At 46.0% G+C, this 71,289-nt stretch overlaps 1 protein-coding gene and 1 pseudogene across 3 annotated transcripts; both read right to left on the bottom strand.

The window, feature by feature from the left end:
- Positions 1-9,569: 9,569 nt before the first annotated feature.
- Positions 9,570-12,254, bottom strand: LOC132680364 (zinc finger protein 296 pseudogene; annotated as a pseudogene).
- A 13,221-nt stretch (positions 12,255-25,475) lies between these two features.
- Positions 25,476-65,300, bottom strand: SFXN1 (sideroflexin 1). Of its 3 annotated transcripts, XM_060635063.3 has the most exons (13): positions 65,133-65,300; positions 61,097-61,359; positions 58,720-58,832; positions 51,947-52,121; positions 45,359-45,529; positions 44,518-44,616; positions 43,140-43,215; positions 42,539-42,624; positions 41,454-41,581; positions 39,528-39,577; positions 32,472-32,521; positions 32,018-32,065; positions 25,476-27,639 (listed from the first exon to the last, which is right to left on the bottom strand). In XM_060635063.3, exons 3-13 carry the CDS (start codon positions 58,751-58,753, stop codon positions 27,543-27,545), a joined length of 1,014 nt encoding a protein of 337 aa, XP_060491046.1. In that variant the 5' UTR covers positions 58,754-58,832; positions 61,097-61,359; positions 65,133-65,300; the 3' UTR covers positions 25,476-27,542. The 3 variants fall into 3 exon arrangements, with proteins under 3 accessions (XP_060491046.1, XP_078303123.1, XP_060491048.1); XM_078446997.2 differs by lacking the exon at positions 58,720-58,832; XM_060635065.3 differs by lacking the exons at positions 58,720-58,832; positions 61,097-61,359 and having other exon boundaries at positions 65,133-65,299.
- Between the last annotated feature and the right edge of the window lie 5,989 nt (positions 65,301-71,289).

Below are 71,289 nucleotides of genomic sequence, written 5' to 3'. Positions count from 1 at the left end.
GCGGGGCTTGAACTCACGAACTACAAGATCATGACTCAAGCTGAAGTTGGACACTTAACCGACTGAGCCACCCAAGCGCCCAGCAATAGTCTGTCAGTTATGACAAGATGTCCCAGATTTATTTTGGACATTTCTTCCCCAGATCTTCAAATCCCTGTTTCTCTGAAGAGCACTGATTCCTTCTAGAGGGGTAGGGGAATGGTGTGCAGACAGCACAGTGTGAGTGCTAAGAGTGCTTCTAGTTATACTGGGCGGAAATAGGAAATAAATACTTTTAGAAAGAGAAAAAAAATAAGTTCATACAGCTGTTTCCAATTCAAATGAAAAATTACCGTTTGTACCGAACAGTTCTGATATACGTACCTTCATTTTTGAAATTATGCTAATTATCTTGGTTTCTGATGGAATTAATATAATTATTTATTTGCTTTATTCTCCATATTCTACATATCCTACATTCTATATATACGTATATAAGATATAAATATGTGTGTTTATATATATAAATTTACATCACATATAGGCTTAACAGAACACTTTTACTAAACATAACTAAACCTAACACTTTTACATTTTTTTACTAAATATTTGACTACCAATTGCAGTTTAAAATATCTTCTTATGTTTTTTCCTTACTTTTAATTTTTTGTAATGTTTTATTTTATTTTTGAGAGAGAGAGAGAGAGAGAACAGGCAAGTGAGTGAACAGGGGAGAGGCAGAGAGAGAGGGAGAGAATCTGAAGCAGGCTCTAGCCTCTGAGCTGTCAGCACAGAACCCGACGTGGGGCTCGAACCCACAGATGGCGAGATCACGACCTAAGCTGAAGTTGGACACTTAACCAACTGAGGCACCCAGGCGCCCCTAGTTACTTTTAAAAAGTAACTTGAAATAATTCTTCTGTGAATGGTTCTGCCACTCTCTTCCTATGCAGCGAGGTTTTGTTTTTTTCTTTTTGCTTTGCTTTTTAAAAATTATCTAAAACAGCTACATCGTTACAAAATAAAACTATAAAACGTGGTATATTCTGAGAGACCTACCATCAGTCCCTGTCTATTTCTTTTGGTAGGATATCCCCCCTTATCCGCAGGGAACAGGTTTCAAGACCCTGGTGGATGTCTAAAATCACAGAACTGAACACCATATACTGTTTTTTCTATACATACGTACCTCTGATAAAGTTTAATTTATAAATTAGGCACAGTGAGAGATCAACAACAGTAACTACTAGTAGAATGAAGACTTATAACAACATCCTGTAGTAAAAGTTATGTGAATGTGGGCTCTCTCTCTCTCAACATACCTTATTACCCTGTGCTCACCCTTCCTGTGAGAATATGTTATAAAATGCTTATGTGATAAAGTGAGGCGAATGACCCAGGTGTTGTGACGGAGCGTTCATTTACTATTGATCATCTGACCATAAATCAGAAGAAAGATCGTCAGCACCTCTGGATCGTGGTCGACCACAAGTAACCTAAAACCACAGAAGGCAAAACTGCAGGAAGTTGTTGGGGGGGGGGATGCTATTGTATGTACGAAGTTTTGTATTTTCATTCTAATGGTTACCTTTAGATTAAAAGCTTTGTGTGATATCCATAGCCCTTTTTTTTTTTAATTTTTTTAATGTTTATTTATTTTTGAGACAGAGAGAGACAGAGCATGAATGGGAGAGGGTCAGAGAGAGAGGGAGACACAGAATCGGAAGCAGGCTCCAGGCTCTGAGCCATCAGCCCAGAGCCCGACGCGGGGCTCGAACTCACAGACCGTGAGATCGTGACCTGAGCTGAAGTCGGATGCTTAACCAACTGAGCCACCCAGGCACCCCCCGTAGCCCTTTCTTTATCAGTGTGTGTGTATTGGTTTCCTACCAGGACAAATACTGAAATTAATGAGGACCTTTTTTCATCCTTCAGCATCTATTTTAAAGGAACAGCGGATATATTTTAAAGTAACATCGGTTTACTTCCAATGAATACCAATGAGGCCATCAATGAGATTATTCTACTTTTCATACACTCCCTTCTCTCCCCATGTTTTGAAAATTGTATCATATCTAGTTGTCAGAACATGTGACAATTAGATACTAGCCTGTCACTCCTGGCCCCAACACTTAGTGTTTCTTTTATTGTTAAACACGCCCAGTGCTCCCCACCAGCCCTTGTGCTCAATCTTCTTCCTTTGTTTTCTGATTGTCTGAAGTTTATTCTTTAGTAGATTTCTCGGGAAAGGTTTATGGGAACAATATTCTCTGCGTTCTTCGAAGTTCATGGCATTTTGTGCTATGCCTTTTTTTATTCGATCTACTTGACTGGATATGAAACCCTTGACTCTCATTTTCTTTCTTTGAACTTCTTAAATATGTCACTCTTTAGAATTCTGATGTTTCTGATGGCAAACTCGATATTAAACTGATTTTCCTTCCCGCTCTAAGAATTTGTGGATTTTGTCCAGATATCAAGTGTAATGCTTCTTCTACAGTCCAAAAATTTTACTGAAATATATCTTGGTGTTGGCCATTTGGGATTGTTTTTCTTGGGTTGGATAATTCAAGCGATTGCTTTTTCCAGAAAAGTTTCTCAGATTATACTTTTTGCTATTTACTTTCTTGTGGTCGCAAGTTCCCCCTTTGGGAACTATCACACGCATGTTGGGCATTTCACTCTTTTGTAACTATCACTCTCTGCCAGATCTTTTCTTAGGGACCTCTTCATTTCTGTTCTACATCTTTTTTTTTTTTAAGTTTATTTATTTATTTTTGAGAGAGAGAGAGAGAGACAAAGAGAGAGGGAGAGAGAGAATCACAAACAGGTTCCATGCTGTCAGTGCAGAGCCTGATGTGGGGCTCGAACTCACCAACCATGAGATCATGACCTGAGCCAAAATCAAGAGTCAGATGCTTAACCCACTGAGCCACCCACGTGCCCCTCTGCTCCATTTCTTTTCCCCCTTCCCCCCGCACCCCCCCCCCCGCCCCCGTCATTCTCTCACTGTGATTTTCTATGGCATCTATCTATTTTATCTCTAATTCATTCCTGACCTTTTCTAATTCTGTTTTAGGTTTTTCTTTCTTGATTGCCATCCATAATCTTTTTATCTTTTTCTTCTCCTAGGTCAGTTTGGAATATTAGGTTATAGTTTTCCTCTGCTTGGAGCTATATGTTTCTAATGGGTTTTTATTTTTATAGATGTATTACTCTGATAAGTATCCTGTTTTTGGAACACTCTTTCATCACAATCTTCTTTCTGTTTATTTATATTTAAGTGAGATGGGTCTCCCCATACTTTTTGGAGGAAGTTCCTGTTGCTAAGAGATAATTTTCAGAAACAGATAAAATCGCACGTCTCATCCAGATGCAAATATGGACACATGTTAAAAATTGCATTCTGTTAATCCACAGGGGAACCGGGCAGATGTTGTGACTAGTTCAAAGACAGGGCCAGAAATGTACCAATGTATGTGGAGCAAAAGTGTGTCCAAATGAATTGTTAATGAAGGCAAACTTTGTGTGTGCACAGAAGGGGTGACACGGGACAGAACCTACCTGTGTGTCAGTTACACACTATTTACGGGGCTGTAAAAGAGCCCCCACGAATCAGAATCTAATAAGGCTTAGGGTGAGCTGTAGACGATGCAGTTTTCCAGGGAAGAACCAGACGTCGTCGTCCCTGTGCAGAAGGTGGGGGTGGGTGGGCCAGCTCCCCCGCGACTCCCGCCCAGCACAGAGGACTTGCCCACGCTGTGCTAAGAGACCTGACCCACCTGTAGCCGGGCTTGCACCCACACTAGGCCACGTCTGCAAAGGGGACCCCAGGCCCCGCGCTGAGTCTCCACTCAAGAAAACACAGGGTGGCCGAACTACAAAATGTACATTGTCCCAACCCACGCTGCCAAACCGGTGAGTAATTCTCTACTTACCTTCCTCCTGTAATTTCCCATTTCCTCCTGGCCCCTTTTAACTCCCCCTCCCGTCTCCCTTTAAGAACCTCAGTCGCCTTTGTTCCGAGTCGGAGTTGGGCTCAGTTTATACCCGAGCCTACGTGCCCCGCGGCCCTGGTCTGAATAAAATCTGTCCTGGCAACTCCGACCCGTGTCCAGGGCTGTTCCAGGGCTCTGGTCTGTTGTTCCCACAACAGTTTCTCAGTGCAGCCAGCTGGCTGTACTCACAGAGCTGTCTCTTCAGGTCCCCTCCCCCAGAAGCGTCTACACCTTTTTCCACCTTTGCCCACAGACTTCCTGTGCAGGAGGTCCTTCTGCGTACTGTTCTCAGCGTTTTTCCCCTTCTGAGGGCATTTCCCCTGCATTTTGGAGAGCCCCGAGGGCCCGGGCCGTCCCAGCCCCCAGACCCCCTCCAGCCCCTTGTACTTAACCTGCAAGTCGCAGCCTGTATGGGCCCCTGCCGGTCCTGCATTCACGTTTAGTCCCCAGTCCTCCGGACCACCTTCGCCAGGTGACTAACTTTCAGCAGTCTGTGCAGGCCGAGCTCTTAGGACTTCTGGAAGCCCTCGCCTTCCCCTCCACCTGCTCTCACACAGCTGCAACCCCGACGTCTCTGCCCCCATCAGCGGCTTTGCTCCAGCCTCCCGCATTCTGGGATACTTGGTCACCAGGCTGTGTTAAATATGTCATCTGTGGATTCTTTTCTTTTGCTCCCCTACTTTTTCTGTGCATGGTTTTAAGAGGAGTTGGGGATGCTAAGAAATGACACTGTCACTGTCTCCACGGGCTTTGGCTGCACCTTTTAGACAGGACATGTACTGCCCACAGAGCCAGGCAGGGTCCCCACCAGGCGGCTTCTCTTCCTTACTCATGACATATCACCTCTGGCCCCAGAAGTCTATTTCCACACAGCCTGTATTTGTTCTGGCTCTATTTCTAATACTCAGCCTCTGTCTCAGTGTGTTGCCTCAGAACCTTTCCGCTTAAATTTTTCTTTGTTTTTTTAATATTTTAGATTTTTTTCTTTATAATACCTAAGAAATCTTTCCTCTCTCTGTGTCTTGTCTTGTCTTTCTTTCTTTCTTTCCTTCTTTCTTTCTTTCTTTCTTTCTTTTCTTTCCTTCTTTCTTTCTTTTCTTTCCTTCTTCTTTCTTTCTTTTCTTTCTTCCTTCTTTCTTTCTTCTTTCTTTCTTTCTTTCTTTCTTTCTTTCTTTCTTTTCCTTCCTTCTTCTTTCTTTTTCTTTCTTTCTTTCTTTCTTTCTTTCTTTCTTTCTTTCTTTCTTTTCTTTCCTTCTTTCTTTTTCTTTCTTTCTTTTCTTTCTTCCTTCTTTCTTCTTTCTTTCTTTCTTTTTCTTTCTTTTTTCTTTCTTTCTCATATCTCATTTTGTCTTTTTCTATACTATTTGCTTTGCTTTGTATTAAAAAAGGTGAGATTCAATCTCTCCCTCAGGCACTTTCCAGGTACCTTCTTGAATACGCTAAACCTCAGTTTCCTCATCCGTGAAGTGGAAATGATATAAACACATCAAAGACTTTGAGAAGACTAAGCCTATGGTAGGTCCTCATCAGTGCCCAGCAGCCTCTCTGACTGGACTGAGCACTGACAGTCAAGGACATTTCCAAGTGTCCTGTCGCATTTATCAAACAACTTTATGGGTTTTTTTTTTAATTTTTTAATGTTTTTTAATTTATTTTTGAGACAGAGAGAGACAGAGCATGAGTGGGGGAGGGGCAGAGAGAGAAGGAGACACAGAATCTGAAGCAGGACCCAGCCTCCGCAAGGTCAGCACAGAGCCCGATGCGGGGCTCGAACTCACAAACCATGAGATCATGACCTGAGCTGATGTCAGCCGCTTAACCGACTGAGCCACCCAGGTGCCCCTTGTTTTGTTTTTAAAAACAGATGTGTATTCAGAGTGTTTTAAAATTCCTCTTTGAAGAAAGATCCCCTGTTGGGAAGAAAAAGAAGAAGAAAGGAAAAGGAATCCAGGAATCCAGATGGTTTTTCTTCTGCCTCCCCGGCCCGTCAGTCACTGCTTTTTCCCTGGGTCAGGGCTCCTCAGAGGAAAAGAAAAAGAAAAAGGCTTTCTGCCCACGATTCACATTAACCCCTCTTATGACCGTATTTTTTCCTTCTGAATTGATATCTCCCTGTGCCACATTTTTTAGTCTTTTAAAAAACTGCCAGAAATGATTAGACAGGAGAACAAAAGGATTGGGGACTCTGAAAGGTAAAGACTCCACACGTTTGAATTCAATCACCTCTTTTATTATGCAAATATGGCCCCCTTTGATTCTGCCTTCCGTGTGTGGTTCAGTGGAGACTCCCAGGATAAATGGGGCACAGATGCAGAAATGAAGGTTCCACATTTCGCAAGCCCCCTTTCCTTAGAAATCGCCTCCCCACAGCCCCCAACTGTTTCCTTAAAATGTGGTCCATATTCCTGGGGAGTGGGGTGGGGGTTATAAATTTTGAACTATTGTCCCTGGCTAAGAACAAAACCCAAACTCCCATTTGCTGGTGGCCTAGAGCTGCTGCCTCCGCCGTCCAGGTGCAGATCTGGGTGGTGTTTCCTGCCTGGGACAGGACATCATGGCTTTTACACTTCTGCTGAGCGCTTCCTGTTTGCCAGGCAGGGCGCCAAGTACTTTCCGTCTGCCCGTTGTCTCCGTTCACCCCCCACCGCTGCCTGAGGTGAGAGCTCGCTCCGATGATCTCATGTCGCGGATGAAGAACCCAGGACTTACTCAGGTGGAGTCACTCTGGGATGGAAGCCCAGAAGCAGGTTCAAAGATCTGGCACTGCGACACAAGGTGCACAGGGACCGGGTGCCCAAGCCTGGGGTTCTGTGTCATTCTGGACACTGAGTTTGTAGAAACACAGCCAAACGAGAAAACTGGCACCATGTGCTCAGAAGGAGCGAATGAATGAGTGAATAAGTGAGCGAATGAATGGAGACCGATCTAAGAACACTGCAGGACGGAACTGCAGAAAGGACAGGGACCGTGGAGCCCGGCCTTTGGGTTTCAGTCCCAGCCATGCCGGTGGTTTGCAGGGTGGTTTTGTGCAATTATCTACCTGTCTGGGTCTCATTTTGCTCATCCGTCAAATGGTGCCAGAAGCAGCTTTATCTCAAGGCTGTGGGGAGGATAAAAAATGTTAAATCCACAGGGAAGCTCCTTGTTAACAGCATCCTATAGAGGGAGACCTATAATTTATTGTCAAAACCAGATGTTACGTGTTGATTTGTTATGATTCCAGATCCACTTGTTCATGGCTTAAGTGGAGTTGTTTTGTTCGGGGGGTGAATTTGTTTACCCTGGGGAAGCGGCGTCATCAAAACGGTTGTGCCACTGAGCGTTTATCCGTAGGAACATACGGGGTTGACATTAGGACTAACGGACAGTGAAACCTTAAGTACCGGGAATCTGTGAGGACGTACTGAGAGCCATCAAGTCCGGGCAAAGCTACTCTTTGCTGATCTAAATAGCTCTTCGAAGACCTTGGGACATCAGTTCCTGCCATGGCAAGGCCACTCTTTGCCAGTGGTGGTGAAAACCATACAGTGGCCCCCGTGAAGGAGATCATCTTGCTTGCCAACACTGGGGTCTTTGTTCCACTAAAGCCTTGTGCCCCAGCAACAGCCGGCTTTCAATTCACGCTGGCAGCTGGACGTCAGCTGTTGGTTGGCTAAGACAGCTCTTCCAAGAACTACGTCTTAGAAAGCTATACCTTGACCACACCTGGGCTTTCTTTCTTTCATCTCCCCTTTGCCTGGGAAAATGGTGTAATTAACCTATCAGGGGAATATGGTATTTCTCCATTGGTTTATTAAGAGACATTATCCCTCATGCTATTGATTGTGAAATAGTATCATACATTATAATTCCCACAGTGAACCCATGTTAAGTAAATTATTGGCAAAGACGCTCTCAGTCTCTGAGCATGATTTGGACAAAATACCAGGGAGACTGGGACCGGGAGGGGGTGTTATGCAAAATGACACCTCGTCAACCCAAATGAGGGGTCACCCTCCTTCCCAGTGTGCAAACTGTGACTTCGGCTTCCTCAAGAACAGAAGAGCAATGCTTCAGGAGAAGGAGCCTGGAAGTGTTTCATCAGGTCACTAACTTAGCCTTCTTGGCACCTGACTTTGAGTACCCGGCTCTGTCTCATCCGCTCACCGGTCTCAGGGGGCACTTCATAAAATCATACTGTTTTAGGTGTGTGTGTGTGTGTGTGTGTGTGTGTGTGTGTGTGTGTGTTTTGCATGCTGTTTCAGTGCAATTGAGCAGAGATCGAGATGATGGACGCCAGGAGTCTTATTGTGTGTTGGAGTCCCATTTCTGCCTCTTACAGGCTGTGTGATCTTGGGTACGATACGTAACCTCTCTATGCCTCAGTTTTGTTCCCTGCAAAATGGGGATGTTAATCCCCACGCTTATGAGTTGTGTGAGGATTGGGTGCTGAGCACAGCCCCCTAGCACCCAGAAGCCCTTGATAACTGGCAGTTCCCCTCCTTCCCTTTGCGTGAACCAGGGGGCCGGTGTGAGTGCTGGAAATTGACAGTGAAATTGGATTGCGTGGCTGTGTGAGAATATGTGACCAGGACAGAAGCAACGGGCACTCTGCTCCACATGCCCATGGCCCCCCCAGGGGGAGCCCACTCAGAACAATACCTTGCACTGGCCTTTCTGCCTTCACTTTCCCCAGTCTCCACTGTACCTCCTGGCCTCACCTATAAATAAACCACCACCCTAAGACTTGTTCTTTAAAGAACCCAAAGCGAGAAGGTAGCTGGTACCTGTTATAGTCTGCATGCTTATGGGCCCTCCAAATTCATACGTTGAAATCCTAACTCCCAAGGTGATGGTACTAGGAGGCGGGGCCTTTGGGAAGTGATTCTGTCCTAAGAGTGCAGCCCTCATGATCGGGATAATGTCCCTCATGAAGGAGACTTCAGAGAGAGTCCCTTGCCCCTTCCACTGTGTGTGGATACGATGTGAGGATGGCTACGAAGGACAAAGCACGCTCTCTCTAGACACCAAAGCTACCCGCACCTTGATCTTGGGGTCCAGAACAATGAGAAATAAATTTCTATTGTTTATAAGCCACCCAGTCGACAATATTGTTATAACGGCTCCAACAGACTGAGACAATAGCTAACATACACTAAGTGCTGGCTGTGTGCCCAGCGCTGTGCTGAGCACTTTGCAGGCACCCTTTTGTGCAATCCTTGTAAAAATGTTACGAGATAAGTATTATTATTACGCCCCTTTTACAGATGAGAAAACTGAGGCGCAAAGAGGTGAGTGATTTCCCCAGGTTCTTACGGTGACTTAGTAATTTTCCAAGACAACGTACCTGGGCCAGAAGCCAGGTTTGCACTGGTTGATTTAGAGGGGCGGAAAAAATGTTTCCCTCTTCCCTTCTAGGTTCTTTGGCTGATCTAATAATTAAATTGACATAAGACAGATTAACGGGAGAAAAGCAAATTTAATGTGTACATACAGGAGCCCCATAAAAATGTGAGACCCAGAGGCAATCAGGCAACGGAGGCTTATATACCTTGTGCGTGTGTGTGTGTGTGTGTGTGTGTGTGTGTGACAGGGTGGGAGGATTTGCTGGCAGCAGAGGAAGGACAAGGAGGTCGACAGAAGTGGTACAAGGTACCAAGGGCAGCAGAGAGGGCATTCCTGCGGCTCAGGCCTCCCCACCCATCTGGGGGTGCTTCTGCCACAGCTGTTTGTCCAAGGTGGCACCCAGGCCAAAAGACATGCCGCGGTGGCGACACTCAGAGCAGGAGCTGCCCAGCCCCAGACTGTGCATGCGGTGGTGGTATAGAGCTCACTGCTCCGGGCGCAGGCGTAGGATCAGAGCTCGCGTGTGCGAGCACCAGCACACTGTCAGGTTGCTGCTGTTGGTAAAATGCTTCCCATACAACTCACAGACGCCCCCAGGCCTGCAGCTCTTGCCCCCTGGCTCTGGCATCTTCTTGGGGGGGACATCTGGCTCTTTGCAGGTTCATTTCTCTGTTCCACGGTGGTAGTTCCCCAGTTGGTCCCCCTGGGGCCTACCTGAGCCCCACCATCAGGAGGAGCCCCAGGTTCCTGGACCCCCGCTGTGATCGAGGCTCCAGTGCCTCCCCCCACCCCCACCTGCTGCATGGGAGTGTGCTGGCTTCAGAGGGGCAGTGGCAGAGGCCTGTTCCAAGGTGGCCCTGCAGGGCTCTGAGTCTGCAGCTGCCCGTGGGTCTTGGGCAGTTGAGCTTGGTGCTTCTTGGTACAAATATGGGGACATCGATCACAGGTGTAGGGCCACTCGTAGGGCCTGTATGCAATCACATGTGCACTTGAAGGAGCTGAGCGTCTTTGCATAGACGGGGCAGGTGGGGTTCTGCTCACTCGGGGGCCTGTGACCTCAGCTTCTGACTTCACCTTTGCCGAGACAGTGGCGGCCACCTCTGCCAGGCCCGGCAGCCGGGCCTCAGGGGCCTCAGGTCCTGTCTGGTGGAAGAACAATCCTTGGTCCCACAGGGCACGTGCAACAGCTTCCAGGCCCCTGTGAACTGTCTCTGGCAGCTGAGGCAGCTCAAGGCTTTGGGGTTTTTGCATTCTAAGTCCTGGCAGGGGTCGGACGTCTACGAAGCTGACAGTCCGGCTTCTTGTGTTCCGTGAAAGCAGTGATGGTCTCCAAAGGAAAGGCCAACAGGCGGCGGCTGAGGTCAACAGATCTAGGTGTTTGTCAGTCCAGGGCTGGTGGTGGCGAGGGCGGTGGATCAGTGGCATCGACAGCACCCGCTCATTCTGCGCGCTGAGGTCACCTATGCACCCAATGGAGTGGCAGGGTTCGCTCCGGGACCGTCCTGGTGCAGGCACTTCCTTTGGGCAGAAGCCTCCAGCCCTGGCGCCTGTAGGGGAGGCGCATCTGGCCTGGGCTTCACTGGATGACAAGGCCCGGCCTTTGCATCTCAACGTCTGTGCTGGAGGCTGGCGGCTGGGGCCCGGTCTTCTTGGCAGGGCGTGCAACTGGCCTTGTGGCGGGAGGGACATAGGGAGAGGGCCAGGCGGGCTGGCCGCTGGAGGTGTCCTGGGCCAGGTGCCCTCAGACCGAGGGGTTCAGGTGAGTTAGCAGCTTGGGGCTTCCAAGGGGAGAAGAACAACTCACAGGGAGATAAGCGCAGATGTATGGTAATCAAACGTTTGCCCTGCCATACAGATAAGTCTTTCAGATAAAAAGGTTTCTTTGGCAATAACTCTCCTTCTGACACAGGACCTTTATCTAAATTCTTTCAGGCACTAGGGAGAGGTAAAAGTTTCCCTGAGTCGGGTGGGTCCTGATTGCCTTCGGCTCAAAATAATCCCTGTGTCAAAGTGGCACATTTCAGGGTGGCCTGCTCTGCTCCCTTTCGATTCTGTTCCGCTATGTCTGTTTCATTCGTTTGATGTGAGCAATCCCTGCAGGGAGTTTGAAGGATTCCTCCTTGCGGGCGGTAGCGGGCGGATATCTAGGAGGATATCTAGGCGACACAGATGTATGGGTCAGGCATTACGGATGGAATGAGGATTCCGACCAGTAGAAGAGTTTAGCGGAGACTTAGCGGGAGGCTGTCAATGTGTTCTGATGGTACTACTCGAGGGGTACAGGAGTTGGTTCCCCACCAGAGGCGTTCTCAGTCCTCTTGACTCATGGTGAGGGGCTGGTCCTCCCTGGGGCAGGGAACTCTGTGCTTCTGTGGTGAGGCAGGCGCCGTGCGGGGAACCCCCCCCCCCCCATGTCATTCACTGGGTGCATTTCTGGTGCGAGGGGTCAACAGACCTCGGCCTTCCTCGAACCTGCAGCCTCCAACCAGCTCAGGTCTTTTGGCTTGTGAGGCCCTGCCGAAGCTGGGGAAGCTGAGCCTTGCTCATGCTCCACACGCACGGGGTGCCTTCCTTCTGACTCAAGTCAGACTCAAGTCTCCGTGGGGGCCATTCTGACACAGGCACGCTGAGGAGAAGCCTTTAATTTTAGCTCCTGCTGATGAATGTCTGACCCGAGTCCCAGGAAACTTCATTCCAAAATTAGATTCCAAGAACTGAAGTGTGGTGTTTTCAGTTTGGAGGAAATGAAAGTCTAGAAAACCTGAGGCTGGGAGGCCATAGAAATGAAACTGCCCAGTCGCGGCCCAGGGACCTGCCCTCCAGAGGCGCAGACTCAAACACCCGGCCTGGCTTCGTACTGGCTGAAGGCCTCCGGGCCAGCTGTATAATCTCTCTGCTCCTCAGTTTCCTCACCCAGAGAATGGGGATCATATCAGCCCCTGCTTCATACATTGCCGTGGGTACTAAACGGCAACGCGCACAGATCACTTAGCACGGTGCCTGGGGCATAATAAATGCTCAATAATCATAGCAGAGCAGAGGGCTCAGGGGGCATAAGGCCCATGAAAGATGAGGGCAAGGGGACGACTCAGGGAGACCCTCAGACGGTGGTACAGCTCTGACATTTGGCCAGGGCAGCATGCAGTTGTAGAGCAAAGATTGTTCTTAGAAGACTCGCACTGGACAGAAATGGCCGGGCCCAAGTGCCCCTGCCACGCCCAGCCACTGGCGGGTACTTCCCAGAAAGAGCGTGGCCTCAGCTAGAGCTGGTCCTGAGCGCTGTCTCCCAGCAAGAGGCTGGCGGCCAGACGCACGTCTTGGAACTAAAAGGCAACTTTCCTGAAGGAAAATGGGAGCATCTCTCTTGCTGCCACTGGCAATCTCCTCATAAACACAACCGGCTCCTCACTGAGCTCTGGTGTGCAGGCTCCTGAGAAAGACTGTCATTCTTCGGGCCTCTCTCCAGCTTTTGGAAACCACTCCCCCTTCCATGGGGACTGACTTCTCCTCAGGACCCACCTTCCTTCCCCACCGCAGTGGCTTTCCTCAAGTCCTATCCTGTTTAGCACCAAGGCTCGGAGAGCCTGGGGACTAGGGGACAGCCAGGGGTGGTCTTGGGGCTCCAGCTCCCCTAGTGCAGGCCCAAGTGTGGGTGTCATCCACATCTGCTGCCTTTTTTTTTTAATTTTTTTTTTTAATGTTTATTTATTTTTGAGACAGAGAGAGACAGAGCATGAACAGGGGAGGGTCAGAGGGAGAGGGAGACACAGAATCCGAAGCAGGCTCCAGGCTCCGAGATGTCAGCACAGAGCCCGACGCAGGGCTCGAACTCACGGACCGTGAGATCATGACCTGAGCCGAAGTCAGACGCTTAACCGACTGAGCCAGCCAGGCTCCCCCACATCTGCTCCCTTTGACATCTCCCCACCTATGGGTGGACACACCCATCTATGATCTCGCGGGTCCAGCAGCTAAGTGGGGATCCAGCTTTGTCTCCTCTGCCACTGCTCCCATCGAGGGGCAGGGGCCAAGCCTCCTCCCCAGCTGACGCTACTCTTGGCCAGGTGACCTGCTTTGATCAATGGGATACCAGTAAACACTGGGTAAACAGAGGCTTCGTAAGTGCTTGGGGGACTGGGACCTTTTCCTCTTGGAGCGCCGTCCTGAGGCCCATGCAAGGAAGCCGGTCTAGCCTATTGGAAGATGAGAGGCCGTAAGGGGGGCACCAAGGTGTTCCAGCCATCAGCCAGCCTAAACTACCAGGCAGGGGTCATCTTAGACCTTCCGGCAACCAACGCAGCTACATGAGGGAGGCCAGGTGAACCAGCCGAAGATCACCCAGCCAACCCACAGAATCAGGCAAAGTAACAAACCCTCACTGTTTTAAGACACCGCTTGGAATGTTTATTTTTTTTATTTTTATTTTTTTTTTTAATTTTTTTTTTCAACGTTTTTTATTTATTTTTGGGACAGAGAGAGACAGAGCATGAACGGGGGAGGGGCAGAGAGAGAGGGAGACACAGAATCGGAAACAGGCTCCAGGCTCTGAGCCATCAGCCCAGAGCCTGACGCGGGGCTCGAACTCATGGACCGCGAGATCGTGACCTGGCTGAAGTCGGACGCTTAACCGACTGCGCCACCCAGGCGCCCCCGCTTGGAATGTTTATTACGTAGCAATAGATAGCTGATACACAGGTACCCATATAAACACCGCCCGAGGAGAGAAGCGAATTCTCTGAAACCTTACAAGTCCCCAGGAAGGAGACACGTGGTCCCTAGCCGCCTAATTTGTAGAGGTTGCCCCTCACACCTAGGGTCACGCGAGGGATCAGAGGGGGCAGAATTTGCTCCCAGACTGTGCCTTCCGCATTTGGGAATGGGACACGGGCCCATCCCTGAGTCACATAGATAATGTCTGCTCTCTTAGACAGCAAAGACTCAGAGGAGCCCTGAAATTGTCACACATCAGGGCTTGCTGGAGGATCATGCCCCTCTCTAGTTTCTGTGGCAGGGGAGCCGAGGGGGGAGACTTCTTTTGAATGCATGAGGGGCTTATGCTTTCAAAGTCAGCCAAGGTGTGTGTGAGGGTGTGCTTGACTTGTTAATTAATCAGTGCATTCAGCAGCCACTTATTGAGGTTCAACTATATGCCATCCACTCTGAAAATTTTCTCAGAAGGAAAAGACACCTACTTTGACCCCAATATAAACCAAAAAGCACAGACTAAAACGTTTCAGCTGAGACGTGTTTGAAAATTAAAGTTATTTTATTTTTTCTACTTATGAAAGTAATGTTTACTCGTTGCAAAACATTTAGAAAAAAAGCATATAACAGAAATAAATATCACTTGTGAGTCTCTGTCACAGGTAACATTTTGGTATTCTTGGTTTCACCTGGATTTTAAGAGGGGCCATTTTGGTTGGGCTCTGAAGGATGAGTAGGAGTTTTCTGGGCCTATCAAAGATGGAAAGGCCATTCCAGAGATAATGGCATGTCCATGTGGAAGTACATGGACGTGGTTTGTGAAAGCTGATGGGAAAGGGACAGGAAGGCCAGAGGGAAAATGCCGACTTGGACAGGCTGGCAGGGCCTCAACAGTCAGATCCAGGAACCAGAACTTTGTCAAAGGGCTTCAGGAGAGGGTGAGCCTGTTCAGACAGTGTGAAGGATGAACTGGAAGGGGGAACCCCGGCAGCAGGTGCCCATGAAGGCTCTGGTCCAAGTGGAAGAGACGATGGTCTGAAACAGGGTTGTAGTGACGGGGACTGCAGAAGATTCGCAACCTCAAGGAGTAAGAAACAAACCCAAAGACAGGTACCTTTTGATTGTTTCTTTGCACAAAGACCATTACTTCCTCTGTTGGGGAAGATGTGAAGAAAGGGGTCCTGTTGCTACAGTGGAAATTGGCATCACCTTTTTGGAGGACGGTCTGTTTACTGGCCATGTGATTTGGGGCAAGGGAGCCAACCTCTGTAGGCCTCAAGGTCACTGCCTGAGAAATGAGGACAATAAGAGGATCTGTCTTATGGACTTGATAAAAGCCTTCAATGAAATAGTGAGTAAAATGTGCTTATAATGCCTGGCACTTCAAAGTCAATGCTAAATGTAGTCAGTTTCTATCCTTATCGTCACCGCCATCACCATCAAAATTTGAAAAGGTCACAGCCTACGACCCAGCTAATCTCACTTCTAGGAACTTCTCTTAAAGAGACAACAGTGTTTGGGGAATAGAAAACTACATACAGGAATATTCACCACAGCATTTTTTTAAAATAGAAAAACCACGGAAATAATGGCACTGTCGATTGATTGGGGAAGGGTAAGTAAATTCTAGGAATTATTATTTCGAACTTCTGTAAAACTCCTAACAAGAATGAGGAAGATCTACCTTTGTCACCTGGAAAGATGTCTATAGTGGGGGCACCTGGCTGGCTCAGTCAGAAGACCAGGTGATTCTTTTTGGTCTTTGGGTTGTGAGTTTGAGCCCAATATTGGGTGTAGAGATTACTTAAAGAAAGAAAAAAAATTTTAAAAGTAAGAAAAATACCCACGGTATATTTTTAAGGGGAAAGAATGAGGTTGCATGTAATTTAATATGTATACTAAGATTTCTTTGATTTTTATTTTTAAGTTTTGAGAGAAGAGAGAGCACGACCAGAGGAGGGGCAGAGGGAGAGAGAGAGGATCCCAAGCAGTCTCCACACGCAGCACAAAGCCCGACCCAGGGCTCAATCCCATGACCCTGGGATCATGACCTGAGCCAACCAGGCGCCCTCTAAAATTTCATTTTTATAGACAAAGCCAAACCACACCCATTACAGCTGAGCGTGCATGTTTGCATCCGCACATTACGCGGTCTGGATAAACACAGACCATGTTATTCTGCAGCTTTCCCTCGGAGATGCAGTGTTGGGAGTTGGGACTGGGAAACGAGAAGAGGGAAGCTCTCACTTGATCCATTTCCGTGTTCTCTTAGTCTGTTCTTCTAAGCATGTATTATTTTTGCCGTGCAACTTAAAGAGCTCTTTAGGCCGGAGAGGTTGAGGCTCGACGGAAGGCAGGGGGAGGGGGAGGAGAGCAACGTGGAGCCAGGGCGGTTGCTGGGATGGGAATGAACAGAGAAGCAGGTGCGTGCCCAGAACTGAGCACCTGCAGGGCTCCAGAAGCTTCATTTTTTTTTTTTTTTTTTTTTCAAAAGGCGAGCTCCATTCCTACTAGAGTCTCTTCAGAGACGTGCTGTCCACAACCCACACGTTGCCGTCTTGGGGCCATCTACTGTTTGCATGCAACGCTCTTCCGGGGTCCTTTGCGCAGGCTGCTCCGAACCGAGTCTTAGTGGTGGGGTTTGGGGTCAGAGGCTGGCTCCGTCCCCTCCTTCGGGTGGCAGGCAGGCTGAGGGGAGGGCAGGCCCGGGCAGGACATGAGGGGCACCTGCTGTACTGGCTCAGTTCTGCCTCTGCCACGTATTAGCTGGCAGCTGTTGGGCCGGGGCCTGAAATGTCACACTTGCATCTGTAAAGTGGTTATTTCACAGCGTGTCCTGAGATTCAGTGAGGTGGTGAAAAGGCAAAATAATTGCGCGGTGAACGTTAGCCATCTCTGTACATGGGGGCTCACTGGTATTTGGGTGGATTTAAAGGATAACACACGTCCGTCCGCAGCGTTAGCTCAGCGGAGGACATTCATACACTGCGGTGCCTTAAAAGCCCCACTGAGCACCCCCAAAGTCATTAAATTATTTGCAAGTAATGGGGTGCCTGGGTGACTCAGTTAAGCATCTGACCTCGGCTCAGGTCATGATCTCACGATTTGTGAGTTAGAGTCCCGCATCGGGCTCTGCACTGACAGTGTGGAGCCTGCTTGGGATTCTCTCTCTCTCTCTCTCTCTCTGCCTCTCCTCAACTATCTCTCTCTCAAAATAAGTAAACTTAAAAAAAATATTTGAAAGTACCCTCGATCTCCAGAACAGTGGTTCTCAACCCTGGCATGACCTGGGGAGCCTAAAATGCCAGTCCCCAGGCCACCCCAGATACTGATGCAATTGGTTTGGATAACACCTGAGGCATGGGAACTGGGGAATGTTCCTCAGGTGGTTTTGGAAACCGGGCGTGAGAAACTCTACTCAGATGGGGCGCCCTCTTAATACCCAGCTGACTTTTACGGATGCATCTCCCCATGGCTGCCTCTCTCTGTGCCCAAACCCTCTCTTTCCTACTCTCAACTCGCCGACTTAGAGCTGTGGTCCACGCTTCTCTGTCCTCTGCCTCTCCTTCCTCCCTCCACTTTATTTATTTATTAAAAAAAATTTTTTTTTAATGTTTATTTATTTTTGAGACAGAGAGAGACAGAGCCTGAACGGGGGAGGGTCAGAGAGAGAGGGAGACACAGAATCTGAAGCAGGCTCCAGGCTCTGAGCGGTCAGCACAGAGCCCGATGCGGGGCTCGAACTCACGGACCGTGAGATCATGACCTGAGCCGAAGTCGGACGCTAAACCGACTGAGCCACCCAGGCGCCCCCCTCCCTCCACTTTATATTGTCAGCCTCTGCCTGCAGCTTGGGATTCCTTCGTGTTTTTCCTCCACTGTCCAGATTTTGCCCTTGCAAAATGGGCACTCATTCTTCTGGCCAGAGGGAAACATCTGCTGTGTTCCTGTGCTTCCTGCATCTGTCCCCACCTGCACCCACCCCAGACAGCGCCAGCTGATGGGACTCTGCCCGGGAATGGGATCCCGGCACCACCCCACCCCTTGCATTCTGAACCAACATTATTATTCGATCTGTGCCAGGAGGTTGCATCCTTTAGCATTTCAATACAGTAGCCGGTTTAGCCTCTATTTTTAGCTTTTTATTATGTTTTTTTTTTTTTTTAAAGAAAAACTGTTCTCTGTGTTACCATCTTTCCTGGAGATTGCACATGATTAAAATACATTTCATTATAAACAGGAATAAGAGGGCAGAACGTGTTCTTGATTGCAATCACACACGATGAAATGATTTCCTGGCCACTGGAAGCTAGCTGGGATGACCCCCCTGGACTACTAATGTTTGCCAAGCTGACACCGTGGCCATACTGGAAATGGCGTTTGTCTGGTTTTTCCATTCGAATGCTATTGCAGAAAAAATAAAAAGACCAGGGAAGAAAAGTCATGATTTGGGGTTCTCCGTTTACCTCTTTTTTTTAAAAAAATTTTTTAACAGTTATTTATTTTTGAGAAAGAGAGAGACAGGAGTATAAGCAGGAGAGGGGGAGAGAGAGAGAGGGAGAGAGAGAGACACACACACACAGAATTGGAAGCAGGATCCAGGCTCTGAGCTGTCAGCACAGAGCCCAACATGGGGCTCTAACCCATGAACTGTGAGATCATGACCTGAGCCGAAGTCAGAGGCTTATCCAACTTAGCCACCCAGGCGCGCCAAGCGTTTACCTCTTTTAAGCTTTGCAAGACCAAAGAGTGGGTTTTACTGTCTCCATTTTACAGATGAGAAAACTAAGGCTCCGAGAGGGGAACTGGCTTTTCCCATATCATGAAAATAGCAAGTGCCAGAGCTAGGATTTGACTACTGTTTCTCCCCTGCACAAAACCCTTCAGAATGAGCCCAGGCTTTCAGGATGAACATGATGCTCCTTCTCTGGGCACTGAAGGGATCTCACCACTCTACCCACCCCCCATCCCCCACCCAGGAGCTGGCATCTTCCTGAGAGCACTGGCCCTTGCACAGGGTATTTAGTCACCCTTTCTCCGCTCTCCAGGTCCTCCCATTGACTGTTCCCTCCAACCAGAAGCCCCCATTTTCTTCATCTCCCCTTTCTCTTCCCCATCAGTAATTCCTCCTCATCCTTCTGATGTCAGATGATGTACCATTCCCTAAAGTCCCCGCCCCCCATTCCCAGCTCCCCTCCCGGAGCTTTCAGGGTTCATGCTCCTGGTGTCACTGGCCTGTGTCACAGCGCCAATGGCCCTGAGGGTACGCCCTGGGTCGGTCTACCATTGTTCTGTGTTCTGCCCCACCCCCACCCGCATCAGGTGCTTCAACGGATAGATCCTTCCCTGCCTGTCCTACACCAAACCTGGCCATCTTTCCAGCTTGCCGCAGCTGGAGAGATCGTCTTTCTCAAAGCGTCCTCTCCTCTCTTCCCGAGTTGGCCTCGGAAATTCAGAGGTGCAAGTTCTCCTGCCACCACAGTCCCTTGCCTTGGGACACCTGCGGTCAGCTGCGGGGAGCGTGGGGGGGGGGGGGGGGGGGGGGGGGCCTCAGCCGCGCGATCTCGCAGGCAATGCTGCGCCCTAGCGGCGCCTCTTAGCGCTGCAGCTCCCTCCCACCGGAGCTCGGAAACCAGGGGAGCCCGATTGGGACTGGCAATGATCCTATGAGGCAGATAAAGCCAAGGCATTATTCAGCAGCCTGAACTTGGCGTTCTTCTGCTTATAAAAGGAATACAGATGCATTCCAGAAAGTATGTGACACGGAAAACTATAAAGAAAACAAAGATTGCCTGTAAACCCAGAGACACCAACTGTTCACCATTTTGGTGTATATGCTTCTAATACGTCTTTTATACTTATCCGTGCATTTATTATTAGAAAATTGGGGTTATCCTACACAGAGGTTTTAAAAAATAGTATTTAATGTGTCCTGAATTCCGGAGCAGAAGTCTGAAAACTCAGAAGAGCATAAAGGAGAAAATTTGAAAATCACTTATAATCCCATCATCCAGAGATTGACTTTCTTCTCGACTTATTTATATTAGCGACAATGGACTGTTATTAATCCATTTATCTATCTATCTTGCAAGAATTCCAATCAGAAAATTTTTTTAAAAAGTTCCCAAGGGAGGGGCACCTGGGTGGCTCAGGCGGTTCAACGTCGGACTTCGGCTCTGGTCATGATCTGAGTTCGAGCCTCACATCACATCGGGCTGGCTGCTGTCAGCGAGGAACGGGTTTCAGATCTTCTGTCCCCTTCTCTCTGCCCCTCCTGTACTTGTGCTCTCTCAAAAATAAATGAAACCTTAAAAAAAAAAAAAATGAAAAGTTCCCAAGGGAAAACGTATTCTTATATTTTAGATTACCCCACGGTAGAGTAACTTTCTTTTTTTTCCTGCCTAGTAATTTCTCTGGAAATACCCCTCAACCTCCCCCTTCCTCCAACCTCCGCCTGACCTTGCATCCATATGGCTCCTGTGGGAGTAGGCGGGCCTTCCAAGAACCTGAGTGTGCTCATCTGTGGGATTAATTCTTAGAAGAGGAATTGCTTAAAACAGGGCATGTGCTTTTGTAAGTTTTCATAGATACCGCGAACTGTCTTGCAGGGAAATCATAGCAGGTTGCACACCCACTGGCGGTCATGGGAGTGCCTGTTTCTCAGCAGGATCCCCCACAGAGTGTTGTCAAACTTTCAGCCCCTGTGATCTGCACTTGAAGCTTAGCTACAAAGTGCTGAGGGCGTGCGCCCCGCGCCGGGCACCCGGCTAGTGTTGTCTCTTTATTAACACTCCCCGAATTCTCACAAGTAGCCCGTGAGGGAAGCGGTGTTATTTTCTTGCTACAGAGGACACTGAGGTTCAGATTGCTTAGCCTGCCTCAAATCACGGAACGGAGCTGAATTCGACCTCAGCCTTTCATCCTAACAACCCCGCGGTGGTTCATTAACGTTGGATGCATCAGAATCACGCGGGGGAGGCTTGTTCAAAGCTGGCTGTGCCCCACCTTCAGAGTTTCTGATTCAGTACTTATGGAAAGGGCCTGAGAACACGCATTTCTAGTTCCCAGTGTTGCCGCTGCTGGTCCAGGGAATGCATTTTAAGAACCGTCGCTCCCGATTATTTTAATCTGGGACTTTATCTGGAAATGACCTCGCAGACCTACATGTTCCACAAACCTTGTGTGTGTGTGTGTGTGTGTGTGTGTGTGTATGTCTATGGGAATGTGAATAATCTTTCATAGTTCTTTGAATGAACCAACTTAGGTTTGTGGCCAGTCATCCCACTTCTCCAAGTCTGTTTTCCCACCTTTGAATGGAGATGAAAGCTTTGGGGGAATTATAAGGAGTGATACACACACACACACACACACACACACACACACAAAAGGGCGCAACCACTTGGAATATCATAAAATGCTATTCCAAAGTCCGTTATAATTATTCCTATTAATGGAGAAGCTGTGAAATACAGTGGGAACTACTTGAGTTTGACAGGCCTGGATTGAGATGGTGGTTGGGCCACTGTGACACTAGACAAGTTACTGCACTTTGCTGAGCCTCAAATTCTGTTTTCTTAAAAAGGTTATTTTGAGAGAGAGAGCACGCGCTCATGTATGCACGAGCGGGAAAGGGGCAGAGAGAGAGGGAGAGAGAATCCCAAACAGGCTCTATTCTGTCAGCACAGAGCATGGGGCTCGATCCCACGACCCCGAGTTCATGACCTGAGCCCAAATCAAGAGTCGGACGCTTACCCGGCTGAGCCACTCAGGTACTCCTTCTCTTTTTTTTTTTTTTTTTTTTTTCAAAGCCAAGCGGCAAGGGTCGTTTATTGCAGGTTCAAACCTGGTCCTCTGCGCACTCGTCGCCGGTGACGCAAGAGGCCACGAATAGGGTTGGTATAGCGTTTTTATAGACAGAGACAAATAGCACAGGGGAGGTTTTTACTTGTGGCGAGAGGAAGAAAGGGGGAAGGGGGTAGGTGAGGAATGTGCTAAGCAAGCAGGTTTACAGAAGCGAGAAATGCCGGTTAGTTTGTATACAATCACTCATTCCATTACATATCAGACTACATTTAGGAAGTTTTACAGCCCATTTTACAGTGGGTTACAATCAGGAAAGGTCTCACAATGCTCATAGTAAACAGCAAGCAAAACAAACTTCTCAGCAATTGTATTTCTTATCAAAGATCCATAATAAGTAGAAAAGAGAACCTAGCTTTAAACTAAGGCGGGGCTGTCATTTGGATTCAAAGCTGTTCCTTTCATTCCCCCCTTTTCCTTGTGCCTAAAGAGCCAATCTTGGATCTTCAGTTTTTTATTTGTAATGTCTCGAGTGGTTGGTACTGAGTTCGTAAGACCATTAATTGTACAGCATTGAACCTGTCTTGGATAAAATTAATAATTTTGTTTATGATGCAGAGGCCTAACGTGAGAGCGAGAAGTAGAATGGCCAGAGGCCCGAGTAAAGCGGAGAGCAGGATAGTATTATAGACTTTCTGGGTTTTTAAATTAGAAACCTCCCAAGTTAAAGTATAGGGTATGTGGGGGTTGCCTGCAATACTTATGAGTCCGTAGGAGGTGAACAGGAGCACGCTAATGAGTGTTCCTCCGATTATTGTGGGTCCAGAGCTGCTGCAACAGTCTTGGTATGGGACACCCAGGCCTTTGGTCTCAGCTGGTTTTCGGGGTCAGGTTTTCGACGCAGAGTCAATTTTAAAGGATGGGTCTTACTCTGGTCAACCGTCCAGGCGGTGTTGGCTTCCAGCACGAAGTCTTCTCGAACCGCAAAGGGATCAGCTGGTCGGGCGTGGGTGTAATGGATCCAGGTAGCAATCCTATCGACTTTGAGAGCAGTGGGTGTGGTTAGGATCACAATATAGGGTCCCTTCCACCGTGGTTGGAGGGTCTCTTGCTTGTGTTCCCTGCACGTATACCCAATCTCCGGGTCGGTAGTGATGCGGCTCAGGAGGGGGCCCGTTTTCATAAATGGCTCTCAATCTGGGCCAAACTTCCTGGTGGGTGTGCTGGAGTTCCCGATCGGAATCAAATACGACCCGTTGACCAGAAGTCTGGTGGGCTCGGGGGAGATCTCGGTGGGACCTCCAAATGTAATGCCCAAAGTTCTAAAACCTCCCACAAAAGACCACCAGAGTCGTAAGTCAAAGCCAAGCGGCAAGGGTCGTTTATTGCAGGTTCGAACCTGGTCCTCTGCGCACTTGTCGCCGGTGACGCAAGAGGCCAGGTACTCCTTCTCTTTAAAGAGATGGGGATATGATGGGCTCCTTGAGGGTTAAATGTGCATCGTCCCAAGTGTTCTTTCTGCTCCAGAGGCTTTAGGGGCAGTGATGTCCTCAGTGACAAAGGAATGCTCCTGTAACAGTGGTTGCAGCTTGGTTGCTGACAGCCATTTCCCCTCTCAATTTCCAGGGACGGTGTTTGTTTCAGGCTCTAGCCCCAGAAAATCGTACTCCACTCCTGACACATCCTGGTGATGACACAAAATGGATTCTTTTCTGCAAGGAAATGGGAGGCCACTTTTTCAGATTCCTGGAAAGAGTCCAGTTTGAACCCAATGATCACACGGATCCTTGCCTGGTACCGTTGTTCTAGGTGCTGGAGATATGGCAGTGGACAAAACAGAAATCCCTGCCCTCATAAGCTTATTGATACTGGTTTCCTAAGTACGTCAACACTGAGCCTTGAACTTCCTTGGAATCTGGTGGGGGGCAAAATATGCCAATTCATGGAAAATTGCAGGTTGATCTGAAATTGACGCAAGGACACTCAGATCTCCGGGAACACCAAGAGGTTCGGCTACAGCCAGAACTTGTCAAGCTGTCCCTGGGTTATCCTGTTATCCTGCAGGTTCTGGTTTGGGAGGTCTGGAGTGGGACCTGAGAAGTTTCCTTCCTTCCTTCCTTCCTTCCTTCCTTCCTTCCTTCCTCTCTCCCTCCCTTCCTAATGTTTATTTTTGAGAAAGCGAGAGCAAGAGAGAGAGAGAGAGAGAGAGAGAGAGAGAGAGAGAGAATGTGTGTGGGGGGGGGGGGGGAGAGGAAGAGAGAAAGGGAGGAGGCACAAAATCCAAAGCAGGGTCCAGGCTCCGAGCTGGTAGCACAGAGCCCGACGTGGGGATTGAACTCGTGAACCAAGGGGTCATAACCTGAGAAGTCAGACGCTTAACCGAACCACCCAGGTGCCCCGAGAACTTGCATTTCTAACACACTTGTATATTCTGGTCTATGGACCACACTTTGAATATCTACATTTTAAGTGACATCTTATATTCATCACAACAAACATGACCTTATTTTTCTTCAGCTTTCAGTAAAATTCTGCATATGCAAAAAAACAAAAACAAAAACAAAAACAAACCTAATTTTGAGTATTCCAGTGGTTTACTTTTTCAGACAGGGCTGGAAGTCTGGGTGTCTGATCTTGGCTGCCACCGCAGTTTTCTAGTGACCAGGAGCAGCCCTGGGCATGCGCTTCGCCATTGGAAGCCCCACTTTTCTCATCTGTGAGCACAGACTTTTCCTACCTTGGTCTCGTTTAGGCAAAACCTTGTTAGACATTTTACAGGACGGATCCAAGTGTCTCCGTTTGACCATTTTAACCTGGGAATTGTAGTCAGGCTGTGGGTTATCTCTGGGAAGGTTGCTGGGGTTCTAAAATCTTACCATTAATACCGAGGAACTGGTATTCTCTGTATCTCTAGAACTCATAAATGTACCACGGGCAGCCATTCACTGAATGTTTACGAGGTGCCCGGCGATATGCGAATTGCCGTACAGGGATGGTCTTGCTCATGTTTACAACTCTATGAAGTAGCTTCAATTATTTTCTCCACATAAGCAAAGCGAACAAAGAAAACTGAAGGTCACAGAGAACGTCAGCTGCCCAAACACATCGATTGCCACCGTGGGTACAACCAAGATTCTACCAGCTGTGACTTCTGGACCCACGTTCTTGAGTATGATTAATCTAAGTGATGGACGGAGGGATGGTAGCAAAACAGATGCACAGACGTGAACGACAAGGTTACAATGCGCAATCTTTTATTAAGTCTGTTAATAAGGCACTCCCCAATCTTGGGTTAACTTAGGTTTTCTCTCTGAACGACAGAAAATGCTAGTCCCACATTAGCAGCTGACAAACAGTATGAAAGCAAATTCACCTCACCAACCATGTGCAGTGGGACATCTCCCCCCACCCCCCCGTGCTCATAACAGACGTTCCTGGAATGACACCACAGGGCGGGGGGCAGAGGGTGGGTGCCCGGGGCACATGGTGTTCAAGAAGGTGGAAGACTGGTAGCCCCAAACAGGAAAACGTTTCCTGCCAAAGGCACCACAGAAAACTGTTTCCTCATTAGGAGTTCCTGATGGTAACCAGATGTTAAGTCTGAACGAAAGTACCATCGACTGTAACACAAAAACTGCATCGCCCTTTACATACAAATAAGAGAGAGAATTTATTTTCATTCTGAGTTTATTTAACATTTCATCCAGTTGAACGGAAATAATACATTGACTCCAACACTGGCAAAGACACCGTGCTAATACTGAAGTAATAAGATCTGCCAGTCACTAACACGTACAATCATAATTATCACGTGACTAGAAATATGAACAACTATTTACCTTTATAAGCTCATTGCACTTCATGTGGACTTTTCTCCAGAAAAGATATTTCTAAGAGATCAGCGAAATTGCCAATCTTGGTTCATTTGTTCCTTTTTATAAACCACGATTAAATGATACAGTAAATATTTCTATATAAAAGCATCAGGGGTTGGAAGCCTCAGTAAGTGTTTAAAAAGACACATCTCCATGTTCATGATCCGTTCTACAACAGTGCTTTGGTCCTACCTTCCTGGTGTGTACAAAATTTTGGTTAGTTCATCAAGCGTCAAGCCAGCTGCTAGCTGATTTCTCAATGAAGGTTAGGATTCTGAAAGGGACCTAACAGTTAATGGGGGAGGGGGCGGTGAGAATTCTGAGATTAGCTGGGGCAGGTGGGGTTGGCGTCAAGCGCTTAGTTAGGTTAAAAACCACCCTTTCAGCACCTCATGGAGATCTGCCTTCAATTTCAGGCTCTTACCGCTATTTAAAGAGAAGCATCTACGGCAACAAAATACATCAGAATGTCATGGGGAACCAATTTGCCTCAAATGGTTTAAGACAGAAAATCTCAAAGAGAAAATTCTGGTGGCACAAAGGAAGGCTCGAGGTGCCCCCAAGCTTCAGATCCATAATCCTTTCAGAGAAAAAGAGAAACACGGACACAAGGCACACCATTTTTTCTTTATGAGGAAATACAGACTGGTCACATCGTCGGGAAAAACCTGTCGAAACTAGCTTCTACATTTTTCCCCCCACTTACAAGTCTCTGAATTACAAGTGAACTGAGTGGTCTTCACTCAACAGAACAACCACCTAGCATATGCCTGGAACATCTACAGACGTGAAACATAACCTGTTACGTTAAAAATAGGTGAAGCTACTACAGATGATGTAAACGGTGGCCCATGGATTCGTTATTTTCAAACAGGGTAGAATGCAATAGACAATATTCAAGGAAAATTCATTTAGTCACTGATTCACATACACAACATTTCTGCATCTTTCTGAAAGCCAAGGAGATCTAGATGAATGACCAACACATGTAGCTAGCTGGAGCTGGGCTCTCACTTCTAAAGAATCAAACGAACCATATCCAACCCAGTCACACAGCACTGGTATTGAATATACTTCCAAAATCCGACATGTGTAACATTTCTGTGATTTGATTACTTGGTGTAAATAACCGAATCTAAGGTCAACAAGTGCGAGGTAAGATGAACTTCGTAAGAATGTAAAACAGAATAAATTTAGAAGTCAACCAAAGAAATCCCCCAGCAATGTGAATGCATATAATCGTGGCCGGCAGGAACAGCTCACGACACTTGTCTATTACCGTGCCTTTCGGGAAGTACATGGGGGAGCTTTCAATCCTACAAATCCAAAAGACATGTCACTTAGTTGGGGTTGCCCACTGCCCAAACTGGAAGTAAACTTCCCTTAATGTTTATGAGTCCAGTTTTTTCCAGCTTAGCCTCAGAGCTTTGTTTTCACAAATCACTGCTGAGTGATTTGAAACAAGAACAGGATAAACATTCAGTATTTCAAACAGATTTCCTTTTCGCTCACTGATAATCAGTAAGGATTTATTGAGTATATACTGAACATCTACTCTATGCCTAACAGTGCTTTTTAAAACTCTGGGGGAGGGCTGGTATATTGTCTTTGAAAAACAATTACTATAAAAGCCACAGGAAGGGTATTTTTGCAAATTACACCGTGATTCAAATGTAAGGGAGCCAACGGGTGTCGGGCGCCAGGCCCACACCAGGTGCTGTGCTGTAGGTGGCAGCTTGACTCTAAAAGGCTAATGTGGATCTTTAAAAGGTTTCTGCCACTGGGAGAACCCAGGTTGAACAGGCTTCTCCTCACCAGGTCTGCAGTAGGCGGGACAAGCTGTAGAGTTTCTTCCCCTATTTTATAATCCCTTGTTAAAGTACACGCGCCGTAATTCAGGATAGGTCTCTCGGATCTTGGCTTGCAGCTCAGCCTCCAAGCTCGTCACAGACATGGAACTGGGATAACGGAGAAATGACAGGATTATTACATGGGCAGAGCAGGGAACTAGAATCTGCAGACGGCAGAGAAGGGACCTTTCCGTGTCACCCCTCACCCCCCCACCCCGCCATGACTGGTATTGTAAAACAGGGTTCTGTTTGAAAAATGCTTCCTGGGCCCTGAAAGTGAGTGTCCAGTTCCTTTTAGACAATTAGTTGTTGCTAAAAATCCAAGAAATACACTTAAGAACCCAACAATTCTTAGTTTTTTTAATATTTATTTATGTTTTGAGAGAGAAAGAGGGAGAGAGTGAGTCCTGGAGGGGCAGAGAGAGAGAGAAAGAGAGAGAGACAGAGACAGAGAGAGAGAGAGAGAGAGAGAGAGAGAGAGAATCCCAAGAAGACTCCATGCCTTCAGCGTAGAGCCCAATGTGGGGCTAGATCCCATGAACCATGAGATCAATACCTGAGCCAAAATCAAGAGTCAGATGCCTAACTGACTGAGCCACACAGGGGCCCTAAGAACCCAACAATCATTAAAGCTTACAAACTTCTTCGCTGGGAAAAATAAGCAACACCACTTCCAGACCCTGCTGATACTGGGAAACGTGGTAATATGCCACTGCCCAAAAAGAACAATCTAATGTTCACCATTAATAAAAAAGACACGTATTTAGTGGATTTTTTTAAATGTTTATTTATTTTTGAGAGACAGAGAGCATGATCAGGGGAAAAGCAGAGAGAGAGGGAGACACAGAATCTGAAGCAGACTCCAGGCTCTGAGCTGTCAGCACAGAGCGAGATGCAGGGCTCGAACTCACGAACCATGAGGTCATGACCTGAGCTGAAGTCGGACGCTTCATGGACTGAGCCACCCAGGCGTCCCAATTTAGTGGAATTTGTAACACTAACAATTCACTGGCACTAATATGCTTTTGTCCATTGTATAATAACACATGCTTATTGCAAAACTTTTAGAAAACACTAAAATGGGGGCGACTGGGTGGCTCAGTCAGTTGAACATTCGACTTCAGCTCAGGACACGATCTCAGTTCGTGAGTTCGAGCCCTGAATCAGGTTCGCTGCTGTTAGTATAGAGCCTGCTTTGGATCCTCTGTCCCCCTTCTCTCTCTGCCCCTTCCCTGCTCATGTTCTTTCTCTCAAAAATAAATAAACATTACAAAAAAAGAAAATACTAAAAATTGCAAGAGAAAAACATCACTCACAGTCACACACCACTGAGAGATGACCTCTGTTAGTCTTTGATGAATTTTAAAAAAGTACTTGAATGTATTATATGCATATATATATTAAAGCTTTTTTTTGTTATAAATGCGTATTTATTATACAAAAGTACAAAGAAAAACTGTCCAGAATACTTACTACAGAAAACCTGGTAATATTTTGATATGTAATTAATCTTTTACCTTTAAATGTTTATTTCTTTATTTTGAGAGAGAGAAAGAGAAAGCATGCGCTGGTGAGGTAGAGAGAGGGAGAGAGAGTCCCAAGCAGGTTCCGAGCTGTCAGAGCAGAGCCTGACCCGGGACTCGATCTCACGAACTGTGACCGAGCTGAAATCAAGAGTCAACGTTTAACCAACTGAGCCACCCAGTCGCAAAAATAAATAAACATTTATAAATAAATAATAAATAAATAAATACTGGAGTAATATGTTTCTTGGCAGCTGAGTAAACTCCACCTGTAAAACCACCTGGTTCTTGTGTTTACTTTGTAGGAAGAAGTTTAAATAATCCTTCTGCTTCCTTAATGGTGACATGCCAATTCAGACTTTCTAATGTTTTAGCATTGTTAACATTTTCTAGGAACCTGCCCGTGTGCCTGTTTCCAAATCTACTGGTGTAATGATGTCGATAATATTCATTTACCTTTTTAGACTCTGCGAGGTCTCTAGTTATACCTCTTTTTCGTTCACAACACGATTTGTTCTGACTGGCGTCACAAGATGACCATCCATTACTATTTCCAAAGAACCAACTTTTGACCTTTTGTTTCTGGGCCTACCTCCTTCCTTTCTCTTTCCCCGGAGTTTATTCTTTTTGTTCCTTTTTGAACTTCAGTTGGACATTTAGCGCATTGATTTTCAGGCATTCTTCCTTTCTAATATAAACATTTAAAGCCAATCATTTCTCTCAGAGCAACGTTTTTGCTGCTTCCCACAAATTTTGATACGGAGGGTTTTTATTACTTCTCATTTATACAGTAGAATGGGTAACTGTGACATATTTATACAACGGACTATTATATAGCAGTCAGGTAAATGAACTCAGCTACATGCAATAATGCGGAGGAATCTTAGCTGTAGGACATTGAATAAAAAAAGAACGAACACCAAAAGACTATACATAGTAATGACACCCTTGTCTAAAAAGTTCCCAAAGAGGCAAAACTAAACATTAGTAATACATATATGTGTGTGTATATATATTATATATATAAAGTAAAAAATTTTAAGGGGCGCCTGGGTGGCTCAGTCAGTTGAGCAGCCGATTTCGGCTCAGGTCATGATCTCATGGTTCATGGGTCCACAGGCCCCGCGTCAGGCTCTGTGCTGACAGCTCGGAGCCTGGAGCCCGCTTTGGATTCTGTGTCTCCCTCTCTCTCTGCCCCTCCTCTGCTTGTGCTCGGTCTCTAAGATAAACATTAAAAAAAATTATTTTTTTTAAATAAATAAAAAATAAAAAATTTTAAATGCAATTGTATGATAACTATGAAGTTCTGCATAATGGTTAAATCTGCAGAGGAGGCAGGGAAGAACCTACAAAAAGATGTAACTGACCGGTGATCTTTTTATTCATGAGTGGGCAGTGGGTGCACGGATGTTCATTGTATCATTAAAGTAAACAAAATAAAATAGGGTCATGCTGGGACCAATAAGAACAGTGTGTAAAGAACCAAGGAATAGGAGTAATCCTATTCTATGGAACTTATGAGCAAGAAACAAAAAGAAAAATAAGCAAATGTAGAAGCAAAAAAAACCCAGAGTGATAAGCTTCATTTTTAGATAGGGGAACACAAAAGAGTGCCCTTGGTCTCCCAAATGTGGAAACCACGTACTCTCCAAGGACAGGTGACCTCATGGCACCAGTAGTTACAGAAAAACTTTGAAGGTCCATACCTAGAATTTAAATCAATCATAACAAATGTTAGAACGAATACAGTGTTTTTTCTCATAACACTTAAACAAAACCAAGGTCTATGTAAGGAGCTCCTTTATGGATTTTCAAATCCTTTGATCTCACAATTACAAAAGCTATATTTATTAAGGGTTTACTTTGTATCAGGTGCTCTCCTCGGCATTTGACATACACTATTTCTGAGTCACCGAGTACAAGGTCAACTGTTGGGACACTGGTATATACTAGAGAAATAAATTTTTCTTGCGTTAAGCCCTGAGATTCTGGGGTTTGCACAAGTAAATAGGTATGATTAGCCCTCTTAGGAGATGGAAAAAAAATGCATCTGCCCTGGGCTTAGAGAAGAGGTTCTAAAGGTCCTGCCCTCTCCCAGGGGAGGGCAGGGCTCTAGGCATCAAAGTGGTACAAGGCTCCCTCTCCTGGAGATTTAGTGCCCTATTTAGTACCAGTAGGAGCCAAAGACAGAAATGAAAGAGCAGGTGAAAAGTGGAGTTCTCTCTCAGGTGGAGGGGACCTGATACAGTTAGTTCCAGAACACTTCATCATGCTTTGAAAGCCTAGGGCACTAAAGACCGTACGTTTGAAGCCTGTCGGCCCGTGAAGGTGCCACGAAGGCAGCAGCAGCCTGGTAATCCTCAGACAAAAGCCAAACAACAAAACGCTGCTCTCTGTGCTTTCATGTTAGACCAGGAGGAGGCTGAAGACCTAGATTTATCCGATGCCGATTTAATGCCCGTCAGTCCCGTTCTTACATCAAAAGCAGGACTGAAGGGTGGCCTGGGATGAAGGCACACGATAAGGCATTTGAGGCGAAAAGCCAAGTAGGAAGAAGGGAAGCCAATATACCAATCACTGAGACTAAGTGTGTGTAGCTGCTGTCCCTGGGGCGGATCTCAAATTCTAGTGCGTCTGTGTTCCAGCTGCATTTGCTAACGGACTGGGCGGCCAGGAGCCATATCTAAAGTTTTCTAAAAGCACACTTGCACCAGGAGTTAACGTGATTCTTACAAAAGAATAAAGCATTTTCAAATGTGGTGGTAGAGCTGGATCAAGAGTTTTGAAATTAAGCAGATGTGTGTTTGATTTCTGCCTCTGTCTTGTCCTTTGAGGGACGTGGCTTCATTCATCTTTGTGAATCTCAACGTCCATACAAATGAAATGGGACAGCAGCACCTGCGTCTTCAAATGGTTTTTAGGATTAAAGCTGGTGATCACTCCGAAGAAAAGCAAATACATACCTTTTCTGAGGAAACAGAGCACAACACAGCGGCGTAGCAAACACCAAACTTAGAAAAACGGAAAAGAAAAAGACAAGTCAGAGCCTTTCCAATGGCAACTTTCAGATCCTTTGTCTGTCTCACTTTTATAACGATCCTTCAAATATTACATTTCCTCCCCAAAAATACGTCCTGTTTGTGTAATTTTATCACCAGGGACTGTCAAAATAAGTTTCAAAAAAATCAGAGAAATATCCAGAACTTAAAAAAGAATCACACAGAGTCCCAAATGTTGTAGGTTTCCCTTTGCTTCTATCCAATTGTTGGGACCATAAGTTCCCTAAGTTCCGGGATCTGTTCTGGGTCTCACTTTCAAAACCTGTGTCTCACATTATCTAACCATTGCTTTGCCTTTCTTATGCTGTATATTTACCTCCATAAAGGAAATTAAGTATGTAAAAGTGATTCCACTCACCAAAAGCCAACTAATCCAACTTGAATAGGCGCACTCATCCACGGGAACCTCTGTGTGGAGAAATAAATTACTTTGAATGCTTTTTATACAGGCTCTTCGAGACAATTTCTCCTGATTAGTGGGAAGGAAACTCTCCACACTACAAGACCCAGATTAGTGAAATGTGGGGGGAACAATGCAGCAGGCACGTTAGTTCTCACTTCTTGCAGCCTCCTTGATCTGTCAGTAAATGCCCATGCAGAGATCAAGTGGCTTCTCATTTTTTTCTCTTGCACATATAATCTGAGAGATGCGTGGCTCTAAACAGGTGGAGAAATCATTACCATTTAATTGTAATTCACCTCTTGGCTGGGGAGGCTATACAGCCTGGTGTCAAGGTTGGAAGACAAACTAACCTGTACTCAAACCTCTGCCCTGCCAGTTCGCTCCTGACAGTGGGGGAAAGACAGGCAGAGCCCAAGCGCTCCAAGCTTCTGGTTTTCTCGTCTGCAAAACGAGGATCACAGCGGGCTTCCCAACAGTGAATGAGAGAAGATATGTCAGGTATTGGTCATAAGGCACCTAGAACGGTGCCTGGAACGTAGCAGAAACCCAACATTTCCCTCCTCCCCTGCATCTTCCCTTTCTTGCTTTTAGTTGCTGTCAATATGGTTAAAACTATTGCTGGCACAGAAAACTTGTGCCTTTCTCTTTTTTTTTTTTAAATGGAAACGAAGGAGTTGGTTGGTCTTTCAGAGAATAAGCAGTTAGCTTTTTAGTTTTCAAAAAGGAGTGGTACCAAAAAACACAATATAAAGAACGGTGGGGTATATGGTTATAGAAACAAGGCCACTGAAATGTCTGCAACCAAGTTGTGAACTGGTCGTTATGAAATCAGCCAACTTAGTGAAGAGTCAACACAAGCTGTTAAAAAAATCATGACCCCCAAGATGCTTGCAGGAGAGGCATACCCTCGTCCCCGAGAAGACTCCTCTGGAGAACAGGTACATCACGCAGGGTAGTGCGGGGGGGAGAGAGGCATGGACTAGAGAGGAAGGGAGAAATGTCATCAAGAGAGGACACACCCACCCCTCCAAGGACAGTAAGAAAAGGACACACGGTATCTTGGGCAACTGGCTTGGAGTGATGATGGATTTTCATCAGGAGATGTAAATCCTCGCCCTGGCACTGCCCAGACTTGTGACGTCTGCGCTGGGTGACAGGAAGGCAAGCTCAGCAAGGAGATTTTGTGAAGGATGAACTTGAGCCCCTGAGAGCGGCCTTCTTATTTCAAGTGGACTCTTGTCTGAAGGGAAGGGGGCTAACCTGTTAAACCAGGGAGCAGCTGCAAGTAATCTCCAAGGACGTGTGCAAGTGAGAGGCCGACTGTGCCTCATGCCAATGGTTTCCATAGAAAGGCTCTCAGTAGTGACAAGGATCCTGGAGAACTCTGACTTCATCCAACCTGGATGTCATCCTCTCTCCTGACTCCTCTCCAGCAGCCTGTCCGCTCAACTCATCCCCACTTTTTAAACAGCACTTAGCCTGAGACTCAGGGAGCTGTGGATGTTTGGTCTTCCCTCATATGCTTCCACACCTCGAACTGTGCCAACAGAGGCTATCTTAAATAATAGTTTCAATGAATTAGAGACACTACCCATCAATTTAAAAGGTATATATTCATGAGGCCAATGTGCAAAAAGTTAATATGACTCTAAAATCTTCCCTCCGCCAGGATCGTGATCTTTTCCCCAACAGCTTTACTGACTTATGGTAAAACGCACAGATTTGATGTGTAAAGTTTTGATACATGTATTTGGCTGAGAAGCCATCACGACGATCAAGATAATGAACATATCCTTCCATACCTAATGCTTTCCTTGTGCCTTGTGCCCTTGGCAATTTCTCTTTCTGAAACCCCGCACCCCATTCCCTGGCAACCTCTGATCTCTTGTCACTATATGTATCAGTTTATATTTTCCAGCATTTTATGTACAGAATATATTCTTTTGTGTAATCATTTTGAGGTTCATTCAGGTTGTTGCACGTTATCAATAGTTCATTACGTTTGCTTGCTGAGTTAGGTATTCTATTGCATGGATACAGCACAACTTGATAATCTATTCTCTTGCTGATGACCATCTGGGTTGTTTCTGGTTTTTGGAGATTGCAAATAAAAATAAAGCTGCTGTGAACATCCGTCTTTTATAGACACATGCTTTCATTTCTCCGAGGTAAACACCTAGGAGTGACATGGCTGGGTCAGGTGGTAAACATCTGTTTCACTTTTTAAGAAACTACCAAACTATTTTCCAAAGTGGTTGTACTGTTTTTCATTCCCACTAGCAGGATATGAGAGTTCCAGTTTCTCCACATTGCCACCGACATTGGCTATGGTCAGTCTTTTTGACTTTAGCCACTCCTGGAGGTGTTTAGTGGTAGCTCATGTAGTTTTTACGTGAATTTCCCCAGTAACTAAAGATACCGAGCATGTATATGTATATAAACACATATATACATGTATAAATATGTATATATGTATATATTTGGGGAAATGTCTGTTCAAACCTTTTGCTCATTTTTTTAAATTGGGTTGTTTTCTTGAACGAGTGTTGAAGGCTCTTTATATCTTCTGTATAGAAGTCCTTTATCAGATACAAGCTTGCATAGATTTTCTCCCAGTCTGTTTGCCTTTTCAAAACTATAAAGTTTTCAAAAAACAGAACTTTATCATTTTGATGAAGTCCAGTTTATCAATTTGTCTTTTATGGACTGTGCCTTTGCTGCTGTGTCTAAGAAATCTTGGCCAAACCCTCAGTCTCAAAGATGGCCTCTTCTATATTTTGCCAGAAATTTTACAGTTGTAGATTTTTACGTTTAGAGTCTATGAACCATGGGGAGTTAATTTTTATATATGGTACAGTCAATTCCCTATACATAGCCCACAACCTGGCCATCTGGAAGTTTCCCAATAAGCCATGCTGTGTGTCCTCTCTGAGCTTCTGTGGACCATGTATCCTTGGCCACCATTCAAGTCTCTGCCCACCTCCTGCATTTGGGGGAGACATTTCTAATCCCTCTGTGCTGCATTCTGTAATCACCAAGTGTTGGAACCACTGCCTTGTGCCTCTTCCTGTCACTGTGCTTTCTGGCTGTTGAGAGCAGGGCTCTGTCTCTATGACTCAATTACCCAGCACATTCCTTGGATTGTAACAGGGCATTCAGCAAAGGGCTGCTGAGTAAATACATGAGTGAACGAACAAATAAATGCTACACTCACACTTAATTAACAGAAAATCCTGAAAATACACTGAGTAGACAGAGCTGTCTACCTCTGTTAAAAGGAATAAGGAAGAAGCAGAACTAAGGGATGAGGAACTATTATCTCATCTAAACCATAGTAACTTTATTTATTCCTAATGAAAGTGCCAGCAAGGTAAAGAGACCACAGGAGTTATTCTTCAAGAATACCATTCTTCAAAGTGCCAGATTTTAGGCAGTGAACTTTCTGATTTATTGCAAAGGTTTCTGTGAGTCACCTGCCCACAGATGATGCTTTTTTCTAGCTAGCACTCCACTTGGAAAAAGATAAGGCGTGGGGGGAGGGATGAGTCATACCGAATGCTCCCCAAGCTCACCATTAAAAAAGCCAAGAATGTCCAATTTGTTTCATGTTGGCAGAGGAGTTTGGTCATGTCCAAGGTAAAAGCCCAGGCAAGTGCATCCTTACAGAGGGGCACATGCGGCCGCTAGAGCTGTGGGAACAATCAGGGGGCCAGGCGAGGCAGACATCACCCACATGGACGTTACGAGCTGCTGAAAAATGATCTCTGAAACCTCTGTGAAAGGAGCATGGTAAAGCTTGCCTTTCAAGATGCACATGAAAGCGCTCCGAAGATGGAAATGTATGGCTATTAACACAAGCCACCTCTGCCTATGTTTTAGTAGCAGCTACACTATCCCTTCAGTCCCATGGGAACTCTCTACTGCGCAAAATGCAGGACTTCAGCCTAACAGCAACCCTGCACTCTTTCGGGGAGTGGAATGTGTGCATGAATAGCCCAACATTTAGCCACTGCTTTTTCAAAGCGACGTCCTTCCCTGGGGTCTGAAGGGGTGCAGCCACAACCAGACCCCCGGTAGCTAGCGAGACCCTGGGACTGATCCACGAGCTACTCTGACCGCCTCTCCCAACCTCACCCCGGGGATCTGCAACCGGCGGCCTCTGCCAGCTCCAGGTGAGGGGCGGAGGGGTGGAGGGGCAGAGGGGCGGAGGGGCAGGCTGGGGAGCGGGGCAGGCAGAGGGCTTCTCCGTGAAGGATGTGTGGGTGGCACACCTCCAAATTATTATTAAGTACATGGTATCGAGCGAAGCTAAAAACTGCAAACTGAGATGGGGGAGGAGAACAAAATATGTATTCATTTATTAACGTGAAAAAGCCTAAAAGAGAGTGGCAATGGGGGGTTAACTGCCTGGATCATTTGCTGCTTCTTTCATGTAGAAAATGCTGTTAGGCCGAAACAAGAAAATGATGCATTATGCACAACTACGTCCCCTGTCCAGTGTTTGTCACTCAGAGTAACTACAGCAACTTTTCCAACAATGCCGAGACCCCAGGAGTGCCAAGGCACGACTGAACTGGGAGAATGATGTACCAGCCTCATTTCCATGCGTTTTCTCCAGTGATCCAACTTTTCAGCATTAACGTAGCTTCCAATGCAGACTTTCCTTGAGAATTTCTGGGATCCCTAACCATGATCGGGATACGCGTCAGCAGCCACAGGGCACCACGTGCCCCCAGGCTGCAGCCAGACTCTGCAGAATCGAGTCCCACCCGCGGTGGACGCAGCGAGACTCGGAGCCTCTGCTCCAGAGCCAGGCTGCCGAGATTCTTCTGCTGGGTGGCCTTTGAGAGACAGAGAGAAGAGGACGGGAGGGCTTCGGCAGTGGGGATGCCGTCACTGAAGGTGGCCTCCCAACAGCTTTCACAGCCACCTGCAGATTCATGACAATCATAACCTTGTGACACGATCGGCAGAATGAGCCACACTGATGACCCGTCTCTTACGAAAGCGTCACTTTTATCGTCAGACGAACTATATAAGATGACAGCTTCCAGGTCTTGTAACCAACCTAGAAATCTGGTCTTGCTTTAAAAACCTGATTGTTTCTTCAGTTCAGCAGGAGTGGGGGGTTAGATTTATTTTGATCCTCCATTGCTCCTGAAGTTGGCACGCCAGGACCTTAGGAGCCAAAAAGGCTGCCTGGGCCGACGTATGCCCTTGCAGAAACAGTGGGATTCTAATGCCTTCCCAGAGCAAGAGCCGGCAGAGAAGAACACAGGGCATCAATTCAACGTCTGCAAAGTTAGGCATGTACTGTATGGGCCACTCACTACTAGCACCCTGAAGAGCTTTTTCCTTCAAAGCCGAAATCACTTCCCATAAGTAAAGCAGGGATCGACAGAGAAAGGAGCACTGCATTAGTTTTTTTCAGATTTTCTGAAAAGCACTGAGATGTCAAAGCTGATGAATTCCAGATGTGTATATAATCTGGTAGTTTTAGGATACAGTCACTGTTCAAGTACATAAACTAATCCGTTAGCAGCTTTTAAGAGTCCATCTTCTCTAAGCTTTGCACCAGAAGGAGAGATGGGCAAAATTTTTTCATTAATTCTTAAAATAACAGCTTACTGAAGTAGGTAAAATGTTATGTGAATCCACAATGACATTTTGGTCTATACCGATAGCTTTACTGCTTAAATACATACATGCATATAGATATAGATATAGATATAGATATAGATATAGATATAGATATAGATATAGATATAGATAAGTATCTATATCTATATCTATATAGAACTGTTTTGTATCTGGGGACAGTTCAATGGCTACAGGGCCACCATGACATGCTATTGCACAATTCATACTGATGTGCAAGACTGCTGTGGGAGGGTGCTCAGGGAATACAACTCTTTCATGTGCCCACAGCACCCAAGAAAGAATACGAGAGAAGGTGCTGGAGAGAGGGTCCCCTTTCCCTAACATGGGGTTGACGCAGGGACAGGCCACAGCCTGGGTACATGGGTCAAATGAGGCACTCGACGTTACTATCTCCTCACGGCATACTTTCTGGTTTCCTTATCTAAGAACATTAATTGTATTGCAAGTGTTTATGAAGTGTTCACTTAGCGGTGACTGTAGCTTTCCTCCTGGGGCCCATTAGAATTCTCCTAATCTTGAGATTAGGATTAGGAAACCATTCAGGAAGTGTTTGGCCTGCGAACTAGGTCCTTTTTCAAAGCTTTATAGTGTCTCTTCGATGTTACATTTCTGTTTCTAAGACCCAAAACGATTCACCCCAAGACAGCTGCGGTCTTCCCCACAAGACACCTGTTCCTTCAGCAAGGAGCCTGCCTCCTTTCTCCTGGTAGATCTAACAAAGCCACTTTCCAAACCGCATGAGCCACATGAGTCACCTGATTCTACCATATCCCAATTGTTAAAGCATTGGAAAATGAAGATGATGAGTGAACACTATTGCTTTAAACCACAGATGCTACAAACAGCAGTGTAGGAGCATCGAGAGTCCTCGGTCACAGTTTCATCCCGTGATGTTTTCAGACCTTGAAGGGAGGTGGCTGAGAGACTAATGAATTACTAGCTATGATCACCAAAGAAAAATACACGGGGCGCGATATTCAGGGTTCAACAAAGCTACTACTCCAAACGACGTTTCCATTTCCGGTAGTCGGCACAGTGACCTATCAACACATCACTCCAAATTCACACCACGTCTTCATTATCACCTAGCTAGGCATCCCAGTGATGACGAGGATGAGTGTCTCACTCATCCCGAGGGTGTGACCTCTCGAGAAGTGAGCAGCCACCTTCCATTTACGAAAGCTTTTTCAAATATCTGAGATCACAAGTAAAATGTCCCTCGAAACATCTTTTTAGTTACGCGAGTGCCCAAGTGCCAACGGCCTTCAAACTCTTTACTCGCTGTGTAGGAAACATTCTGCACAGTTTGAAATCCGAAAGGGTTGAGGCAGAGATAGAAGCGGGGCTTACCTTTAGGAAGGCTTTCTTCTCCAAAGTGTTCATGATAAATGGAGGGATGGCTGCGAGTAAAGACAGATCCACCTAAGTCTTAATATTTATTTTCAGCTTATGTTTTTTTCAACAATTTCACAAAACGCTTATGTCACTTTTAGGCTATTTTCGCTGGCAGAGTGCAATTATTTGCAGTAATTCTTTAAAATACTTTAGTATTTAAAAAAGATTTTAAAACTAATGTGATGGTCTTTACCAGCCAGAAAATTTTATAATCTTGAAGGGAACTTTAGATTTTACTTTAAGTATGCAACAGCACACACATCAGGAACTTTCCTCTCCTGTGTTAACAAAACACATGCAACCTCCCCCAGGCATCCATCCCACGTGGGGGGAGAAAAAAGAGAAAAAAGAAAAAAAGATTCCTGCCTTGAGTGACCCTAGAAAAGTTACCTAACTTCTCTGAGCCTCAGCTTTCTGTTTTCCTCATTGATAAAGCGGAGAAAATTCTATCAAACTGGCTGGGACGGTCAGATACAATGATGCACATAAAACTTCGGGGAGTGGTAGTTCATTTATTATTTACTCACAATTTCCATCAGACTAAACTGTCACGTCAACCACTTCAATATGGCAATTACCTCTATAGATTTCACTGGGAAAGAAAGATTGTGTTTCTCCTCTGGGGACTAAATAATGTTTAAAATAACCAAGCCTCTAGAAATAGAAAGATCTGTTGGGCTGGCTGAACTCCAAAGGGGAACCTTGTATTTCAAAATGAGAAAGAACAAAACTAAAATCAAACACAGATACGGGACAGAAGCAGGAGTTGCAAGCTTGATTTTGGCAAATCTGGAAATCCGGGCTCAGCAGGCACATTGGGGAGGGCGCCGCGGCCCCTCGTAGGTTGGGGACGGTGTGTTGGTGCCAGACTCGGGGGGACTTCTTGGCCTGTTTCAGGACTGCGGTTTCCACAGTGCACCCACCTCCAGAGCAGACACTGCTGTCTCATGAGGGTCCACGAGGGTGCCTTTGTTGAATGAATTAATGGTGGCGAAATCGGATAATCCCAATTAGCTGGGATGCCACTATCATGTTCCTCAGAGTTTTCCTTCAGGCCCTTTTCTTCAACTTTTGCTGCCTACTCCTACTTATCCCCTGATGAGATTCACAATGACAAAATGAACTTAAAGACAACAAAATATACTACCGGGACAACCTGACAGCAGTTGATTAAGTAAGTAGGCTTCCCCCGAGAGCCCGGTTAATAGCCAAGTGCTTTCTGCATTCAGTTTAGATGATGAAATTAATCATACGAGTTTCCACTTGTTTCTATAAACAGCACTAGACCTTCCAGACCATCTGGTTTCTGAGTAAGTCTGAGAATCTTCTCTCGGCCTTGGGTCTGAGGGTAGCTCTAGAAAGCCCGAGGAGGGGCCCAGAGTTTCTCAGGGGAACTAAACACAATGCAGATTTTGGCTGGCGCTTGTGCTGACTCCAAGCCCTGCGAACAAAACTGAGTAGAAGCTTGGTGCACATCTTAAGAGCTGCTCTAACCAACCCGACTTGGTGTGTGTTCTAAAGGGTCTCCAACTGATACAAATCAACCTCCAGCAGAAATTACTCTGATTCAAGAACTTTTCGAAGTTTCTTTTTAAGAGTGATGAAAATCAAATTCTTTGCCTTCAGGTTCTCATAACCCATACTGTCACCGCCCAGGTCCACACCTGTCCCCAACACTGGTCTGCTGTGGTGGGCCAGCTTCCCGGCCAGTCTCCCCAACCATCCCACCACCACTGCTGGCTCCCTCTGGCCTCCACAGGGCACCCGCAGCGCCAGGTGTCGTGCAGCAAAAGCCTAAGAAAGATGACCCCACGCCCCTGCCCAAACTGCCCCGTGGCCACTCAGACTACAGTCAGGCCTCGCTGACTGACAGCTACTAACCCATGCCCGGGGCTGCCATGAGAATCCTGGAGACGACCACCTGTGTGATGGCTTGTTTTGCAGCATTGGCTGACTCGCCCAAGCGGTTCCCATTCTCGTCTGTGACGGGAATGCCGACTTTGAGTTCCCTGCCGAGCAAACACATGCAAAGAGGTTCACAGACGCCCTCTCGTGAAAAGGCTGGAAACAGCACTGTCCTGTGGAAGATCAAGTCCCCACTTAATCCAACTAGCCACTCAGGTGTCATTTTTGGCACTAAGGGGCCTGTTTTCAAATACCACGAACAAGTTGTATGACGGGCACAAGAGTAAAATAACACTAGCGAACTCCATTACAGAAAGTGTCTTATTTTTAGGTAGGACTCAAAGGGCAAGTATGCTAACTTAAAGATAAAGCTAACTCCTATGCTCACGTGCAAACCTGAGCAACTCTCCAAATGAGAGACACATACATGATATGTGCCATCAGTGACCTAACTGCCTAGACTGACGCAGGACTCACTAGTACGTGGCACTGCTGGATATTTAACTCTAGTTACTAACACTAAAAGTACACCTCCTATTTGTTACCCTTCCTCGTTATCCATTCCAAGCTGCTTTTCCTTGTCCTTTCTTCTCTCCTAGTTTTTTGCCAGGGCTATAAAATACTTTCAAAAATAGACATGAATATTATTTTAAAGCCAAGAAGACGGTTCTGGGCTGTGGTCGGGGAGAACCTATTTTAGAGAATACACTTTCAGTGCAGAGACCTTCTCTGCCTAGCCCTAGCACAAACATTACGTGAGCTTGAGATCCACATTTTAAACGTTTTACTACACAGAAGCAGAAAGAATATTCTATCCCCCCACATGCCCACAGCCTACTTTAGTAACTAGCAGGTCATGGCTAAGCTTGCTTCATTAATGGACCCATCTCCGCGCCCGTGACGGATTATGCTGAAGCAAACCCCACGTCTCCCGTAGTCTCCCGTAATTCCGTCTGCAAAGATTAACATGAACTTGTAATAAAAGTTCCGACAAAACTAATTATCCCAAGCGGCTCCACTGTCAAGCACCAGTCCTTTCGACGACTGCACGTGGATCTTACCTTTGCCGCATTAACGGGATATTAATGCAATTAGCAGCAGCTACCGCAGCAAAGGGAACAAAACGTCCTATGAGTGGTGAGACGTGCTGCAGAAAAGAGAATTCCAAAAGCATTACCTTACTTTGCCTGGATGATAAATGCACTTATTTCTCCCTGAAAACCGCTAAAAACCCAGAGCCTTCTTTGCACGGATGCTCAGGCCAGGAGTACTTTCAAAACTCGTGGCCTGGTGGTGTCCGTCTATTTCCCGCATGGGCGCACTTCCGGGACATGTGACAGCTTAGCCTGGCTGACGGACTGGGGGGCTTTGGAGTCACAGAGTCTGGAGTCCACGTACTGGCATCCCTACCTCTCCGGAGGTGTGGGCGCAGGCACGTTCTTCTGCACACAGCCTCTAGCGGGCAGTTAGGGTCAGGGGACATTGGGCACAGTGCCAGGGACAGACCAGGGGCTTGGCAGACGGTGTGGGTGACGGCACTTCCCAAGCTCATTGGAAGACACAACTGGACCTGAACTATTCTGGGAAATAACTGAGAGGCTTGGAGCCAGGCAGGTGAGAAGAAATTCAGAAGCTCTGCTACAAAAATGAGAATCTGGGTACCTTGGTCAATGCATTGAGTCCCAGAGCTGTTGCTACGGCTCCAGTTGTGGCAGAAACATAAGCTGTTCCCAATTCACTGAAAACAAAGAGAAAGAACGGCGCGTGAGAAAGGAGGGCACGTCAGGAAACTTGGGCTCGCCGTTTTCTGAAGAAATGAGGGGAAGATGTGAAAAAGCGTGACTGAGAGTGGAGAGCCCCCAAAACAACACCTGTTATCGGTCTACACATAGCAACGCCGAAGGGGAGCAGGCAGACCCCGGAGAAGGGGCACCCCTCGCACACAAGCCGCCTGCCACGTACGACGAGCGGCCACAGGGAGCCGGTTCCAGGGTGGGACGCAGGGGCTGTGCGTGCACGACGCCACAGCGCGGGGAGGAGGGAGGAGCAGCCGGGTCTGCGTGTTGGCAGCACGGCTGCTCAAGCGAAAGATACTTCCCCAATATAAACATACACACTGAAAGCAAACCTGCGCTGCTGTCGTTCTTAAAACGATAGAACCTGTCGTATGGAACTACTGAAGGTCCCGTCCTCGACAGTCAGCCAAGCACAGCGCTTTTCTCTCACTTTAAAAGAAATTTTAGTTCAAAGGGTTGGAAGAAACGAAGGTGTGATAAACACTGCTAGTGGCGGATTTCCGCAGCCTTTGTTCCATTTGGGGAAAGAAGACCGTGTGGACCGTCAAAAGCCATTTGAAGTGATGCGACGAAAAAGAAAACACTCTGAAGTGTTGTACGAGTTGAGCTAAAAGCTGTGGTTAGCTAATCACTTCAGGACATTGAAACAGTTGTTTACAGGACTGGCTCTGTAGATGATTTATTTTAAAGACAAATCCTGGGGCACCTGGATGGCTCAGTCGGTTAAGCATCCGACTTCAGCTCAGGTCATGATCTCACGGTTCATGAGTTCGAGCCCCACGTCGGGCTCTGGGCTGACAGCTCAGAGCCTGGAGCCTGCTTCGGATTCTGCATCTCCCTTGCTCTCTGCCCCTCCCCCTGCTCATGCTCTGTCTCTCTCTAAAATAAATAATAAAAACATCAGTAAAACCCCAGAAAGACAAATCCTGTATGAGAGTCCCCCTGATTTCTGCAGAGATCGCACTACTGAGCCTGCTACTTTGGACACTGCTGTCTGGCCACAGGCTCAGGGTAGGTGGGGGCTGTCTAAACTTGCCACAGGCGTTCTGCCGGGGGAGCTCGAGGGTGTGGGAGACAAACCCACCTACCAGCACCACTAACAGCACGAGCCCTGAGAAGGGAGGAGAAGAAACACTACTGAAAACCATGCCCCGTGATATTCCGAACAGTATCAACAATTCGTACGGCACTGAATCAAGGGCACGCTGGAGAAGTCAGGGAACAGTTAACTCTTACAGTCTTACTTTACAGTGAGGGGAGCGTCTCCACTTCTGTTGGTGTAATTGACCACGGCATTGAAGGACTGGTTAATCCACTGCCAGAACAGCACCGCCGGCGTGGTCCTAAAACAGAGCGATCCATCACATACCGGCCATCGCCTGTGACCTAGCCGCTGTGCAGAACAGAAAATGTGAACACCAGTAACCAGAGGGGAGATGGACTGCGGAAGGAGGACGCTAGGGCAGAGACCGTGCGTTCTGGGTCGAGGGCTTCGGACCTGTACGGCGGGGCAGATGCTCGCCCTCTGGTTCTCAGCTCCCCCGTTCTTTAGATACAAGTAACACCAAGCTCAAAGGGTTACAGTCAGGAGCAAGTTATCTTCCTTACATTTTATCTTAAATCTGTAAAGAGCCTGGCATACATACAGTAGGCACTCAACAAATGTCAGGTTCCTTCTCTTGGGGAAAAAAGAAGCCATTTGTAGGCAAAGTAGCCCTAATGCCTCCTAACCAACCACATGCACAAGCCTAAGTGTCCACGTCTACAGCTGCACCTACACTGTGGGTCACATGAACGGATTCAAAAGAGAATCTGCTTAGAGCGTTTTTTAATTTTCTTTCCTCCATCTCATTTTCTTTTGGGTCTCAGATTTAGGGAAACATTCAGTCTCCTTTTGAACAACGAAGAGAATACTATTTATTTAGCACAGGGAAAAGTTAAAACAACCCCCTAGAGTTACAACATCTATACGAAGTGGAACTCAACGTGAAATGACATTTCTTTCAATAAAACTATTCACATACAAAACTGTACTTGAAGCTTCTGTGATGTAAAACGAACTGCTGTCACATTTCCAGAACTTACCTATAAAACGTCATCATACAACCTGTGATGGTCATGTTCATTGGAACCTGAGCTGACATTCTGCCTATCAAAATCATCTTTTCACCAGTGTCGGGATGAAAAGCTGAATCATAGATGTATTTTGCTCTCCATAACTCATTTTCTGTGAGACCAGGAGGAACAATTCCTTGCCTAGGGAAATAAGAAATAACAAGGGAAATTTCATCTTAATTATCTCACCAGCGCTCTAGAGATGTGTAGCTAGAAAGTTCTCGAGTTTCCGCTTACCTGAAACAACCGTGCTTGCAAGTTACTAAGTGAAATTTTAGTAACACAAAAGACAGTAAACACAATGTACATTTCACACCCGTATATCTCAAATCATCTGTAATTTTGAAAAACAAAAACTTACCTTATATCTTGAAGTACTCAACTCTGAAATATCCTTTGTTTTAAATGACGTATTTAAAAACGTATCTTGAGGGGCGCATGGGTGGCTCAGTCGGTTAAGCGTCCGACTCTTGATCTTGGCTCAGGTCATGATCTCACAGTTTGCGAGTTCAAACCCCATGTCGGGCCCTGCACTGACAGCACAGAGCCTGCTTGGGATTCTGTCTCTCCCTTCCCTGTTCTCCCCGCTCTCTGTCTCTCTCTCTCTCAAAATAAATAAGTAAAACTTTTAATAAAATTAAATAAATAAATAATAAAAATGTATCTTGAACTTTGCAAACTCTAAAATATTTTTAGCCAACTAGACAAAAACCGTGGCGATCAAGAACATTAATTTATTTTTATTTATTTATTTATTTTTAAATGTTTTTTTATTTATTTTTGAGACAGAGCATGAGCAGAGGAGGGGCAGAGAGAGAGGGAGACACAGAATCTGAAGCAGGCTCCAGGCTCTGAGCTGTCGGCACAGAGCCCGACGCGGGGCCCGACCCCACAAACCGCGAGATCATGACCTGAGCCGAAGTCGGACTCTTAACCGACTGAGCCACCCAGGCGCCCCATTAATTTATTTTTAAACCTACAGTTCGAAACCCTAGGTTAGAAAGGCTCATTGTCTTGTTATCAAAGAAACGCATGTTCATTGCTAAACATTTAGAAAACACAGAAATTCATTACTGCAATGAAAACCACTCAAGCCTGTAACTACTCATTCCCACCGACACTGTTGTGGTAAATGTGCTGCCAGTGTCTTGCAGGACCTGAATACGCCACTTAGGACCTTTATAAAACACCACACCCACTGCTTTATGACCACCTTTTTAAAACGAGAAATATTTTGTAAACATTTCTCTGGATCTTCCTTCTTCTATATCATCTATACTGGGTTGAATTCATATCCACCCAGAACCTCAGAATGTGACCCTATTCAGAATCAGGGTCTCTGCAGATGTAACAATTAGAATGAGGCTGAATTAGGGTGGGCCCTAAATCCAATGACTGGGGCCCTCAGAAGAGCCATGTGCAGACAAAGATGGCGGTCCCGTGGTGGCAGAGGCAGAGACTGGAATCATGTAGCTCCAAGTCAAGGAACATCAAGGAACGCCTCGGGCCACCAGAAGCTGCATGAGGGGAAGAAAGATTCTCCCCTAGATCCTTCTCAGGAAGAGGGAGATGGCTCTCCCCACACCTTGATTTCAGACTTCTAGCTTCCAGAACTGCAACAGAATAAATACATTTCTGTTGTTTTAAGCCACTCAGCTTGTGGTAGTTGGTTACAGCCGCCTGCCTTAGGAAACTAACACATCATCCTTTCAAATGCTACAGCATTCCACTGAATCTCAGATAGCAGATTATCCCAATCCCTTATTGTTGGACATTTTAATTGCTTCTAATCTTTTCATTTGTAAAGGATGAGGAAGTTAATCTTCTTATAAATAAATCTTTTCTGCATCCAAGATTATTTAGAAACGAATACATTTGCTGTGGCAAAAGTTATATGAAATATTGAGACTCTAAATATGCCTTTTATCCTTTTCTTTACTTGACTGTTTTTTTTTATTACCAGTGGCAGCAGCAACCTCACTGTTTAAGCAACTCACATGTACACTTAACACACTGTGGTTGATCTGGTTAGTTGTGTTACCGGCTGCCCAGAACATGTTTATCTTTATGTGGTCAGGTAGGAACAAATACCTAGAAAGGCCTGACCCACTGCAAGGTTGTACAAACATTCACCTCTACGTCCTATACTTTCAACATTGTTTTGCTGTTGTTGTTGTCAATGAAGTTTTTAGTTTATTTGGAATTTATCTTCAGTTATGAAAAATGTGAAATTTGCTTAATTTTGCTTTCCCCCTGGCTGGTCTACTGTGCTAACACCAAGATTTAAATGTTACAGTCATCATCTGCTGACATCCTGTGAATGCCAGGCTTGGTTTTGGGGCTTTCTGTGCAGTTCCCACTATCTACACCTTGTGGGGCTGATCCCCACCCTTTTACAGACAGTCCATTTTATGCCTGGTAAGAAGGCAGAGGTCTCTCCTACCATGACTCCTCATTTCCCTTTTCAAAAGCCCCTGAATTATACTCATTATTCTTCCAGACAATGCTTAGAATTATTCTGTCAGTTTTGGGGGCGCCTTGGTGGCTGAGTGGGTTGAGCGTCTGACTTTGGCTCAGGTCATTATCTCACAGATCGTGAGTTTAAGCCCCGTGTCGGGCTCTGTGCCGACAGCTCAGAGCCTGGAGCCTACTTCGGATTCTGTCTCCCTCTCTCTCTGCCCCTCCCCCACTTGGGCACACACGCATGTGTGATCTCTCTTTCTCTCTCTCAAAAAAATTAATAACTATTAAAAAAAATTAAAAAGAGAACTATTTTGTCATTTTTCAATATTGATTTATTTATTTTAGAGAGAAAGAGTGGGGGGAAGGGGCTGAGAGAGAGGGTGAGAGAAAAACCCAAGCAGGGTCCATGCTGTCAGCACAGAGCCTGACGTGGGACTTCATCCCATGAACTGTGAGATCATGACCTGAGCCGAAACCAAGAGCTGGGATGCTCAGCTGAATGAGCCACCCAGGTGCCCCTATTTTGCCAATTTTATATGTTAACACAATTGTATTTGGATTGAAACTCTGTCCAGACTGACTGCATGTTTCTCCAGTTACTCAAAGGCCTCTCTTAATGACCCTCCATGGTCGTCTAACTGCTTCACACCTCCAGGCAAGTATATGCCCAGATGTTTCATATACAGGTATATACGTGTTTTGGTCTTAGGAATGATATTAAAAAATATTGTCTTATTATTGCTGGTGTACGGCAAACTATTGACTCTTTGGGTGTAGCCCACTCATCATATTCTCTTATTTGTTCCACTAGCTTTTTAGTTGATTGGTAAGAATATCGAAAGGAAGGAAGGAAGGAAGGAAGGAAGAGGGAGAGAGAGAGGGAGGGAGGAAGGGAGTGTGGGAAGAAAGAAGGGAGAGAGTGAGGGAGGAAGGGAAAAAAAGAAATTGTCTCATGTTTTTAGATCTCTACATCTTTCTTTTTTTAAGTTTATTATTTTTTTAAATGTTTATTTATTTTGGAGAGAGAGAAAGAGCATAAGTGGGGAGGGGCAGAGAGGGAGACACAGAATCTGAAGCAGGCTCCAGGCTCTGAGCTGTCAGCACAGAGCCTGATGCGGGGCTCAAACTCACGGACCCCGAGATCATGACCTGAACCAAAGTCGGACACTCAACCGACTGAGTCACCCAGGTGCCCTTTAAGTTTATTTATTGAAGCAATCTCTGCATCCAACACAGGGCTTGAACTCAGGACCCTGAGATTAAGAATCACATGCTCCACTGACTGACCTGGCCAGGTGCCCCTCTCCTTCCTTTTTTATGTTTACTGAATTAGTTAGAGCTTCTAGAAAAATACTATACAATAGTGAAGATACAAGCATCCCTGACTTGCCCCTGACTTTAGAGAGAATGCCTTCTAGGGCAGGATTTTTAGGAGTGTTCTCCTGGATGTAAAAAGGGCCCATGTTCAAGTTTGAGAAAAAGGATTCAACAGCTTTCTTTAGTCCAAGACTTTGTGGAATACTTAAAAAGTCAATGGGATAGGACATCCTCAAGAATGGCATGCAGGGGCATACCTGGCTGGCTCCATAGGTGGAACGTGCAACACTTGATCTGGGGGTTGTAAGCTTGAGCCCCATGTTGGGTTTGGAGATTACTTAAAATCTTAAAAAACAAAAAAAATGGGATGTAAACTTATTCAAATTTGACTATGGAAGCCACCTTGTCTCTCCCTCTCTGGGTGTCTCTCTCCTTCTCTTGGTCTCTGGTGTTGGGGGGAAATATTCCACAGGATTGCTTTTCTGCAGAACTGTCTGGGAAGTTCAGTTCTCCTGTTTCATCATTTAGTGCGATGCTGGCTGCTACTGTGGAATGTGTGTTTTTTACCATATTAAAGACACACTGTACCTTATTCCCAGCTGAGAAATTACTTTCTGAGAAACACATGGATAATTTCACCTTCTTTTGGGCATCTATCAAGATGTGACTTTCCTGCTTTGGGTGTGATAGATTATAGTGATAGATGCCCTAAAGTAGATCATCTTTTTTATTCCTGGAATAAACCCTACCTGTTCAGGTTTTAACGTAAGTCTGGATTTGATGTGCCAGGATTTTATTTCGGAGTTTTGCCTTATGAATTTGTAAGATGGGCCACTGCTTTCTTTCAGCACACTTCTGTCATTTACAGTACCAGGGTTGCACATGAATTGGGAAGCATCTCCTTTTTTTCAGGAAATTACATCAGCTTTATTAAGGTATAATTTAAACGCAATAAAAGTCACCCATTTTAAATGTACGATTTGATGAGTTTTGGAAAATGTACACAGTGGTGGGGCCACCTCCAGAATCATGGTATGGAATGTTTTCATCTCCCCTAAAGTTCCTTCCGTTCCTTTCTGCCACTTCCTGGCAACCCCCAGTCAGCTTCCACCTTTTCCTCTGTATCAGAACTGGCAAACTACAGCCCATGGCCTGCTTCTGAATGGTTTGTGTGCTAAGAGTGGTTTGTATGTTTTTAGACGGTTGTTAAAAAAAAAAAAAAAGGCAGCGTGCTTGGGAGGCCCAGTCAGTTAAGCATCTGACTCGTGGTTTCGTTTCAGGTTGTGATCTCGTGGTTTCGTGAGTTCAAGCCCCACATCAGGCTCTGTGCTGACAGAGCAGAACATGTTTGGGATTCTCTCTCTTTCCCTCTCTTTCTGTCCCTCCTCACTCATGCTCTGTCCCTCCCTCTCAAAATAAATAAATAAACATTAAAAAAAAAAAAAAGCAAAACAACACAGAAGAATATGCAAGAGAGAATATGCAGACTGTATGGCCTGCAAAGCTGAAAATATTTACCACCTGGCCCTCTGTGGGAAAGGTGGGCCACCCCATGCCCTTCACCGCTGGAAGAGCACCCCGGTTCGCTCCCCACGTCTTTGTTTCTACTCTCTTACCGAGCCAGTTCCGTCATTAATGCCCTGCCACTGCCGGGAAGCTTCATCATGCTCTTACAAAGAACTGTTAGCTTCTTTGCAATGTGTTTATGCCTTTTCAACTCGTCTTTTCCTCTCCACCTCTCCTCTTTTTATGGCGCTTGTTCCAGATTCATAGAACACCTGCTTTTCTGAATTCCTGACTGTGCTTCTGCTGTCCTCCCTGCCTTGTTCTTCAGTACTTTTGTATATGCTTCCAGGACTGCTGTCCGGCTATTCTCTCTTTACGTGCAAGCACATGCTAAGATCCGGCCAGCCTCAGAGCTGGTCACAGAGTTTACAGGCTGCACTTGGTTCCTTCCCCAACCACCCACGTGACCGACCATCAAACTCCCGCCTTGTGTATGCGGCTTGTGGCCCGAGTGCCCACTGCTCCAATTCTCAGCTTCCGGCGGACTCTCCCCGAGAGCAGGAGTCTGTAAACTACTGTTTCTGGCTTGCCTGCCTCACTAGCTAAGAGTGGCTTTTAAGTTTTTAAAAGGATTGTTTATGAAACAACAACAATGCAAACGCCAAACTAAGAAAAACAGGCGACAGAAACCCTTTGTGGCCCACAAAGCCCGAGATATTCTTATGTGGTCTTCGATGGAGACAGGTGTGACCACTGACTTACTAGAGCATCTGTCTTCTCTGACCTCATGACCGACTCTCTGAGTTGATGAACTGCAGCCCAAACCTACAAACCTGCCACCGGGATCTTTCCACCTGAGCTCCTGCCTGTGCAGTTTATTCACTGAGGTTCCAGCTCAGAAGCAACCAACCTACCCTAATTCTTAACAACTTGTTTTCTACACGATGCTGTCTCCATCTGGAGATAGAAAGATACACAGGGGGCTACAGATGCTGGGGTGTACTTAAGAGGAGGAGGCAGAGCTCTGGGAGAGGGGACCTCACAGATTGGTACTTAGGAGTTGGAGGGATGGCTGTCTTATTTCCAGGTTACTGTGAACCCTGGATATCTGCATTCAGGCTGAGCATAAAGCAGGATAAGCCGTGTGTTCCTATTTCCTCTTCTTTTTGGTTAAAAAGAAAGCTGTAAAATCACTAAGTGAAGGTTTAGAGATAATAGGTCACGTGATGACCTATTACTATAGTCACCAAAAAGCACAGCCGTTAACGTTACCTGTAATCATGCACCACTCTTCTAGCATTCTCTAGTTGTTCGTTGCTTAACAGAATATTCCTGGGGTCTGTCACAGTGAAGAAATGATTGGCTCGTCCAACAAAGGTGCTTTGATCCCATCGAGGTTCCTTGATGTTAATGTTTGCTGGAAGTTCTCCAGACATCGTCCTGGACTCTGCAGAGGGTCAAAAAGACAAGTCTAGTCAAGGCTTACAATGTTCCAACATGTTTTACAAACTTAGAGTCACATCAGCCTTCAGGCAAAGATTTATGTACATTCCTATTTACAAAAATAACTTGGCTATAACTGGCAGAAGGACCATCTACATCCAAAGCTTACTTTGTCCATAAATCCCACCTGATCTTAACCAAATTTCACTAATGTCCCACATATTTCTCTTTATAAACACACAGTATCTCATCACTCCTTAACTTCTGGAAGCCTAGAAATACTCTAGAAAAAACAAATATAAAAAGTTAAAATTAACATCAGCAGTAACAGGGTCTGAAGTTTGAAACCCCTTTTCTCAAACTACTACTGTACTCTGGTCTATTAAATTTGTTGTTTCTACCAGTAGAAGTGACTAATTATGCAAAAAAGGGCTAAGTAAATGCCAAACATCCTACAATTAGAACAAGATTCAGATTCAGGCAGGCTTGTTGAGCATATAAGCCACCAATCAAAAATGACAAGTTATGTTCTTCAATCTAACATAGTGGAAAAAGCACAGTGGCACAATCCCATGAATAAGAGTAACACTGTAGCATTTAGTGTAGTTTATGGCTAAGGACCATTACTATTTTCCCAAAAGTAAATAATTTCTTTCTCTGAGTGATACACTTATTTTTAAAACTGCACTGTATTATTAAAATGCATGCTTATGGTAGTATTCTGAATAATGTAAGCTTATTGTAGAAAATACAGAAGAAACAAAACCTCTGCTAATTTAGCCACACTGAAATAAACATCTTTAATGTTTGGGTAATTCCTTGCAGGCATTTTTTAATACATATTATCATATAAATAAAAAAGTAAAGTTGATATCATACTCTGTATTTTAATTTCCTGATTTTTTTTGTTTTGTGCTTATTTCATGTGCATTTCCCACAGCACTAAATATTCGTTTTGGGTATATAACAACACCTTTAATGTTTAAGTTATTTCCAGTTTTTCACCATGATAAATCATGTTGTATCCTTGTCTCTGATCTCTTCAAAGCTGGTGATCTCCTTAGGCTTGATCTCTGCATGACATTAGCAGATTGAAGGACTGGATCACTATGAAGGCTTCAAACCATTGCTTTTGTATTCGTGTCTCCCTCCCCTACATTTCTAATACCAGTTCGAATAGCAGCTTTCTTTTCCAGGTGCTTCACAAGTTCTTAGGTACGGTAAGATGCCAGGTGCAGATGCTAGGCACTCTGGTCACCGGGCTTTATCATACTCTCAATACGTATCACAGCCCACCGGATCAAAAGCAAACGTGTTAGGACAACAGACGTGAGAAATCTAGTGCGTGTGACATAGCTGGTCAGAAGAGTGAGAAGGTAAAAATCAGGTCTGCTGTTCATAAAGCCAGCTGGACTAGCAAACACAGATGAAGCCAACTGCAAAGTTAATGGGAAACCATACTTCTCCCAAGGTCATGATGCAGCTGTAAAGTGTCATAACACTGTCCTTCTTGGAGTGACCACTGCTTTCTTATCTCACCCAGACACCTTGTTTTCTATAATCACACACTGTTAGAAACTTTGCTATTGGAAATCCAACAGAAAGAATGAAACATTCCACTCTTCACAAAGAAAAGGAGCCTGCTAGTATCCAAAATCTATAAAGACCTCACCAAACCGAAAAAGACTTCACCACACCCGAAAAACAAACAATCCAGTGAAGAAATGGGCAAAAGACATGAATAGACACTTCTTTAAAGACATCAAGATGGCCACCAGGCACATGAAGAGATGCTCAACGTCACTCCTCACCAGGGAAATACAAATCAAAACCACATTGAGATACCACCTCACACCAGAGTGGCTAAAATGAACAAATCAGGAGACTATACATGCTAGAGAAGATGTGGAGAAACGGGAAACCTCTTGCACTGTTGGTGGGAATGCAAACTGGTGCAGCTGCTCTGGGAAACAGTGTGGAGGTTCCTCAAAAGATTAAAAAATAGCACCGCTAGGAATTTACCCAAGGGATACAGGAGTGCTGATGCATAGGGGCACTTGTACCCCAATGTTTATAGCAGCACTTTCAACAATAGCCAAATTATGGAAAGAGCCTAAATGTCCATCAACTGATGAATGGATAAAGAAATTGTGGTTTATATACACAATGGAATACTACCTGGCAATGAAAAAGAATGAAATATGGCCTTTTGGAGCAACGTGGATGGAACTGGAGAGTGTGATGCTAAGTGAAATAAGTCATACAGAGAAAGACAGATTCCATATGTTTTCACTCTTATGTGGATCCTGAGAAACTTAACAGAAGACCATGGAGGAGGGGAAGAGGAAAAAAAAGAGAGGGAGGGTGGCAAACCATAAGAGACAGGGGAAAGTGGGTGATGGGCACTAAGGAGGGCACCTGTTGGGATGAGCACTGGGTGTTGTATGGAAACTGATTTGACAATAAATTTCATATAAAAAAAAAAAAAAGGAAAGAAAAGAAAAGGAGCCTGGATTCCCAGCCTAGGTATGAAGTTTATCACAGAGTTTCTGGATACAACATTCCACAAATTTTCAACTCTGTAATTTCCAAGGGAACAGGGCAGTGGGGCCACTTCAGGGTCTAGACCTTAACACGCAGCCCTGGTTGAAGCCAATCAAAATACCATTTCACTGAACTTCATCTAAAGTCCACTGTTCTCCAAGATGCTCTATAAGATTTATCTCCTCCTTTGTTGGTTCCTCTGGTGTGTGGTCTCCCTCAATGCAAGAAGCCAATGAACGTGACTTTGTTGACTACAGCTTTGTCCCTGCTGGGTTTTGGCTGACTGGGCTATGGTAAGAGAAAACGTCTTAAATTTCAAACTAGAACACATCAAAATCAAGGGCTATGTAGTACACATCAAAGAGTTGTGCCACTGTTAAGAGAAATGTCTAAATTATGAATTCGAATACATCAAATGTGTTACTTACAAAACATACAAAAAGCAAAACAAAAACTCCAATTCACACCCAGGAGAGCAGTAGCTTCCAGACTTGTCTGCTGAGACACCTTCGTGCCCCAAGGGAGTGGAGGGGATTCAGCAGGTGGGGCTACAGCAGAGGATGTTGACAAGGAGTGACCAGCATGAGGAAAAGCAGGACAGGGTGTGTCCTAGAAACCAGGTCGAGTGAATCCCTTGGTAGTCCAGCTGGCCAAAATGAAGAACACCTTGGTAGATGGTTACTCCCATTTTGGGAATGTGAAGACGGGAGAATACAGCCCCCTGAGGAGCCAGTCTAGGGGGAGGGGAACACTGCAGAACTCTGCCCGTTCTAAAAACTCTCAGCAATGGTGGCTGGAAGTAGGGTGAGATGGTACACACACGTTAAGTGTTCCTCCTTAGGGAACGGTTTGTCCCGGCAAAGGCAATTACTATCTCCTGTCTAGAGATTCTGACCCAGTAGGCCTAGCAGAAGGCCAGGCATGAGATTTTTTTTTTTTTTTTTTTTTTACATTTATTTGTTTTTGAGAGACAGAGAGACACAGAGCACAAGTTGGGGAGGGGCAGAGAGAGAAGGAGACACAGAATCCGAAGCAGGCTCCAGGCTCTGAGCTGTCAGCACAGAGCCCGACGCGGGGCTCGGACCCATGAACCGTGAGACCATGCTCTGAGCCGGAGTTGGACGCTTAACCGACTGACCTACCCAGGGGCCCCTGACCCACCATTTTTAATCGCACCACACAGATGAGGAGACGGAGGCCCAGAGGCTGCAAATAACTTGCCCGGGTTGTGTGACTGGTGCTAGTGGCTGAAGACAAGCTGGACAGCCCAAAGCAGGACTGCACTCCTGGGCATTGGTCTGCCAGCTCTCTCTACTCTACTCTACCACTCTCATTTAGCTATTTTTCCCCTCAAAGTACATCAATTAATGCCTGCACAGAACTGGTACCTTTGAGGCCCTCCTTTTTTGTTTAAATACTAACATGTCTACGAACACTATGAAGTTCTGCACAACAAGGACCCTGTGGTAACCCTAGAACATGTGAGCAAGAAGAAAGCTGTGGAGGTCTTCTTTGCCTAAAGGAGGAGTCCTTCTTTAGGCAAAGGAAAAGGGGAGAGATGGAAGAAAGGAACCCCAACACGTCTGGAGTTTCTATTACATGCAAGGAACTGGGCTAGATGCTAGCCTAAGAGTGCCAGCTCCTGCTACACGCCGTGGCAGAAGAGTCTACCTCAGCTCTCCTGACAGCGTGCTCAACGAGGAGGAAAGCAAGATTCTGAGATGCTACTCACAACTAATCCTCACCTACCCAGCAAGGGAGCCAGGAGGCTGATCTTCAGACTCCCGGCCAAGCCCACCAAAACCCCAACCCTGAAAGCTTTTAGTGATGGGCCCTGTAAGGACCTGTGGTAGGCAGAATGATGCCCCTCCCCAACATGTGCACGTCTTAGCCGCACGCACGGTCACCTTCTGTGACCAAGGGACTCTGCTGCTGTGACTAAGGCAGGGCTCTTGACACTGGGAACCACCGGGGCTTACTCAGGTGGGTCTGATACGATCACAAGAGCCCCCACGAGACAAAGAGGAGGGCAGGTGAGGCAGAGCCAGAAGAACAGATGTGAGACGAGCAGAGACTGGGGTGACCTGAGGCGGTGAGCCAAGGAACATGGGCAGCTTCTGGAAGCTGCAAAAGTCAAAGAGCCTCCAGAAGTAACACAGACTCATTTTAGACCACCGGACTCCAGAACTATCAAATAACGTGCTGGTTTACAAATATTAATTTTGTCGTGGTCTGTTATAGTGGCAAAAGGAAACTAATACAGCACCGTTCTCCCTGCTTAGAAAGGATTTCAAATAGCACTGTACATTGGCATAAGACATACCAATTAGCCTTGATAACCTGTCTCTGCCCCCCATGCATTTCAAAAACATGAAGCCTCATCAGGAATGTCATATTAACACGCTTACCAAGACAGCTGGTCTCAAACCAGGTAAATTTTTAATTATTAACTGTGATGCCCATGTTTCAATTAGACAAGCCTTTTTGACACATGAACCTTCAAGCACATCCACTTTCTCAACTTTAAACAAATCAACCAGTGTCTAGAATCAGGAGTTCCACTTTCGGGTTTTTTGGTTGTTTTTTTTTTTTTTCTTTTCAAAAATGTATTTCCTATTCCACATTAAAAACCAGTAGGGCCATGGGGCACCTGGGTGGCTCAGTCAGTTAAGCGTCTGACTTCAGCTCAGGCCATGATCTCACAGTCCGTGAGTTCGAGCCCCATGTCAGCTCTGCACGGACAGCTCAGAGCCTGGAGTTTGCTTCAGATCCTGTGTCTCCCTCTTTCTCTGCCCCTCCCCTGCTCATGCTCTGTTTCTCTCTCAAAAATAAAATAAAAACATAAAAAAAGGGGGGGGGCAGGAGTGGTCCCGCCACTGCCCTGGAGTACTTGTCTCCCCTCCTGTCCACGCCCGGGCCTGGGTGCTCTGACTTCAGACCAGACGGCAGCACTTTGTGCACCGAGCCAGGGTGCTGGGGGCTGCAGGCTGAGGTGGCACCGAGGCGCTGCTGGGGACCCCTCTCATCATTACCCCAGGCACGCTCCATTTTGTACCTGGAGCTGGCTAAGGGAGGGGGCTGAGACCCATCTGGGCCTCTGATCACACAGCCATCTCCAGGGTGAATGAGCCAGCGTGGCCTCTGCCACCACGCGGGGGTCTCTGAGGCATGCCCCCTTTCTGCCTGCTTGCTGGGCCATGACTGGGCCTGACCGCTTGGTCAAACCACCACGTCTTGGGTGCCCACTGACTGGCAGATGGCACTGGCCCCCACATACTGGGTACTGACCAGCTGTTTGCGCTGGAGGGTTGGGGGTGCCCCCCTTGGGCACCTCTGTAGGGAGGAAGCCGAGTCCCCAGGGGTGGGAGGAGAAGGAATGAGCTTGGTTTCCTCACAGTCTGGTTCACCCATAAAATGAGCAGTCATCTGAAGGTCTGGGGTCCCTGGGCTAGCTCCCTGGGCTAGCTCCCTCACCCTGACTGGCTTGAAACTGGTCCAAGATCAGACACCTTTTTAGAGAGATGTTCTCAAACACAGCTGAGCACATGGTTCTGACAGTTTTTCATGAACAACAGATGCTGACAGTTTTATGACAGATACTCATCAACCAGGAATTTCTGCAGAGAACACCGGAGGAAGTCATCATGATGTACAACCTTGTGATACTGGTGGCAGGAGGAATGATCAAGAAGCCAAAATGGTTCAGAAGAAAGTTTCAGAGAACAAGATGCAGATCTCTGGACTGCCAAAGCAGCACGGATAAGGAAAAATGCAATACCTTAAAGGGATGCCTGCACGGGACACCAAAGAATGTGTTCAAGAATGCGTGAGTTTACCAGCTCTATCGCACCTGAAGTGAATGAAAGAGTCATCTCGAGAATCAGAAGACAGCAGTGGGGAGGATGTCCCCTTCGCACGTCTACCTGAGGCCTTCACAGTTACGTAGAACTGCTGAAATACCTTCAGAAATTCGGAGATGCCACGGAGAGAGAGACACGACTGTGGAACATCACAGCCACGGAGGCCGTAAGTGAAGACCTCCCCCAGCAGGAACTTACGAGCCAGTTCCCGGCCAGTGTGACAACTGCACATGCCCAACAGCAAAATGTTATGGTTTACACAACACCATCTTGGCACACTTCTGACGTTCAACAGACTCAGCTTGCACAATCTGAAATGATGGAATAGGGGTTGCTGAGGAGGGAAGGAGGCTGTGAAGAGTCCAGAACAGAGATATTACGAGGAAACGGCTGGTGAAGGTGACCTCTTTATATGTTTAAGTAGCTGCAAGGAGCTTCCTGAAGCCTGACCAAATGAGGTATGAATTCTTACTCAACAATCTTTTCCATGAGGGGTGCCTGGGTGGCTCAGTCAGTTGAGTGTCTGACTCTTGACTTCAGCTCAGGTCATGATCCCAGGGGGTTGTGGGATTGAGCCCCGCGTTGGGCTCTGCACTAAGCATAGAGCCTGCTTAAGATTCTCTCTCTCTCTCTCTCTCTCTCTCTCTCTCTCTCTCTCTCTCTCTCTCCTTCTGCCCCTCTCCTCAGCTCATGTGCTCTCTCTCTCTCTTAAAAAATACATACATACAGGGGCACCTGGGTGGCTTAGTCGGTTAAGCATCCGACTCTTGGTTTCGGCTCAGGTCATGATCTCACGGTTTGTGAGTTTGAGCCCCACACCTGACTCTGTGCAGGAGGTGTGGAGCCTGCTTGGGATCCTCCCTCTCTCCCTCTCTCTCTGCCTCTCCCCCACTTGTGCTCTCTTTGTCTCTCTCAAAATAAATAAATTAAATAAGCAATTAATTAAATGATAAATTAATTAAAAATATATATATATAGACATACTTTATAAGTTTTCTGTGGATGACTGACATCACTTTGCAATTAAAAGAAAGCCAAAGCTTTATCACTTAAAGACAAAATCACTTGGAATGAACTCAGGTTGTGGCTATCTGGCACCATTAATAATTAGAGAATTAGACTGAATTTAAATGACATTGCCAAAGAGATTATTTTACAAATTGTATATGTTGATTCATTAATTAACCCATGAGAGGGGACAGAAATAATCTCTTAGGAGGAAAACTGTCAGAATTCAAACCCTTGGCTAAGGGTTTGCGTAAACATAGTATCGGGGAGCCTCATCAAAATACATTTCTCCAAGCCTTTTTATTCATTAATTCACAAACAAAACTACTTGATATATTCAGTATCCACTGAAGGCCTCTCTTGTACCCAACACCGGCTTGGTCTTGGGTTTGGAAAGACCCAATACATACTGTGAACGGTAGTCGAAAAACAAACATATTTTAATGATCACAACCTAAATTTCCCCCCCAAAACCTGCAGACATCCTTCGTACATAGAGCTTATTATGCATGGACATCGCCTAACTCTGCCGATAAAGTCTTTAACAGAGTTATCAGATCACAAACCTTGCTGAGTGACTCTGGTCTCCAAACCTGTACATAATTCTCAAGAATATCCGTTATATGGAGTAAGCCTGCTCTGAGGTACACAATGACTAAGTCACAGAATCCATAAGCTTTTAAAGCCAGAGTGGCATGACCAAGTTCCTCTACTCATAACACAGGACTACATTATCTATCATAGGCCTACTGGCAATGTTAATGAACTCCGTCTCCTTCCAAGTCATTATTCAAATTACATCACAATCTTCACGAACAATTATGGGAGGGCATTTCTGTTAGATGTCACACAGTCAGTGCACAGCTATACAAAGGCGAAAACCACCACCCCCCCCCCCACCCCCGGGTCCTAGAACCAGGACCACCTTCTACTACAGATAAGCCTTCACGGCTGCTGAAGTCTGCACCAATTGGGCAACGGTGATCGTTTGGTTTCCATCCGTCTGGTTGTACTTAACCAACTGTCTTATAACTTGGGGGATCCCTGAATGGAAGGTATAGTGGTTAGGAGACTGTGTTTGTGGAGGCAGCAGATCTGAGTTCAAATCCCAGCTCCACCAATGACTCTGCGACCTTGTATGCATTAGCCCACTGTTCCTAGTTTCTGGATCTTTATGGATGAAACTGGGATATTACCTAATAACCACCACTAATATTTAACAACCATCTGTTCTAAGAGCTTTCCTTAGATGACCAACTCTTCTAACCCTCACAACAGTTGTTTCCTGAGCTAACTTGCTCAAGTACGTAGGGGCGTTGGAACGTTAACCTAAGTCCTCTGGCTCCTCCAGAACCCTGCTCCTGGGAGAAGGGGTTGTAACCAGGATAGCATTTCCCCGGAGATTCCGATTAAGTAGAGCTGTGGATGGGGCCTCGGAAATAGATTTTTAAGAAGTACACCAGGGGAATCCTATGATTAGGTAAGTTTGGGAAACACCATGGGAAGAAGATAAAAATAATAAATAAATAATGACCAAATGCCCTCCCAGTTAAGGGAAGATGCTTACCCTTTTGCAGGGCCAGTGTAGACATTTAGATGACTCCCTGGCCGTTAATACTGGTTGCTGGGTCTGTTCTTTCTGACTGGTTCCTGATGAGAGTAGCTTCCTGCCCTATGGCCTGGTCCTGCGAGCACTTGCCCTGACAGTGTATGGAATCAGAACAGGACTGGACCAAATGCACTCTGGACTAGAGTCCTGATTCTGTCACTTCCTTTGTAGGCATGTCACTGGGTGACTCACTTCACATCTCTGAGCCTCAATATTATCATCTATAAAATGGAGATAAGAGGTGGCTCATAGAGCAAGCTGAGGTACACAAGAGAGCTTTAAACCTTTATTAATTGCAAAATGCTAAATAAAGGTAGGAAACATTTCTAACAAGCCAGTTTCCTGTGAGTGGATGTCCTCACTGGCTGAAGTCCTGCCCATAAATACAGTCACTGGCAATGGTGGTGGTGATGGGGTTGGGGGAGAAATGGACTGGAGCTTGGCTGCCTGAAGATGATGATCGAAAATGTCTATCAAAAATAACTTCCCTCCAAGATAAACTTTGTTTCAAACTTTTAGCTACATGCCAAGAAAATGCTTAAATATTGGAAAAAATTTTCTTGCCAAAACTTTGCAGGAACCAAGTTAGCAGAGAATATGCTTTTTATCAGGGACTTAGCAACAAAGACCTTTAACCCTGGCTAAAGATTAACGATGGAAATTATTAAACTGTACCCTTGCTGTTGATTAAAACAACTGCAGTTTGAAAGAGGTAAGAAAGCCTAGTTGCCCTGGTTTAGTTAGGGCCAGGCAGGTGTGAAACACCCCATCAAAGTCACTGTCTGGGCGATGTGACTGAGTGCCCACTATGCCAGATGCTAGGCTTTCCGGGATTATTCGATGCCAAACCCTCATTTCTGTTCTCCAAGAAAACGTCCCCAGTTTTGTAGAGTTGCTCAGAAAAATCAAGTTCCACACCCAAGATGGCACAACCTGGAATCTGTGCTTCTGTCTGACTTTCCACCACATTTCTGACCCCGAGGGGCCCACAGGTGATGTGCCTGCCAGGGGCAATCACCCTAACTCAAGAAGCCTACACAGCACATTTACTAATTTGTTTGGGCTGGTCGTCCAGGCACAGGGTTCCTTTCTCGAGGGTGTGGCCACACAGGAGATCAAATAACAGACCAGAAAGTTGAATCCTGTGCAAAGAACTAGATTCCTTCAGAGCGCATTTCCACTCATCAATGGCTTTCTGTTGCACACTCTCCTCTATTCCAGGGGGCTTTTCTAGAACCGAGGGAAGACATGGAGAATTAACACCTTCTGCCTATCTCCCTGTCAGCACCCTCCCAGCCCCCTACTTCCCACCCCACAAGGCAGATCCCACTCTTGGATTAACTTTAAAACATCCCAGTGACAATACAATCATCAGTCATATTCCAGCAGTCAAGATCAACTTTGGGTATGGGTTTCTTAATCAATTTCTTAGGATGGGGTGAAGTTCTCATCCATTTTCTTTCTTTTTTTTAATGCTATTGGTTTCTACTTGAGATGGTGGCATCAGCCTATACAAATGTTAACATACTATTTTAGACATATTCAGTTGACTATTTTACCACCCACTTTAAAGAATCAAATCATGGGGGCGCCTGGGTGGCTCAGTCGGTTAAACGTCCGACTTCAGCTCAGGTCGTGATCTCGCGGTCCGTGGGTTCGAGCCCCGCGTCGGGCTCTGTGCTGACAGCTTGGAGCCTGGAGCCCGTTTCGGATTCTGTGTCTCCCTCTCTCTCTGCCCCTTTCCCCGTTCATGCTCTGTCTCTCTCTGCCTTTCAAAAATGAATAAATGTTAAAAAAAATTAAAAAAAAAAAAGAATCAAATCATGTTATAGATACTGTACCTGAAAATATGTGACAAAGTAACAGTTAACTAAAATGTCAATAACTTTGAACTTTGTATAATTACATACAGGTTTGATACTTACTTTCATTTTTCACTTTCCAGATAAGTCAGCATTTTTTTTTTTGATTACTGCTACCGATGTCTTACCTTTAACCTCATACAAAAGGTCAGTTCCACCCATGATTATACTCCAACTAAATACATCTGACCACTGCCTGCATAGGAGGATGGACGTAGATGCCATCCATATTTTTATTCTAAGGCACTGGAGAGCAAAGAAGTTGGATGATGGACCGATTCGTAAGGTCACTGCTGCTCTGGTCGTCCTCTAAGATTTCTGCCCAGGAAGCGAAGAGGGGGAGGGATGTTTCCTCCCTGTTGGCATCTTCCTACATCCATCTGCATGAGATTTCATGAGACTTCTACAGAGCATTAAGAGCATTCTAAATATATGACCACCTCTGAAGTCCAGCCAGACTTTGCTTTGCTATGCAGGTTCCTCTCTGACAACTACACCAGATACTGTCCCTTTTCTGAAGACCCACGGGGCTTAAAAGCCCGCACCCTCAATCTAACCCTTGAGGGCATACTTAGAGCAATTATACGTACGACTAAGACAGGATCTGATAGATCTTCCCTTCCAAACACTGTCATTTTTGCAAGCTGGACACCTGCAGTCCTAGGGAGAAAGGACCGGCTAGAGGCCCCAGAACTTCTTGGTAGAGCCTCCAAGCATCTTTTCAGAGATCCCCCCCCAATCCTGTACACCTTGTATGTCAAGTCTGACTCCAGCACCGTAAGAGTCGCAGAGCCTCCTTATTTACCTGCATACCCACCTCCCACCTATTGCAATGCCTGGAAGCAGCTCAGTGAACCGGGGATGGACCAAGGGAAGAGAAAAGCAAGAGGCACTTGAGTCAAAATCTAGAAGGCGAGGCAGAAGAGAGATTATGAGTTTGAGAGAAGTACAAACAAAATGCAGTGGGGGTTCAGAAGGCAGCTGTCCATGAGGTGGTTAAGTGCTTACGCTCCGAAGTTACTCGGAGGTAGGCGTTGTCATTCAGGCACCCAACGCATATTCATTGAGGGTCTACCTGGTACTGGAGATTGCTGGATGTAGGTAGGGACAGATAGGTGAGCACGACAAACAGGCCCTGATCACAAGATGAGAGAAGAAAACGAGCAAGTAAACACAGTTAATTCCAACTGGTGACAAATGCGATTGAAGAAAACCCACAGGGGTAACCTAACAAAGAATGGATGCGTGAGGGGTCAATTTTAGACAACACAGTCATGGGCAAGTAACACTTAAGCTGATGGCCAACTGTGCGACCTTGTGCTGGTTACTTAACCTCTCTGAGTACCAGCTTCCTCATCTGGATCATGGACAACACCACCAAGCACCTCACGGGGCTGAAAGAATGTAAAAGTAAATGGACCGAAAGAAATCACTGCACAAGCTTAGCAGATACCGTGGTTGTCATTCCGGGGAGGTTGGAGACCTGTGACACGTGGGAAAGATCAAGAGGGCATGGAGATGCAAGGTGGGGCCAGGACCACTCGCTCCCCTCTTGCCTGCAAGATCGCGAGTTCTAGGGCAGGGGCCGGGTGGTCTCTAACCCGATCAAGGAGCCCTGCTCTGCGCCGGGAGGAGAAACCAAGAGCTAAGAGTGTGGGGACATGAGGGTAGGGTCGGTAACACCCGGTCACCAGGCAATCACTCGCGCCCGTAGCGCGGTGGCCTGTCCCCGCGGCAGCCATTTTGGGTGTCCTCACCGCGGGGAGTCTGGTCACGCGGCCGAGCACAGCGTGGCAGGGCGCGTGCGGGCGTGGATGGGTGAGCCCCTTCCCGTCCGGGGCAAGACCGCACTCCACCGCCGGGGCTCAGGGGGCCTCGGGGACAGGTCGGGCTGCTGCAGGTGGGGGGCGGCCAGACAGCGGGAGGGCAGGGGTCCCCAAGGTGCCGGGACCCCTGGCCCGGGAGTCCCCGGCACGGCGCGGGGGTTCCCGACCTCCGGCCCGGAGGGGGAGGGGGGGTCTCCGCGCAACCCGCCCGCCGGCCCGCGCCCCTCCGCCCCTGCCCGCGCCCCTCCGCCGGGCTCCCCGCGCGCTTCCCACCCACCCCGGCTCGGCCCGACGCCCGCAACTCACCGCTCCCCGCCACCCGCCGCCCGCGCCGCTGGCACTCCCCGCTCAGCGCTGCCCGCGCCGCCACCGGAAGCGATTCTCCCGCCAGGGCGGCCCCGCGCGCCGCCGCCGCCCCGCGCGCGCCCTCGGAGCGCGTCCCCGTGCGGAGCCAGGCGGCCGCGTGGAGCCCCGGACCCGCCCCCGACTCGCCGCGCCGTCCGCCTGGCCTCGCGCTGCGCCCCGCGCGCTCCCTCGTGCCCGCGCTCTCGCTTCTGGCCTCTCCCCGCTCTCGGGCCCCGCGGTGAAGTCCCAACTTGGGCCTCCAGGCGGTCGGGGGCCCTCTCTGCTCAGGCCGGTGCCAGCGCTTTCCATTTGGGCTTGCCCAATGGAAATTGGGCAAATCATTTCTTCAAGGCCAGCGTCTGGTATAGAGTTCGCAGCCGCTCATTCAGTCGCTCATCCATTCATTTAAACCCGGGTTCCCCCGAGTGTGGAGTGCCACAAGGCCATTTTAGGTGGTACAGGTGCCACGGTCTGACTTACTTCTTTGAAAAGACTCGCTCTGGCTACGGTATGGAGAATAGGCTGCAGGACATGGAGACAGAAAGAGGTCAGTAGGGTGGCTACCCTGGTTAGCCAGGGAAATACGATGGCGGCTTGGACCAGGTTGATACAAGCGAGGCGGTGAGAATTATTGGGTTCTGGGTATATCTTGGGGTTAGATGAAATGCAGTATATGGTGAATTACATCATGTTCACGGAGAGGAAGACTCCATTTTTTAAGTCCTAAATTCTTCCCCCAAATAACCTATAAATATAATGCAATCCCAAACAAAATCCTGACAAAGCCAGTGCGTATAAGAGTGTGTACGCACAGCTAGATAAGATGACTATAAAATGTATAGAGAAAAACAAAGAACCAGAAATAGCCAAAACAATTTTGAAGAAAAAGAGGAGGGGGGAGTGATTCATGCTATAAATACAGAGAGGTAGTATGTATGTGTAACAAATAGCTTAGTGCAGCCAAACAGCAATACCTTACATGGACCCTGCACGTATAGAAATGTGCTCTGAGCTGGCATCCCAAGTGAGGGGCGTAGGTTAAATATTCACTAAATAATACTGGGGCAATTGAATCTTTACTTGTACCATACACAAAACATAGCTCCAGGTGGATTAAAGACCCAAGTATGAGAAACAAAGCTCTCAAGTTCTTAGCAGACAATAGAGGAGGGTATGTTTATGACCCTGGGAGAAGGAGTCATTCTTAAGTAAACACAAAAAGTACAAAATAGAAAGGCAAGATTGAAAAGTTAAACCTTATTAAAACTCAAAAATTCATGCTCACCAGTGATACCATAAAAAGTGAAAAGTTCACAGACTGGGAGGAAATATTTTCAATGCATGGGTATGGTAAAGAATACCTATCCAGAAAATATTTTTAAAAAATTTACAAACTAATAAGAAGAAACCACCCAATGGAAAGACATACGAAAATCATGGCTATGCAACTCACAGAGAAGGAAAAAGAAATCGTCCCGATGCATAAGTAAAGATTTTCAAGCTGGTCAGTAATTTATTTGGGCACTCAGCACGGGTTTCACAAAATTTTTGGTAGCACTCCTTATCCTCAGAATTCCTACGAATGTTGAAGCAGTTTATGTTCCTTACCAAACCCTGTGCAAGTGTTTGGCTCAAAAAGATGGAAAAAAAGAAAAGAAAAGAAAAGAAATCATTCCTTCACAGGGCTTATTGGCAAGGAGACAGAGATGTAAACAAGTAATTACAAGAAATGATTACAATTCAATATAAGAATTGCAACAGTATAATGAGGGCTGTATAGCTAAGTGCTGAGAGCTTGGAGGAGGGACTGACTAGCTTGCCTGCAGAATGGGGTTGCAAGAGAGTTAGAGTAGATACAGAGCGTATCAGTTATCTGTTGCCACAGTGATGTTCCAGCACAGCCACGAAACCTCAGGAGTATACAACAATGAACATTTATTTTTGTGCCTGAGCCTATGTTGACTGGAAGTTGTGCTGATAGGAGCTGGGCTCAGCAACGCTTACTCATGTCTGGTCAGCTGTGGGCTGTCAGTGGCTTTGTGGATCTTAGCAGGGCTCTTTTACATGTCTGGGGACTCAGCTGGGACAATTGGACCGACAAGGGGGTGGAGGGACAGAGATAGAGATAGAAGAAGGAAACTCAGTGCTTCTTGAGGCCAAGGCTTAGGAGTGACACATCTTCAGGATGCCTGGGTGGCTCGATAGGTTAAGAGTCTGACTCTTGATTTTGGCTCAGGTCGTATCACAGGTCATGAGTTCGAGCCCCGTATTAGGCTCTTCACTGACAGCCCACAACCTTCTTGGGATTCTCTCTCTCCCTCTTTCTCTCTCTCTCTCAAATAAATAAATAAACATTAAAGAAAAAAAAGAGAACTGACACGCCTTCACTTCCAATTCATTCCCCTTGTTTCATTTGATCCTAGTCAGATCATCAATCTCTTATCTTCTCATACCTACCACGTTCTGGGTACGAGACCCAAGCTGGACCAAACAGAATCCTGTCCTGTGTTTATATGTAGACTCGTCGCCCTCCCTCACCCCTCTTGGAGTTACAGAGCTGGGAGAACATGGACAAGGGGCTACTGGTCAGGGCGGACTTTCTGCCAATCTACAGAAGAGAAACTAAGCTGAAAGATGCAAGGGAGACAGAGTTCAGATGACATCATTTCAGGCCTTGGAAAGCTACTCACATACACTCTTTTCTTTTTCTTTTCTTTTTTAAATCACAAAGTTCTTTCAAGTTAGATTTCCATTCCTGATTGATTTGGGGGAAGGGGACTCCCAGAGATGGTGACATCTGAGCTGAGTGCAACCAGATTTGAAAAAGTAGGAAAAGGAGGCAGAGGAAGGAAGTAGAAAGGAGCTGAGGATGCAGAAATAAAAAGTGTCCATTGTTTCAAATAAACGGCCTTTGGAAACAGCTTCCATGGAAACTAAGATCGTAGTTTTCAGTTTTGTTGATAAGGAAGCTGAGTGCTTGGGAATTCTTGCGAGGCTTGCATCAACAAAGGTTGCAAAACCCTTGCATTTTAATGTGGACTTTGAACTGTTCAAGGCATGGCAAAAATAAAACAATGCTTAAGTCAGCAAAGAAGGGGGTGCATTTCTGAGCATAGTAAAAGTTCAGTGAGCTGGAGAGAGATCTTGCTGAGTATCTCACAAGATGACGTTTTCCTCACGGTAGAACAGGGAATTTGGTGAGAATCTTTTTTTTTTTTTTTTTTTCCTTTTATGTTAACATGCTAGTGAAAACTTTAAGCTCCAGATTATATCGGCAAAGTTATTTATGATGATCAACTAAATACATAATCGTATGAATGTGAAGAGAATGGAAAAGTTCTTGTACACACTCCGTGCTATTCCCCAACGCTCTCCCTGACAGACTTTTTTTAGTAAGTTTCCTTCCAGTATTTCCTTTTCTTTTCTGACCCACCAAACTTCGGTTCATCCCGTGCTTCGGCTTCTGTTTTCTGTACATATAACAGAAGCATGTGGCCCAGTGCTTAAGAACACAGGCTCTGGACGCAGACCAACCTGACTTCTGGTTCCATCTCTGCCCTGATTGGTTACGAGACCCAAAACCAGTGGGGACCTTAGCTTCTCTGTCTCTAAAAACTTCGCGGTGCTGCTCTGAAAATGACCTGAGCTGATCCTCTCCTGAGAAGGAAGGACCTGGAGGCTGTGTGTCCAGCAACTCAGCAGAGCCTTATCGAAGGGAGGAAGGGCAATAATAGTAGTTGTGTGCCCACTGTGAGCCGGGCACAGAGCAGTCCTTTTCACAATGCTCTTCTCTAGTTGGCACAGAAACCCTGAGGGGTGAACTACTTGTAGCGGTCAGGGTTCACGAGTCAGTCAGAACCAAGAGGATACATATCTGTTTCTTTCTTTCTGCCCCCCCTTCCTTCCTCCTTCCCTCCCTCCCTCTTTCTTCTTTCTTTCTCTTTCTCTTTCTTTCTTTCTTTCTTTCTTTCTTTCTTTCTCTCTCTTCCTTCTCTCTTTTTTTCTTTCTTTCTTTCCTTCCTTCTTTCTTTCTCTTTTTTTTCTTTCTTTCTCTTCCTTTCTTTCCTTCCTTCATTCTCTCTCTTTTTCTTTCTCCTTCCTTCCTTCTTTTCTTTCTTTCTTTCTTTCTTTCTTTCTTTCTTTCTTTCTTTCTTCCCTTCCTTCTTTCTCTCTTTTTCTCTTTCTTTATCTTCCTTCCTTCTCTCGCTTTCTTTTTCTTTCTTTCCTTCCTTCTTTCTTTCTCTTTCTTCCTTCCTTCCTTCCTCCTTCCCTCCCTCCCTCCCTCCCTCCCTCTTTCTTCTTTCTTTCTTTCTTTTTCTCTTCCTTCTCTCTCTTTTTTTCTTTCTTTCTTTCCTTCCTTCTTTCTTTCTCTTTTTTTCTTTCTTTCTCTTTCTTCCTTCCTTCCTTTCTTTCCTTCCTTCTCTCTCTCTTTTTTTTTCTTTCCTTCCTTCCTTCTTTCTTTCTTCCCTTCCTTCCTTCTTTCTCTTTCTTTTTCTCTTTCTTTCTCTTCCTTCTCTCTCTTTCTTTTTCTTTCTTTCTTTCCTTCCTTCTTTCTTTCTCTTTTTTCCTTTCTTCCTTCCTTTCTTTCCTTCCTTCCTTCTTTCTCTCTCTCTTTTTCTTTCTCTTTCCTTCCTTCTTTCTCTTTCTTTCTTTTTCTTTTCTTTTCTTTTCTTTTCTTTCTTCCCTTCCTTCCTTCTTTCTCTCTCTTTTTCTTTCTTTTCTTTCTTTCTTTCTTTCTTTCTTTCTTTCTTTCTTTCTTTCTTTCTCTTCCTTCCTTCTCTCTTTCTTTTTCTTTCTTTCTTTCCTTCCTTCTTTCTTTCTCTTTCTTCCTTCCTTCCTTCCTCCTTCCCTCCCTCCCTCCCTCCCTCCCTCTTTCTTCTTTCTTTCTTTCTTTCTTTTTCTCTTCCTTCCTTCTCTCTTTTTTTCTTTCTTTCCTTCCTTCTTTCTTTCTCTTTTTTTCTTTCTTTCTCTTTCTTCCTTTCTTTCTTTCCTTCCTTCTCTTTCTCTTTTTTTCTCTTTCCTTCCTTCCTTCTTTCTTTCTTCCCTTCCTTCCTTCTTTCTCTCTCTTTCTTTTTCTCTTTCTTTCTCTTCCTTCTCTCTTTCTTTTTCTTTCTTTCTTTCCTTCCTTCTTTCTTTCTCTCTTTTTCTTTCTCTTTCCTTCCTTCTTTCTTTCTCTTTCTTTTCTTTTCTTTTCTTTCCTTTTCTTTCTTCCCTTTCTTCCTTCTTTGTCTTTCTTTTTCTTTCTTTTCTTTCTTTCTCTCTTTCTTTCTTTCTCTCTTCCTTTCTTTCCTTCCTTCCTTCTTTCTTTCTCTCTCTGTCTCTTTTTCTTTCTTTTCTTTCTTTCTTTCTTTCTTTCATTCTTTCATTCTTTCATTCTTTCTTATGAGAGTTTCTGATAAGGAATTAGCTCACACAGCTGGGGGGAGCAGGCAAGTCTGACGTCTGTAGGGCAGGACAGCCCCAGACAGGAGTTGATGCTGCAGTCTTGAGAGACGAACTTCTCTAGGGAAATCAGTCTTTGCTCTCAAGGCCTTCAACAGATTGGATGAGGCATACCCTCATTGTGAGGGTCATCTTCATTATGTAAAGTCACCTGCTTGTAGGTGTTAATCACATCTACAAAGCACCTTTGCAGCAGTATCTCGAATTGTGTTTTGTGGAATAACTGGGTCTATAGCCTAGCCTAGTTGACACTTAAAACTAAACCTCGTACTCCTCTTCACCTGATTTTACAACTCCACTTCCACTCGTGCCTCTAATAATCCATTCTCTGGTCTTTTGAAAAAGTGAATCAGATCATGTCATCTCTTGTTTTAAAATCCTCAGGATCTCTCAATTTTACTAACCATAAAATATGAACTCTTCACCATGGCCTGTGGGCCCTCATGCTCTGTCTTGTCCTATTTGTCCAGTGAGACCATATGCCATCCTTCCCCTTGTCCGTGTTAATATTGCCAAACTTTCTGAACCCTGAATAGGCCAACTTATTCCTACCTCAGGACATTTGCATATGCTGTTCTCACTGCCTAGAATGCTTTCAGGTCAAATGTTTCCTCCTCAGAGAAGCCTTCCTTGGCCATCTGAGTAGCCTCTCCCACGCACACTGGAGCTCATCGTT

This window comes from Panthera onca, chromosome A1 (genome assembly GCF_046562875.1).
Source record: "Panthera onca isolate mPanOnc1 chromosome A1, mPanOnc1 haplotype 2, whole genome shotgun sequence".
In the NCBI taxonomy this organism is placed as follows: Eukaryota; Metazoa; Chordata; class Mammalia; order Carnivora; family Felidae; genus Panthera; species Panthera onca.
The sequence above is the reverse complement of the archived record's forward strand: the minus strand, read 5'-3'. Positions and strand labels throughout refer to the sequence as shown.

Bases quoted from the DNA above. Each gene is read 5' to 3' on its own strand.
- SFXN1 (XM_060635063.3), bottom strand. From the start codon at position 58,753: ATGTGCAGTTGTCACACTGGCCGGGAACTGGCTC. The intron at 45,530-51,946 runs GTAACGTTAACG...TTATTTCCCTAG, and splicing joins AGAGTGGTGCATGATTACAG to GCAAGGAATTGTTCCTCCTG. The intron at 44,617-45,358 runs GTAAGTTCTGGA...GCTCTGTTTTAG, and splicing joins TGTATGATGACGTTTTATAG to GACCACGCCGGCGGTGCTGT.